The sequence below is a fragment of the Rhinolophus ferrumequinum genome, chromosome 17 (assembly GCF_004115265.2).
Source record: "Rhinolophus ferrumequinum isolate MPI-CBG mRhiFer1 chromosome 17, mRhiFer1_v1.p, whole genome shotgun sequence".
Taxonomy (NCBI): Eukaryota; Metazoa; Chordata; class Mammalia; order Chiroptera; family Rhinolophidae; genus Rhinolophus; species Rhinolophus ferrumequinum.
Window position 1 is genome coordinate 8,942,245 of NC_046300.1, and position 70,821 is coordinate 9,013,065.

At 46.6% G+C, this 70,821-nt stretch overlaps 3 protein-coding genes across 4 annotated transcripts; 1 reads left to right on the top strand and 2 right to left on the bottom strand.

Moving 5' to 3' along the window:
- Window positions 1–5,891: 5,891 nt before the first annotated feature.
- Window positions 5,892–33,124, top strand: LTF (lactotransferrin). Its single transcript, XM_033132871.1, has 17 exons — window positions 5,892–6,045; window positions 9,021–9,184; window positions 11,253–11,361; window positions 11,678–11,860; window positions 12,218–12,365; window positions 13,349–13,404; window positions 16,442–16,620; window positions 17,076–17,250; window positions 18,155–18,309; window positions 19,556–19,646; window positions 20,488–20,535; window positions 21,494–21,649; window positions 23,280–23,421; window positions 28,168–28,235; window positions 30,069–30,253; window positions 31,311–31,500; window positions 32,910–33,124. Exons 1-17 carry the CDS (start codon window positions 6,003–6,005, stop codon window positions 32,942–32,944), a joined length of 2,127 nt encoding a protein of 708 aa, XP_032988762.1. The 5' UTR covers window positions 5,892–6,002; the 3' UTR covers window positions 32,945–33,124.
- Window positions 33,125–41,973: 8,849 nt separating this feature from the next.
- On the bottom strand, window positions 41,974–43,986 carry CCRL2 (C-C motif chemokine receptor like 2). 2 transcript variants are annotated; one of them, XM_033131629.1, is made up of 2 exons: window positions 43,661–43,986; window positions 41,974–43,099 (listed from the first exon to the last, which is right to left on the bottom strand). In XM_033131629.1, the coding sequence occupies exon 2, from the start codon at window positions 43,085–43,087 to the stop codon at window positions 42,029–42,031; it is 1,059 nt and encodes a 352-aa protein (XP_032987520.1). In that variant the 5' UTR covers window positions 43,088–43,099; window positions 43,661–43,986; the 3' UTR covers window positions 41,974–42,028. The 2 variants fall into 2 exon arrangements, with proteins under 2 accessions (XP_032987520.1, XP_032987519.1); XM_033131628.1 differs by lacking the exon at window positions 43,661–43,986 and adding an exon at window positions 43,526–43,638.
- A 21,435-nt stretch (window positions 43,987–65,421) lies between these two features.
- CCR5 (C-C motif chemokine receptor 5) lies at window positions 65,422–70,133 on the bottom strand. The gene is made up of 2 exons (XM_033132546.1): window positions 70,031–70,133; window positions 65,422–68,439 (listed from the first exon to the last, which is right to left on the bottom strand). The coding sequence occupies exon 2, from the start codon at window positions 68,426–68,428 to the stop codon at window positions 67,370–67,372; it is 1,059 nt and encodes a 352-aa protein (XP_032988437.1). The 5' UTR covers window positions 68,429–68,439; window positions 70,031–70,133; the 3' UTR covers window positions 65,422–67,369.
- Between the last annotated feature and the right edge of the window lie 688 nt (window positions 70,134–70,821).

The following is a 70,821-nucleotide window of genomic DNA, read 5'->3' on the forward strand; positions in this document are numbered from 1 at the left end:
ACACAGGTCCTGACATCCATGTAGGAGAGTGCTGGGCTGATGCAGGAATGGCTTCCCCAGCCTTTCCCGTCAGCGCCCTCCTGCTTTCCTCACACCGACCCTCCTCAGGCCACCAGACAGACAGGTGCTGCACAGGACAGGGGAGGGTCCTCCTCTCAAGTCTCTCTGTGCTCTTATGAGGGCTCACCCTCCTCTGTTCCATTAGATCAGGTCTTGGGTTCTGCTCAGCTCTCATGAAGCTGCTCCCCCCGAAGGTCAGGGCAGGAGGAGAATGTCTAAATTGCTGGGAGGTCTCTGCAGGGGACTTACTGGGGACAAGGAAAGGTGGGCGCAGCCCCCTTCCCCCCAAAAACTGTGCTGGAGCTCAGTGCTCCAGTTAGTCTAAGGGGCGAGCGCTTCCCACCTTGGGGAGGAAGAGAAGGGTGCCATCAATTAGAGTTGCAACCAAAGGACTTTTTGGGGGTTCTTGACCTCTCACCCCACCTCTCTCCACACTCTCTCCATCAACAAGCCCTCAGTGAGAGTCTCCCCTGGGCCGGGCCTTGAGCTGGGCCTGAGGATCCGGTGATGGGTCAGCCCAGTCCCTTCCCTCCTGGAGCTCAGGGTCAAGGGGGTAGGTGTGGGGACACAGGTCAGTGATGACAATGAGTGTGACGGAAAGACACTCAGCCAGGGTCAGAGCAGCCTCCAGTGGAGGGGTACCCATAACAACTGTAGACGCACGCGTTTAAGAGGGCCATAGGGAGAGGCAGAAGGAGAGATGGAGAAAGATGCCACAGAGAGAGAGGCGGAATGAGAGAAGGAGAGAGGAAGAGGCAGGGATTAGAGACAGAGACATGGGGAAGAGGCCGGAGAGCAGGACAGGGTAAGAGGAACACTCTAGAAAATGTGGGTGGCTGGGGGCAGCCACGTGCTCTGTTAGAAGGATGGGCTAGTGGGGAAAATAACTGCCATGGTCTCTGCTCCAGGGTGGGCTGTGCCCTTCTCTGTCAATGCTCCCTGCAACACCTCTGTCACTGGATGGGGACTCTCAGCCTGCTGGACCAAGCCCTCCCAGAGGCCAGTTCCTCCGCCCCCTCAGACCCCTGTGCCCACTGAGTGGGCCTCACGAGTGTCGGCAAATATGGACAAGAGCTTGCCTGCACTGAGCGCTGTGTCAGCAGCTCAGACACCAGGTTTTAACTCTACCCCCTTCATGAGATGGATATTATCTGTGTCTCTTTTTTTACACGTGGGGAATCTGAGGCTTAGACAAGTTGAGAGGCTGGTCCAGGTCCAGGTGGCTGTTTAGGGTGGAGCAGGTTCAGATCCAGGTACCAAACCCCATCTCCTGTGCTTCTAATCGTATCTCTCCTGTGTCCTCCAGCCTGCCAAGCTGTCCAGAGAAGAAATGAATGGAGGGATTGGGAAGGGGAGTCCGCCTGGACCATGGCTCAAGGGGCTGGGCACTCCAGGCCTGGAGCTGGGGAGGAGGAGCCCCAGCCTCTTCCAGAGAAACAGGAAGACGGTGGCTCCTTGCACCTCTGAGCATCCAGCTCAAGCTGCTTTGCAGTGAAGGCCCACCGGACCTTCCCACGTAGGGTGCAGGCAGCAGATGTGGAAGCCTCCAGCCAGCTGAGCTGCAGATGCTGAAGGCTGCAGAGCAGGCCCCCTCCCTGCTAGAATGCAGCCCCAAGGGAGGGGCAACAAAAGGAGTTCCAGGGTCAGGTGCTTTTGCGGGGGCAGGGGGTTTCCCTGGACAAGGACGTCTTTCTTCTGGGAAGAAATTTGCATGGCTGGCCCTGTGCCAGCCACTGCCACCCTGCAGGCTGCCCTTGGCTGGCACCTTCCCAGAAGTATCTCTGGGCTTGGCCTGCTGCACAGTCTCATCTCACTGGATGTTGTGATTGGATGCCCGTGAAAGGCAGATTTCTGTCAGGGCCACGAATGCTACCCTGGCCAGGGGAATCGAAATCTCCCACTGGGGAAACCTGGGATATTTCCACTGTCCTTTGGACCGCCTGGGGCAGTGGTGCAGTGCCCCTCAGCAGGTCTGTGGGGTGTGTCTGGCACTGTGAAGGCAGGGTCTGCATTACGAGGAGGGGTAGGTGAGGAGGAAGAGAAGGAAGAGAGCTGTCCAAGGACATTAAAGCCTTTTGTCTCTTTGCGTTATTTAATTGGGCAACATTTGGCAACAAGACATGTTAGTTAATAAAGCCACTGTTTTCCTGCCTGCCACCCTTCAGCTGAGCTCCCTCCTGATGGCACCACCCCACCCACCCACAGACTCACCCGAAGGCTCGCCAGGACCTTCGGCCCTATGCATGGGGGCCGCCGCGGGGCCAACATGAAGACCTTGCTCCAGAAATCATGACCATCACACTGGCCGAGAAGCAGGGAGTCCTCTGCCCACCTCTTCCTCATTCTTGCTCACTCTCTGCTCTCTCTTCAGGGTGCTCAGCAAAGGAGTGATCAATACTAATGAGGGACCGCTGGGTAGGGGTCCCTGGCAGATTGGCCACTGCCCAGCTGTCTGACCGTGGACGAGTTACTTTGTCTGAGTCCCCTCATCTGGAAAGCAGGTCTAACGAGGCACCTCGTGTGCTTCCGTGAGGACCAAAGCCACGGCTGAGGTGTGGAAGGGGCTGGATGGTGCCTGGTCCACAGGAGGGGTGCTTGCCGTGATCAAGAGCGGAGGATATGCCTGGGCCTCAGTCTGCATCCTGAGCTCTTGGAGCGTTCTGGGTCCTGTGGAAGAAAGCCCAGGCTGTGGCCTCATGGGACACTCAGGACTAGCCATTTCATTTCTGCATCTCACTCACCCTCAGTTTACCTGTTCTAGAGTGGAAACAGGGACTTTCTTAACTCACGGAGCTGTAGTTAGACTTGCATGAGACGAGGTTGCCGACAGCTCCGTTTGGAGTTAAAAGTGCCACCCATATGCTGTGGATTATTACCTTGTCTCTCTCCTGGGATGGCACCCCCCCCCACCCGACACAAATATGGGCACTAGATGCCGCCACACAATGACAAACACAGGCAGTGGTGTGCTGTAAACTGGCTCTCCAAGGGGGAAAATGCCCTGACGTATACAGCATTTGCTAATATTCCATGGTGTAAACACTCCCACCGTGACTGATTTTGAGCTACCAATTGTTTAACAACCCACCACAAAATCCCAAACATTTAACAAGTGGCCCTCTACCCAGCCAGCAATCTCACATCACCGGCGAGGGCAGGAAACAAGGCCCCAGCGTGAGTGGATGTCTTGGGAACTCCTTTTCTCCTCTGTTCCATCTGGAGCCAGTTCTGAGCAAATCCTTCCCTTCCTTCCCAGCAGTCCTCTTGGGGTTGGAAGCTAGAAGACTCCACAGAGGGCAGTGTGTGGGGTTGACTGCCCTTTGGTGGGGAAGGCTTAGCTTGGGCCAATCCTTGAGTTGATAAGTTGAGGGTCACGGTGTGAATTTCAGGAGTGGAGAGAGAGTGTGGGAAGACAGGTAACCTCCCTCACCTGCCTGTTAAACAGCAGCTCCTGCTATTATATGAAGATTTGTACCATGGCCACCTTCTCTGTACTCCTTATACTCATGCATCCACCGTCTCAGCATTTAGAAACCTGGACCCCACCTCTCTGAGACTCTTCAAGATCTGGCCCAACTCCTCGCACATCAGAGATGCCCCATTGATCGAAGTTGAATTAATGGATCCAGACACACAGGCACTGGGTAGCCTGGCAGAGCCAGCCCTGGCCCCACTGTTTTGCAGACTTGACACGTTGCAAGCAGGATCGTCCACCCATCTCGGGTCCCCTCTCCTCCCCATTCTTTCATTTATTCATTCATCCAGCCAATATTGATCATCAAGTGCCCATCACACGTAGGGCTAGCTGGCCAGAGGACTTGAGGATGGCTCTGAGGCTCTTTATTTGGTGGGTTTGGTGCAAAGTAATAGCACTATGAGGGAAGGTGCAGGACCGGAGGGAGTGCCCGAGTTCCATGCTAGATGCATTGAATTTAGGTGCCTACAGGAGGAGCTGCGCAAGGGGCAGAGAGACACCTGGTGTGGAGCTGAGGACAGAGGAGGTGACTTTGTTAATCCTTCCAACAAGAGTTCCAGGCCAGAAAACTCAGAGTGACCTTTTGTTGTCCCTCATGCTCAGGTACTTGGTCACTGGTCACTGAGTTCATGCTCCCAAGCCTTTGCTGGGCTGTTTCCTCTACCTGAATACTCACCCTGTAGAAACCCTACTCCTTCCTTCAAGTCAAACGCTCTTCTTCAAACTCTTCTGGAACCCTCATGATGGGAGCTGGCTGGTCTTTCCTCTTCTGGCTCCCACCCTTACTCAGTTTGTGCTGCGTTGCCTTTTCTAGGGTGTCTGGGGGATAGAAGTGCCAGCCTGTGCCTGCCCCCCGCCCCTGGCACAAGTCCCATTGTGCCATGAGCTCCTGAGGGTAAGGACGGACCCCTCTTCTCTGTGGCACCCACCAGTTCTGGAATGAATGAATGAATGTTAATAATAGATCAGCTGAAGTTCATTTGTCTTCTGGGCAGACCTATCCTTATATCAGCTTCCTTAGCAGATGGTCTTGGAGGGCTGCTCTGCACGTGTCCAGCTCAGCACGTCCTTGGCCTGGGGCCGGGTCATCCCCTGTAGACGCAGCAGGAAACAGTCTGCCCTGTTGCCACCCCCATTCTTGCCTCCAGGGCACCCCTCAAGCTCAGCCTCTTGGTTGTGGTTCTAGGTTCTCTGGGTTCCTGCCAACACCCTGTCAGACACAGGAAGGTCTAGAAGCCCTTGACCTTCCAACCTATCCTTTTCCTAATTTGCACTTAGAGATAGAGACATGGCTTGTGACATTTCTTAATTATTTTATAATAATGGAAAGGCGGAGCCGAGCTGGTAATTTAACTACCAAGATGCTTCAGTGCTCCTGAAAATTAGTCAATTTTGTATTTCTTCACTCTTTTTGAAATAGTTTATTGCAATTATTGATGAAAGAAACTTTTAATGTTGTAATACTGTGTTTCCAAACAATGAGAGATCCTGAATCTGTCACCCAAAACCCAGCAGGTGATTCTACCTGCGTGCCCACCCTCCACAGGGCTGCTGCCCTAGGTATCACTCTAGAAAATGCAGTTAAAACCAGCTTTTTAGGATAAGCAGATTTCAGAGTCACATATTGGCCAGACTGACCTGTCAAGAGGGGGTGTTCAGGTGGCCCGTGATTTCCCTTACTGTTAGTACCTGTTAGTACCTGTTAGTAACTGTTACTGTTAGTACCTCACTTCTTCACTCAGTATCTCTTGGCGCTAAGTTCACATCAGCACGTACATGTGGCCTGTCCTTGCTCTGTTGTCTGAGAGCTGGACTGTGGTCTCAGCAGGGCCGGGAGGGACCCCAGGGGCAGCCTTTGTTACCTCTCCGGCTGTCCCAGGCTGCTGCTTACCTCAGGCGAGGCAGTAGGTCCTCTTTAGACCTCCAGGCTGGCTGCTGCGCCAAGATGGAGGGGGTGTGCCTGCCCTAACTGGCTCCCAGACACTTTAGACGCCATGTGCTAAACACTCACCATGTGAGTGTCACCCTCAAGATGATGCACAAATATTCACCTTAGGACCCCTGCTCTGTGTCCCACGCTGTAGGAGGCACGAGACCAGAAGGAGGACAGAGCTCAGGGGATGCAACACTCCAGGGGCTTGCAGACTAATGTGAGAGAAGGACCAGCCCAGTGGGAAGCAGCACCAGGTAGACTTGGGAGGTGGCTGTGGGCTGGGTGTCCTCTCTCCGGTTGCCAAGACCTGCCCAGGCACCTTTCCTTCTCCCCTGCCCAGTCTGCCCCTTCCCCCCCTCCCCGCCAGAGTTCTTTGGCTCCAGGAACTAGGCGTGTGTGGAGGGAGGGGGCCGCAGGGGCACCTTTAGGCCACAGGGCGGGGCAAACCCTGTGAGGTCACCAAGCCCTGGATAAAGGGGTGCAGAGCACGCGCAAGTAGCAGAGCCTTCATTCGCTGGAGTCAGGACCCCAGACATGAAGCTCATCTTCCTCGCCCTGTTGTCCTTCGGGGCCCTTGGTGAGTGCAGGTACTTGGGGACGCGCCCCCGGCAGGCGAGCGTCCCCATCACTGCGCCCCGCGGGGTGGGCGCCTCGGTCACTGCACCCCGCGGGGTGGGCGCCGGGTCGCCGCCCCTTGGCGCGTGAGCTCGCAGCGCCTGCAGCCGGGGAGGCACCCCGGAGTGGGGCCGGGTCCCGCCCATCTGCCTGGGGAGGAGCCCGTCGCGGCGCCTAGAACTGCACAGAGCTCCCCAAAGGGCATTCCCAGACCCTGTCCCATTTTGTCCGACCCATAGTACCGTGACACGAGGTTTACAAGGGAGGAAAATGAGACACAGAGACGGACGGTGAGTCGCTTGCCCAAGACTCACAGCAGGGCTGGGGCTCAGATCCGAGCTCCTGCAAGGGTCGTGTAACTTGGGCAAGACAGAGCCTCCCTTCATTTAGAAGAACTGTCCAAACATCTTCCCACACAGCTGTGAGGCGGCAGGGGTAGGCAAAGGTACACACACGCCTCCCGCTGCAGAGGGGCCCCCGGGTGGAGGCGCAGACCTTCCTGATGAGACCCCTCTGTCAGAGGGTGGAGAGAAACTGTAGATTTCTGGTTTGAAATGTGCCCGGGCTAGAAGGGACTAAATGGAAAGGACTAAACAATTGTTAATTCTGTACCTAAGTATCTGAAGTAATTTCTGGGGTACTCTGAGGGTACTCACCTGTGATGGACATTAGTGATGTGAGTGGCGGACAGGCTTCCTCAGTGGAAAGGGGGGTCCGTGGCAGCTGCAGCAGAAAAACTGTGATGAGCAGCAGCCCCCAGGCACCTAGGCAGTGTGTGGGGGTCGGAGTGAAAGCCGAGTGAAAGTCTAGTGTAGCCTCCTTCTGTCTTAGGACATCTAGGCAGCGCTGGAAGCTTCCTGGATGGAAGGGGGGCGGGCGGTTAGAGAGCAGCAGTGAGCTTATGCCCCCAAACCTAGGGAGTGCGATGCAATACCTGTCCGTGCCTTCTGGTCCCCTTTTCCAAATTCCTTCCCAGTCTGTTGCTCATGTTTTTATTTTCTTAACTGTCTTTTGAGACGCAAAAGTTTTGAATTTTGATAGGTCCAATTAATTAATTTTTAAAAATTTATGGACTGCTTTTGGTGTCATAGCTAATGAATCGTTGCCTAACTGAGGTTGCAAAGGTTTTCTTTTGTGTTTTCTTCTAAAAGTTTAATTGCTTTATCTCTTACAGTAAGTTCTGTGATCCACTTTGAGTTAATTTTTCTGTGTGAGGTGGGGCTCTAAGTTTATCTTTTTGCATGTGGATATTTAATTGTGCTAGCACTATTTGTTAACAGACTACCCTTTCTGTCAATTGTCTTAGCACCTTTGGCAAAAATCAATTGACTGTAAATATAAGAATATAGTTCTGGACTCTTAATTCTGTTTTGTTGATCTATATGTCTACCTTTATGCTAATACCAAATTGTTTTGATCACTGTAGCTTTACATATGTTTCGAAATTAGGAAGTAAAATTCCTCCAACTTGGTTCTTTTTCAAAATTGTTTTGGCTATTCTATCTAAATTACATAAAATAAATTGTATAAATATAAATTATATAAAATTGTCTTAGCTATTTTATATACATTTATTTATTTATTCTTTATAAATTTTAGAATCTGCTTATCACTTTCTGCAACAACAACAACAAAAAACCTGCTGGAATTTTGATAGGGATTATTGTGTTGATTCTCTATATCAATTCAGGGAGGATTACCATCTTAATGACACTGAGGCTTGTAAAACATGAATGTTTCTCCATTTATTTAGATTTTCTTTAATTTCCTTCTGCAAAGTATTGGAATTTTCAGTATATATGTCCTGCATTTCTTTTCTTAAATGTTTTCCTTGGTATTATTTTTTTTGATGTTTTTGTGAATAGAATTATATTTTTAATTTCATTTTCGGATTATGCAATGCTTGTAGGCAAACATATCATTGATTTTGTATATTGATCTTGTTTTACTTGCTTATTCGTTCTAATAGCATCTCGTGGATTCTGTAGGATTTTCTACATAGAGGATCATGTCATCTGCAAATAAGTCCTGTTTACTTCTTCCTTCCTAGTCTGGGTGTCTTCCCCCCCTCCCCCGCCTTATTGTTGTTGCTAGGACCTCAGTACCATATTGAATAGAAGTGAGAGTGGATGCTCTTTCTGGTCCTGACCTTAGGGGGACAGCATTCAGTCTTTCACCACTTTAATATGATGTTCACTGCAGGTTTTTTATAGCTGCCCTTTTTCGGGCATCCATGTGGTTTTTAAGAGCTGTGAGCACATCTGGTCCAGCCTCTTCCCCAATTGCATAGATTCTAGCAACAAAAGCAGGCTTGGCAGGAGAACCAGTCTTTCCCATACAGAGGTGAATGGTGGTAACTCGGGCGCACTGACCCATTTGGGACACGACTTGCTGCAGCCACTGACAAGGAGTCGGGTGTATTTTCTTCCGTTTCCTTGACATCAGCTGGGGAGATGCTTGTAGATACAACACTTTAGAAGGAGCAGGATTCTCGGCTGGACTTTGCCTCTGCTAAGCAACCAGTCACTCAGCCTCCTCAAGAGCCAGGTTCCACATCAGGAACAATAATCCCTTTTCTGCCTACCTCCCGGGTCCAAGTGGCACAAGGCAGGTGAAGAGCTCTGTAAACTGATGCACGGGACCACCATCATTTTTCTAGGAGTGGGAAATGTGTCAATCACAGGAAAGAAAAGGACCCAGAGGCTCTGACTGTCTCCTGCGATTTCCTGAGAATCACAGCTCTCTGGCCAGGACAGAGTGCTTATTAGGCCAGCAAGACACTTCCACCTGAAGAGAGCAGCCTGACTTAGCCACCGAATGGAGAGGGAAGGGGAGGAGCAGAGAGAATGGAGGAGTCTGGAAAACTCCGTCGGAGGGGGAGGCAGTCTCTTCTGTGGGCAGTGGCTGAGCCCTTACTCCTTGGCCTTTTCCTCCCAGGACTGTGTCTGGCCGTCCCTAGGAGAAGCGTTCGGTGGTGCACCACATCAAAACAAGAGGCAGTAAAATGCTCCAAATTACAACGGAATCTGAGAAAAGAGCGCGGCCCCTCTATCTCCTGCATAAGGAAAGCCTCCCCCACCGAATGTATCAAGGCCATCGCAGTAAGTCAGCAAGTGCCACATGTTGGGTGGGACCAAACGGAATGGAGGGGAAGGGAAAGGAACGGGTAAAATAGAAAACCTGCTTTCCACTCCTCCTTCTTCTTTCCTTCCTGGGCACCTGTCAGTTGGGAGCAGTCTTCTCTTATAGGACACAATACTATTTTGAAAGCAGAAATTAGCATTCTAAAGTAGAGAGAAAATGGGTAAGGAAACAGATCTCAACATAATTTTGTTCATAACAACTGCACAAAAATGACAGAGCAATAGTCATATTGGATGAATATGTAAGACTGGCAAAAGTCAAGGTTACTCTGAAAGGTATTAGGTTGGTGCAAAAGTAATTGTGGTTTTTGCAATTATTTTGAACGCTTTTAAACCGCAATTACTTTTGCACCACCCTAACACAGCCTCCAGAAGATCATTACCTCTACACCCTGAGAGAAATAATCTCAGCTGATTGTAGTCCCCACACCACATTGTGCGGCAGGGCCTGCCAGGGCACCAGGCCCGGGAAAGACATTTGTCCAAGACATTTTCAAGGAGAGAGAAAAGGGAATCATAGCTTCTGGAAGATTTCAGATTCCCTTTGTTTTCTGAGATACAAGATTTACTGAAATAATTTTTACTGATTCACTCAACACATATGTTCTCTGTGCCACGGCAATGTGTACTGGACTCTAGCACAGAGTGGGTAATTTGTGTAAAAGTTTCCAGTAAGATTTAGGGGTATCAGTACAGTAGTTAGGATAAAAATAATCAAGTTTGAGCAATGATTTAGAATACTATTTTACGACTGTGGCCTTTGGACAAACAGGAAGGGAAATCTTTAGCTTTTAAGCAATGAACTAAATCGTGACGTAAACTGACAGATTTTGAAATACAGAAAATTTAATCCATCGCCAGTAAAAACATTACAACAAGAACTGTAGAAAGCCCCAGAGTGAATATTCACCAGCTCTGACAGGGGATTCCTTTTACGTTCTATAAAGAAGCAATTCAAATGGGTAAGAAATGTAAGATCACGTAAGAAAAATGATATGAACAGAGTATTCGTAAGAGGGAATTCATTATTAATAAAAATACTTAGGAAATGTTCCCCTTAATAGTCAGAGAAACACAGATCTAAGCAATGTGTTAGCACCTGCATTTCCTAAAGTGATAACACTTAATAAAACGAAAGCCTGTCTGTTGGTGATTCTATAGTGAAACTGATCCTCGGGGTCTGTGGCATTCCAAACTGGCATCATGGATTTTCTGGAAAGCAGAATGGCGATAGCAGTCAAGGCCGTGAAAATACACATGCTAATTCTCTGGGTGATTCCACTCTCAGATGCCTATCCCACCACAAAGGTCTTCAAAGGAAAAAAAAGCTACGAGGATAAAACTATCCATGAAAGCATAGATTTAACAGAAAAAAAAGTCAGAAATAACCCAAGTGCTGAACATGCGGGAGAATTACTTAATAAATTTGGGAACAACCACATTATAATAAAATGTTATGAAGTCTATAAAATCAATAAAGGCTCTATAAAGGTAAAAAAAAATGTATACAGTTTTAGATGAATCAAGCAGTGCACAAAATATTATCTTTACCAGATTGCAAATACAAGAAATATGGAAGCATATGAGAAGTAACACGCAAAAGAGGATGAACATGGTTTATTATGATAATTTTAAGGTATCTTAAGAGTTAGAATTTCTATCCAATGAAAAAGAGCTTAAAAGAAATAAATATAGAGCTAAAACAGGGGAGAAAGCCTCTAGAACAGACAACTTTAAATATAAACGACGGTGGAGGGTGTGATCAGCAGAGCGAAATAGGTGTGCAGGCACAAGACAAAGGGACCGCGTGCCAACCTCGGGAGTTAAAGCAGTTGGTTTGGTGCTCATTGTCCCAAAAGAGGGACCCTTGGCTCGTGCCACCTCTCACAGGATGTGAGTGCACATAATCAAAAGCTTACCCTTTTGACGATCTTTCCAGCCACAGAGCCTTCTGTCATCCTGAAATCCATGTACCTGGGTGAGGGCAGGTTTTTTCCTGAAGCCAGTCTGGCCTCTTTGCTTTCAGACAAACAAGGCAGACGCTGTGACCCTGGATGCCGGTTTGGTGTTTGAGGCAGGCCAGGAACCCTACAAACTGCGCCCTGTAGCAGCAGAGGTCTACGGCACCGAGGAACGTGAGTCTTCTCTGGGGACCCGGAGCTGGGGTGGCCCTGGGTTCGTGGAATCAGAGTGGCTGAATGGCAGAGGTAGGGTCTCAGACAGCATCACACTTGCAGGGGACGGAATCACTGTGCTCTTTGTGCCAGAGGCTGACTGACTCGGGGAGGACCCTGTGTGCTCCCTGGGGAATCAGGGCAGGCTCTGGGGTGCTGTGCACCAGGTGACACTGAAGCACCGGGGTCCCTTTCCCATCAGGACTAGGTCAGGGTGGGCTGTTTTTCTCCTTTGGGTCCAGGCCAAGAGCTTTCAATTCTGTCTGCCCCTTTGCAGAGCCACAAACCCATTACTATGCCGTGGCCGTAGTGAAGAAAGACAGCAACTTTCAGCTGAATCAAACACAAGGTGTGAAGTCCTGCCACACCGGCTTCAACCGCTCTGCCGGGTGGAACATCCCTATGGGCACCCTGCGTCCACACCTGAACTGGGCCGGGCCCCCAGAGCCCCTTCAGGAAGGTAAGATGGCTGGGGGTTTGCGCGTGATCTCAGGCAGGGGTCTGTCTCTACTCCAGTTCATACACAGCCATGTTGGGACCATACAGGTGAACAGGTGGGATGGCTCTGAGGAGGAGGTGGGGTGAAGCAGCTCGATGTGTCCTGGTGGGGACCTCTGCACCAGCTGCCTTTGGGAGCTGGGAGCTGAGTCTGCTCTCAGCCAAGGTGCTTCTCTGAGCTCCCAACCTCATGACAGAGATGACACGTCTGGCACGGGAGGAAGAAGGGTCTGCCCAGAGGGGATCGCACACTGGGAGGTGTAACTGGCTGTGGCCAGGCTGGCTCACACTCTGTGATCTATTTCTCTGTATTCAACAGCTGCGTCCAAATTCTTCTCCGCCAGCTGTGTGCCCTGCGTGGATGGAACACAGTATCCCAGCCTGTGTAGCCTGTGTACGGGGACAGGGGCAGACAAATGTGCCTGCTCTTCCCAGGAGCCGTACTTCGGCTACTCTGGTGCCTTCAGGTAAGTGAGACTGTTTTCTTCTCCCCACTGGCCTGAGTGCTACATGTCCCCAGGCCAGGAGGCCTTTTCTCTGGCCCCAAATAGACTTCAGCCAGCTTGTAGGGGCCAGAGAAGCAGTCCAGGACTCCTACTGCTGTGAAGATAGAGAAACTGAGTCCAACGAGGGTGATGCTTTTGCCCAGTGCATGTTCCCCTCCAGCCCCTCCAGGACCCCGCACGTGCCTCCTCATCTCTACACCAGCCTGATAAGCAGTCCTCTAGCAGTGGCTGCCTCACTCTTCCCAGAGAACCCTGAATCTGCTTTGCCCCCTTGTTGTCCCGACTAGTGTTCTGACTGCTGACTTCTAACCACAGAGGGACTGAAGGAGTCTTGTCAAGGGACAGCCAGTGCCAGGCTCCTTGCTGGGCAGGATGGCGGGGTGTCCAGGCTGACTAGGTCTGCCCTAACCGAACCTCCCCCGACCCCTGCCCCAAGCTGGAAGACAGTGAGCCCTGCCTGGTTGGTCTCTGTACCCTCTCTGCCCCCATCAGGCTGACGCTGCTCCTCATCCCCCCGTCTGCCTCCTGGGCTCAGGCAGTTTTCTAGAGGGAGGCCTCCCCACTTCTCTGCCGGCCAGGGTACATTTGCCCACTCAGTCCTGGGAGAAAGAACCACATAGCCAAGAATACTGAGACTTTGTCCTCTGGTATAGAGGCTTCAAAGCTCTCTTTTCCATAGAAAGACATAGTTTTGCTCTCTCAGCCCTTAGAGCTCAAGGATGGGGTGTCTGGCCAGCATCCCTGCCTTCCTCCTCAGGCTCTATCTGGAGGTGGCCCCTGCCACGTTCCCAGCCAGTGTATCCCACAGCCGGAGAGTCCCGCCCTCCGAGGAGCAGACAGCCACTGGCGACAAGCCCCAGGGCCCTGTTCCACAGGGAGCCACCAGGAAGAATTTGGTGCGGCCTGCACTGTGCTGATCCTTCTGGTGCCTTCTCATTTCACAGGTGTCTGAAAGACGGAGCTGGAGACGTGGCTTTTGTCAAGGAGAGTACCGTCTTTGGTAAGAGCAGGGAGAAGAGCTGTGGGGGCTGCCTCCTTTTATTTTATTTTATCATCATTCTGAATGCTGAGCTAATTTGATTCCTCAGTTCTTGGCACACCTATGACCAAGGTTCCCTACAAGGCACAGCTCTTGTTTTATGTAATTCCATAGTTTAAATGACCAGTTTTCTTGAAATCTTCCACTGCCCTTCTCTTTCCCCTCACAGACACCATGCCCCCCAGTATCTTCTGACATGTATGTGCTCTTGCACAATGTGCAGTGCTGGTTTGGGCTTCTGGGTTCTAAGCTCACAGAATTTTTCCTGAGTGTCAGAAACCATGATGCAGCCAAGGTTTTCCACCCAGAACTTTGTGTTAGAGAGTTGTACGTGGGTCTAATTTAGTGGTTCTAACAGCTGAGGAATTCTCCACGGAAGACGACCACCAGATTTTATTGATCTATCACCATAGTGGTGGACGAGGTCACCTTGTCCTTCCCTTTACCACAGACAGCGTGACTCATGAGTGTCCTCTTACTGTCCTGCTGGAGGATGTCTCTGAGGGACTACACACTGAAGCACAGTAGCTGGGTACACACGGGCTGAACACATTCTACACTGGACCACTGGGACAGACCCCCCATATTCCACCCAGGACCACTGGAGAAGGCCCCCACCTTCTTCCTGGGGCTATCAGGTTACTCTCAGGAATTACAGCCCCCCCCCAGAATTCTGCAACTGTTCTCATTTCCCCACAACTTCAACTTAGGGTATTTTTGGCTTTCATATTTTTTTGACTAGAAAGCAATAGATATCTCATTGTTGATTTAATTTGCATTTCTCCGACGTCTAGTGAGTTTGATCGTCTCAATATCTTTGCTAGGAATTTGGGCTTCCCTTTCTTATTTCATAACCTTGGACAACTCTTCTATTAAGTTTCATGACTGTTTCTTCATGATTTTGATCCAAGGATAGGAGTTCCTTCTCTCTAAATACCAAGCCATTGTTGGTTTTAGACTTTAAGAAGATCTTTTCTCAGTCAAAGAATCTGTTGCTAGCATCCTGTGTGGAACAGTCCTTGATATTGATAAGATCCAATCGATTGCTTTTGTCCTGTTGGTTTGTGCTTTGGAGATCTTTGAAAGATGCCCTCTTCACCCAAAATCATAAAGATTTAAAGACAGCCTCTTGCAACGTTATTTGTCTATATGTACTTGACCTTGGTGTGTATTGGGCTTCAGCATTTCCCCCCTTTACAGTGAGACCATTGTTATAATAACAACCATAAAAAAATTCCACTTTCCCCCTACTGATATGGGGAGCCACTCCCACATCAAATTTGTATATATTCATGGATCAATTTCTGAGCTATTTTGCTTCACTGGTGTATTTGTGTTTCCTGCTTTTATTACCCTGGCTTGTTGTACTGGGTACAGCATCTTAATATCTGGAAGAGAGACATGGTCGGGGGGACTTTCTCACCCTACACTTTGCTGTTCATTTTCAAAAATTTTAAGCTAAAATGTTAGAATTATTTTGTTGAATTTGTAAAAACTTCACAGTTTAATTTTAATTATTTTGAATTTAAATTGTTCCATGAAAAAATTGAATACTTGCGATGTTAAATTGCCCAATCCCTGATTATGATAAATCTCCTCTGTGTGATAATACCTCTTTTTATATCTTTAATAGAATTTAAAAATTTTCTCTCTGTTGGTCTCATGCATTTTTGGGGGTGTGGGACGAGGCTGATTACTATTTAATGATTTCAGTTGCTATTCCAGGACCGTATAGTCTGTATTAGCTCCTGTTTGGTTTCTGTAGTGTTACCCTCTGAACTCTCTTGTTAATTTTATTTGTTTTTTTCTTGGTTTTGTTGGCTTTTATATGTAGATGATTTCAATGTTTTTAAATAGAGTTTTTCTTTTTGCTTTTAGTGTTTACATCTCCTATTGCTTTTGTAAATTGTGTAATCTAGACCTTCTGGAATTGTGTTGTCAGTGTGGTAGCTACCATCCTTGCCTTGTTCCTAAATTTTAAATGAATGTTTAAGTTTTCTTCTTTGAGTATGATTTTGCTGTACATAATATTTGGATAAATGGCATTTCTCAAGTTCAATAACTTTTTCTAGATCTCTATATTACTAGTTTTCTGAAACTAAAAAAAAAAAATCATAATAGACATTGACCCCATAAATGCTTTTTTGGCACCTACTAAGATGATTTCATGGTTTTCCTCCTTTAATTCATTATGTCGTGGATTACTTCAGCTTTTTTGATGTTCAGCCATTCTTTCATTAATGGAATAAACTGATAAACCTTAATCCTGATTGATTCATTTTTAAAATACTCTTGTTAGACTGATTTAGCAAATATATTATTTGAAATTTTTACATTTATGTTTATAAGTAAAAGAGGCCTGCAATTCTTTCCTCCTGTACTTCTTTCTCTGATTTTGAGATCAAGTTTATACTAATCTCACAAAACGACTTGGTCAGGTTTCTGTCATCTTGTGTATTCTGAAGCCATTTATACATGATATAGGTGAACAGTTCCAAATTGGGCTGAACACACTCATGTAAACAGTCTTTTCCCTTCTTTTGATACACCCAGTGTTCGGAGGTGACTCAACCATATTTCCTCCCTTAAATTTTTTGTCATTTTTATTTTTTCTAGAGATGTGGGTCAGGCGGCACTTCTTGGCTGATGCCTAGACTTGTCTCTATCATGTGACCCTTTTCTAGGTGGGGTTGCCATGGAAACAGATGGGGTCTGGCTCAGTCTCCTGGGCTCAGCAGGCAGCAGTTACAATCCCAGGACAGCCCATATGATACAGTCAGAGCAACACTGGGCTGGCCCCCAAGGCTTTCTGGGCATTGTCTTCACCTTTCTGAGTATTCTGGAGCAATCCACTGCCTTTCTGACTCCCCAGTTTTGTCACCGGTATAAGATGTCTCTTCCAGCTCAACTTCATGGGGGGAGAGGAACAACAACTCCTGGTTACTGGCTGGAGTGGGCTCACCTGGGCCCCCCAACCCCTCCTTTCCTCTTTCCCCAGAGAACCTGCCAGAGAAGGCCGACAGGGACCAGTATGAGCTGCTCTGCCCAGACAATACTCGGAAGTCAGTGGATGAATACAAGGAGTGCCACCTGGCCCGGGTCCCTTCTCATGCTATTGTGGCCCGAAGTGTGAATGGCAAGGAGGACTCGATCTGGAAGCTTCTCAACCAGGCACAGGTATCTGCGCCCACAGTCCCTCTACCTGCGTGGATTAGGTGGTGGGAGGTTCCTTCCTCCCCTAGCTTCCCACCACTCTCGAAGTCCTTCTGCAGCCTCACTGCACAGGAGTTTATGAATTCAGTGGACTGCTTACCTAGGCTGTACTCTGGACGGCAGAAACTATGCAGCACCTCCAGCATTACCCACTGACAGTGTCTCATGGGCTGGAGCAGAAGCGGGGAGGACAAAAATATTCTCAGGACTCTAAGGTGCTTGGACCCCAGCGCTGCTCTAAAGAATAAGCTGTAACTGAGCTATGTCACAGGGATGGCACGAGTCCCTTGCAGGAGGAATCAAACAAGGTTCCTGCTCTCAGAATCATCCCTAAGTTCCAGATACTCTTTTTCAACATCATGCTTCTGTTTCTTTCTTATTGACCGCTGACATCATAACTTCTGTTTTTCCTTAATTAGAACAAGTTTGGAAAAGGCAAGTCATCGGCATTCCAGCTCTTCAGCTCCCCTCCTGGGCAGAAGGACCTGATGTTCAAAGATAATGCCCTAGGGTTTGTGAGGATCCCTTCGAAGATAGATGCTGGGCTGTACCTTGGTTCCAAGTACCTCACAGCCATCAGGAACCTGAAGGAAAGTGAGTGAAGACAGGCTGGTGCGGGTGGTGAGCCATGGCTGAGCCCCTCCGGGGCCAGCACCTCACACCGCCTCGTGTTTCGGGCTCTGCTCTGTAGTGGTCACTCGTCCACCTCCTGGCCACTGGAGGTCTTCACCGTGCTAGGTTTGATGCATTTGTGCATGTCTTCTGTTGACCAAGTCAGGGCATGTGGGAGTGTCTCTAAAAGGTGTTGGCCACCTGAGTCCCTTTGTGCAGGCTCACCAACCCTGACAAAAAAATCAAATCAATTTGATTCCTATGAAGTGAGAAATATAAACATGAACCAAGAGAGCAAGGCCTCTTCTGGGTGAACCCAGAGGCCTGGTGGCACCTTGCCCTGTGCCCGGGCCCTGGTCTTGGCCCTGGCCCTGGTCTTGGCTCAGCCACGGCTCTTCCTCTACTGGGGGGGCTTGGGGTGGAGTCTGGGTGAACCCAGAGGTTGCATTGTCCTTACTGGTGGTGCCTGCCGGCCCTAGGGGAAGTCAGGGACAGGCTCAAGCTCCCCTAAGTCGACTTGTGGGGCTGCCACTGTCTCTGCATCCTGGAGTTTTGATCCTGCATCCTGGAGCTTTTGATATCAGGCGAGTCATTATACTAAGGATTGAAGGGTGGATTAGAAGGCAGGGGAAGAACAGGAAGGAAAAACAAGGTGGGCAAGCCCCCCTGAAGGAGGGGCTGGGAGCTGAGAAAGGATGGGGAGAAGGGCAGGTGCCTGCCCGAAGACTCTTCTGCCCAAGAAGTAGGTCTGGTCGGCGTCTGCTGGAGGGTCAAGCAGGAAAGGCGCTCTGAGCCAGTGGAGCTGCGGCCCCATAGAGGTCGGCAGCGTGGGAGTGCCCCTTGCAAGACTCAGGGCTCCTGTTGACCATTGTGTCCCTCTGGGCAGCGGCTGCGGAGGTGGAGAAGCGGCGTGAGCAAGTCGTGTGGTGCGCGGTGGGCCCCGAGGAGCAGCGCAAGTGCCAGCAGTGGAGCAACCAAAGCTCGGGGAAAGTGACCTGTGCCACAGCCGCCAACACCGAGGATTGCATCGCCCTGGTCCTGGTAGGGGGCCTCCGCGGTGGGAGCCTGTGTTGCGTTCGGGTGGCTGGGTGGGGGCAGTGGGCTCCTTAGAAGACCCCAGGTCACAGGCATCTGCTTAGAATTGATGGGGCGTCAAGAGGCACTGCCAGGGGTGGGGGACGGTTAGGAAGGATGGCCTGGGTAGGGTCTGCTTGGGGACAGCACACAGTGTGCAGGCAGGCACAGCTTTTAGTTCAAAAGCTGTTTACTGTGGGCTTGCCACTCCGCGGATTATATAGTAAGAACCACGCAGGATTATGGCAGGTACTTGGGAAAATACAGAAAGGAATGATGTAAGAGAAATAATAAGTAAACAAATAATACATACATACATCCATCCATACCACGTGGGACCTCACACTGAGGGGCGCCACTGTGACAGTGCCGGTAATGTCCCACTCCAGGATTGCTGGGCACAGCGACTCAGGCTGACAGCAATGCTGGAGCACACCCCTTAGGTCGTTTTGGGGCCCTTTACACTTAATAATGTATCGCCACCATTTCCCCACATGAATACTCTTTGAAAACACCTCGAAGCCGTAAGTTCTTTTGAAGATGCAAAGCAGTCATAGATGAGGAACGTGTGGCTGAGTTTAGTCATGATGCTATTCCTCTTGGTCCCCTTACTTTGTTATTATCCATCGCCCTGTGCTGAGCATCCGTGAATAGACGTCTTTATCCACATCTCCTGTTATTTTTAATGTTGTTGTAAAAAAAACAATTGGGATGGGGCCAAAGAGGGAGTTTGGGGCTCTTGATAAATCTGCGTTCGCATGTTGGAGTGTGGACTCAGTCGTTCTGACGGCGAGCCCGTTTAATTCTTTCTGCTCGTTTGTTGACCCACTTCTGTGTGGCACCGGCTGTGGGGCTAATGAGTGGAGATGAGACAAGGCCAGCTGGTCCCATCTGTCTCAGGGAGCGAGGCTGGTCCAGCAGGGAGTCCCAAGAGTGCTTGGAGTACAGGTAGGGTTCCGTCCAGAGGACAGAGGGTTAGTGCAGCCTGTGCCTGGTCTTGCCAGTGGAAATGACAGCGTGAAAGGCACCTGGGGCTGGCAGGGAGTTAAGAGTGCACGTTGTGTCCTTTGGGTGCTCAGTTCAAACACCCCTGCCTCTTTCTGCTACTTCGTTGGGACACCTGCCATAGAACCTTTCTCGCAGAGAGCTATATAGGCAGGTGGGACAGGAAACAGCCTGACTGTGGTGCAGGTGATTTGCTTTGTCTTCGCAGAAAGGAGAAGCTGATGCTATGAGTTTGGATGGAGGATTTATCTACATCGCAGGCAAATGTGGTTTGGTGCCTGTCCTGGCAGAGAGCCAGAGTAAGTATGTGTGGGGGTGTGTCCTCTCTGGTTTATTCCCCCTGGGTTATGGGGTGGAGTTCGGCAGGAGTACCCCTACTAGGTGGGTCCAGATGGAGACATTAAGATGGATGGACACATTCAAACAGGAGAATGGGGAAAGAAGGAACAAAAGGGGCTGTGTTACCTACAGTGTCTCTTCTATTGAGAACTGACAAAGCACACATTGGTTTCCTCTTTTTTATTTTTGAAAAGATTTTTTAGTAACGTGTAATGTACATACAGAAAAGTGCACATAAGTGTACAGCTGAATGACATTTCACAAACTGGTGCATGCCCAGGCACTAGTGCCCAGATCAAGACACAGTAAGTTTCACAAGTCCCTTTGTGTCCTCCTGTCACCAGCCCCCTTACTGCTGCCAAGGGTAATGACTCCTGACTTCCGAGGGCACAGATCGGTTCTGCCTATTTTTGAACTTTATGTAAAAGGAGTTGTACATCATGTGCTTTTTAAAGTATCTTGCTCATTGTTGTATGTGTGCTATTCATCCATAGAAGTGTGCAGTTGCAGAAGATTCAGTCTCATTGTTTAGGATTCTATTGTGTGACTCTGCTGCTATTGTTTATCCATTCTACTCTAGATGGGCCTCTGGGTAATTCCCAGTTGGCAGCTGTTGTAAATAATGCTGCTATGAACATCTGTGTCCAGGTATTTTGGTGAGCAAATATATGCATTTCTGCTGCCTGGAGCAACGGGGACAGTCTCTTTGAATTTGATTCTGCATGGTTGAGATTGAAAAGTTTGTGACTTTTCAACAAACCCGAGAGTTTCACGACATTTTGTTTGTTTTTATTCTTTCAGAATCCGAGAAAAACAGTGACACAGACTGTGTGAATAGACCCGTGGAGGGTGAGTGGGAATCAGTTACTTTCAGAGTCAAGGATAAGTCCTTGTTGCTAGAGAAAGACGTGGCAGGAATTGACAAAACGCACACAACAGACACAGCCTTCGAAGTCATACCTTCTTTTGAAGATGCAAACCATTCATAGATGAATAATTGTAGTTAATGTTTACAGTGACTTTCACACTTGGTAGAGAGCTTTCAGAGTTCCTCAATGTGCCCTGGCCATGTGGAAGGAGGGGTGTTACACCCGCATCTCATAGGGATGAGAAACAGTGGTCCAGATGGTCTCCCGAAGTGCCCCGGATCTCACAGCCGTAGGTGACACTGTGGCAGCTGCTGGCCTCTTGTGCTAGTCCCGTGCTGTGTGCACCAGCCACACCTTCCTGTCAGAGCTGGCGCTTGCTCATCTTCATAAGGGCTCCGCAGGGAGAGTCTGTCAGGTGCACCCGGTCAGCAGGAGGATTGCCACCACACGGACCCTTTCACAGTGCAGGGCTCATTCGGACTCAGCACGGGACGGTTCTTGGAGACACACACACCCCTGCATCCAGATGGCACTTAGCCTGGTGGCTGTCATTCCTCTGGCCCAATGAATATTGCAGTTGGTGATTTATGCACTACTGGGGTCAGGCTTGTTGTTCAGTGGTTGTTGCTTTAGTAGCTCACATCTAAAGGTGAATTGCTGGTTTACAACTCAGGGAAGGTGTGTGGCTGGTGAAGGACAGTCCCTAGCAACCACTTAAAGGATCAGCTTTTCTTACGATCTCATTTCATAGCCCAGATCGGTCTCACTGTAACATGGGACAGCAGCGTGAGCCCTTTTGGGGTACCTAACAATGTCCGTTACCTGGGGGAGTCGTTGCTGGGGATGCTTCCTGACCTACTTTGGCCTGGGTTGCAGGCTGCACTAGAGCCCACACCCCAGTCCCCAGGAAGGTAAGACTGGCTCTTCTATCCTCCAAGGGTATCGTGCTGTGGCGGTTGTCAGGAAATCAGATGCTGATCTCACCTGGAATTCTCTGAGAGGCAAGAAGTCCTGCCACACTGCTGTGGGCAGGACTGCAGGCTGGAATATCCCCATGGGCCTGCTCTTCAACCAGACAGGCTCCTGCGATTTTGGTAAGGAGTCCTGAGGGACGTGGGTGAGCCACAGTGGCAGTGGGCACGTGGAGCTGTGGAACCTCAGGGACGGGAGGGGGCAAGGGGATTTGCGGGCCTGCAGCCCCTTTTGGTGTAAACAAGCTCAAGGACACTGAGTGGTGTCCCATGCCCCATCCGCCCCAGTCCAAGGTCAAACACTGGAATATCACTCTGTTCCTCTGCACCCTAAGAATGGATGCAGGCTCTGAGAAGTACACAGGTTAGTTTTGACTTCTTGGAGCTCCAGATCTAAATTCCTTCCAGGTGCTGGCTTCCTAATTTGGGAAAAGGCACCTGCCTGCCTCATGGCAGGTCACTTCTGTTACTAAAACAGAACTGACTTCTCGCTCCACACTGCAAAGGAAATGGAATAAGACCTCAAGGATCTAGCTCCACCTGCTTCTGGGGCCTTCTCTTCCCGCCACACTTCATGCTCACACCCCATGCATAAGCCTGCTGCGGGCCCGGTCATGTGGGGGTGCCCGACATGTTCTTGCCGCGTTTCACCTCCTGAGCAGGAGCAGGCGTCTCCTCGGGCAGGCTTTCAGCGGGCCGTGCTCCTCACCAGCACTGCATGCCATTGTCTCTCTCCGCAACTCCCTGGCTGCCTCCGAGCTGGCTGCTCCCCGGCCCCCGTCTGAGGCCGGCACGTGGTGTGGCTCTTCCAGTGCTGGGGCTGCAGTCCAATAATGGCTGCTACTTGCTCCTCAAGGCAGGACTTTCTTGTCACCTCTATTTCCTCTCTCCTCAACCCATATTAATCCATGTTAACTCCCTGGGTCAAATCACTGGATGGGTTAGTTCAGATTACATTCAGCTAAAAGGGCAGAGAATGCCAAATAGTAGCGGCTTAAGCAAGACACAGGTTTGTTTCTGTCTCCTGTGAGTGAAGTCCAGAGGTTGATCGTCCAGAGCTAGTATGATGACAGCACGGTGTCAGGGACCTGGGTTTCAAACATCTGGCTGCTCTGACATGTGTGGCTTTCATGCTCAAAGACACCTCAGTGGCCCTGTCACAATGGGAGATCCAGTCCCTGCTTCTGCATTCCATATGCAGAATGAAAGAAGAGAAGGGGCTAAAAGCATGTGCCACCGTCTTTTAAGGATGCTTTCAAGACGCTGGCGCTCAGCACTCCCACTCATATTTCACTGGCCAGTACCTGCCACATCGCTGTATCGGCCACAGGGCATGAGATCAGGCTAGTCTTTATTCTAGGGGACCAGGTGTCCAGGTAAGAAGCAGGGTTTCTATTACGGAGGAAAAGGGGAAATCAGATCCTGGAGTAGGCAACCAGCAGGTTGGGCTACAGGTGGCCAAGCTCATCAGTTGAGTCCCCAGCTCAAGGCTGTGATGATAGGACCCCCTGTGTGGTCACAGACTCTCATCCCCTGCCCCAGTCAGGTTTCCTGTCAATGACCACTGTCTGAAGCCTTTTCTGATTTCTAGTGGGCTGTGGATCGGTGGTAACATCACCGCTTGTGACAGTAACTGTTCTGTCTGTCCTGTGCAATATCATGAATCTAAACCAAGCTGCGTCCCCTGCTGAGTAAAGGCCACTTATGTGAACTCAGGTAGGAAGCACTGACTTCCCATGTTCCTTCTCTACAGGTGAATTCTTTAGTCAAAGCTGTGCCCCTGGGTCAGACCCGAGCTCGAATCTCTGTGCACTGTGTATTGGCAACGAGGCAGGCGAGAACAAATGCGCGCCCAACAGCAATGAGAGATACTATAGCTATGTCGGGGCTTTCAGGTGAGTGTTGTGATCGAGCTCCCCCAGGATAGGGCCTTATACCTCATCCTCCAACAGCCTGGCACTGCATTTCTAAGGGGTCACCTTGGGGGGGCTGCTGACGGGCAGCACCAGTGGGAGGGCTCCTCCCACCATCCTCACCACCCCAGAAAGTGGGGGCTGGCACCTGGGCTATCTGACCTCAGCGTTGTTGGGCTCCTACTGTGGCCTGGAGCCAAAGTCCACCTCAGTGGGCCTCCATGTCTTCATCCTCAAAATCAAATGGATAGAGTATGTGGTGTCTTAAGTCCTTGCTGCAATTCAAGTTTATGGAGAAGAGTTTTCTTTTTTATAGCCACTACCCTCACCTTCCAACCTAGGTCATCGTGTTTTACATTTCACTTTCCTCTTTGATTTTGGCCTTAGAAATGGCAAAGAGAAAGAGCAGGATTGCAGGGTTGTTCTCCACTCGTGAAGTGAAAAAAGAACAAATAGGTCTTCAGAATTATAAGCACTTAGTGATTTGCAGTAACTATCCACAGCCCACATTTTACAATCCCGTCATTCATTTGGTTGTTTCTCAAGGGTACTTACTAGATTAGGGGTGCGAAGGGCAGCGTCCTTCCTCACCCCCTTTTCTCCATTCTCCAAGAATATATTTTGCCACCAGATGGCATCACATACCTGAGAATGACAGGGATCAAACTGATCTTTGAACTTCTTAATATAAATTCAGTTGCCTTCTTTCACTCCAGTGGTGAGATGATACAAAATCGCTTTTACTATACTCTGAGTGACTCCTACGAAGATATTTTGTGAAAGTACACAAATATCTTTAAGGGACTAAGGATCCACAAATGGAAAACTTGTGATGATTCCATTCGGAAATATTGAATAGACACACCTATCTGATAACACCCTAAGGAAATCATGTAGTTTATTCCCCCCCACCCCAAACTTATGGTAAGGTATTATTTCACTGGAAACACCTACACTGCAGTGTTTATACTACAACAAAATGCTTGGTCTTTTGTTCAAGTTGAAAGCTGGAACGGGAAGTCCTAGTTTCCTCTATATTTCTAACGAATAGCCCTATAATGCTGGTTCTTAATTTTTAACTGTCAGCTGTTTTCTGATGACTTTCTATTATGGAAAAAGAAGATCTAGCCTCTTGTACTGCTCTTGTGTCTCATCCACCCACAACCACAAACTTCACAAACTTCCTTTTAGCTTCCAGCAAGATTGGGTGCGTCATATTTAGTGCTTATGTTACTATGAATACCATGTTTTCCCGAAAATAAGACCTAGCCGGACCATCAGCTCGAATGCGTCTTTTGGAGCAAAAATTAACATAAGACCCGGTATTATATTATATTATATTATATTATATTATATTATATTATATTATATTATAGTAGACCCGGTATTATATGATATGATATGATATGATATGATATGATATGATATGATATGATATTATATAAGACCTGGCCTTATATTATAGTAAAATAAGACCGGGTCACATATATTAATTTTTGCTCCAAAAGACGCATTTGAGGTGATGGTCCGGCTAGGTCTTATTTTTGGGGAAACAGGGTATAGAAATGTTATCTTCATATTAAATATGTGGGATAATAAGATTAAATTTCCTTTATTGTAGCAAGTTTTGGTATGCTCTGTACAATGTTAACAGACGTCTGATTTATTCACTTATTTTGTTTTCTGTGCTTTAAAAAAAAATCACTAATTCATCTCCGAGCCCTCTACCAGTAGTCCAGCTCTCCTCACAAGACGTACACAGAGTGGGTGCTGCCCCAGGTTTATCACTTACTTGGGAATGTTACTCCTGAAGACCTCCATCTTCCTGCCCAGTCTGGATTGGTGCCTTCTAGGCTCCATGTGGTCCTGGGATTCCCCTTGACCATTGTTCCGGGACAATGTTCTGGGACCAATTGTTCTGGGACTTCCCTTTGTCTTTCTTCATGTTAAAGTACCTATTTCCTGGATCCCACATCATTAGCTGTTTTGGTTTTGTTGTAACAGAACACATCTTTTTGAGAAAGGGTGAATAGGAGTTGCTAATTTTTGAGTATATACATGTCTGAAAACATCTTTATTTTACCTAAAATGATATATAGTTTGGCTGGATAACTAAGTGTAGGTTGAAAAACATTTTTCCTAGGATATTTGACAGGATTTCCATATCTGGGGAATGGCAGCACTAGGCTATTTTGCCCAACTCTCCCACTGAAAACAAGCAAAACTGCTGGATTAAGTGATCTCTCTTTCTCTCTCTCTCAAAAGCATTGAATAGCTGACAGAGTAATAAGGAATTATTAAATTAAAGTCTAAGGGAAAATAGGAATTCAGAGAGCTAAGTGGGACCACTTTGCCCTGAGGACATTTACCTTTTCTGACAAACTTACTTTAAAGTAAGAGTGAACCAGAAGTAACTTTCATGCTTCCTCCTGCTAACGGGGAGGAGAATACACACTATCCCTGAGAAATTGAAACCATGAGCTAATTCTTGCAAGGATTTGTAGCTCAAACCTGTGTCTCCTAGGATGATCTAGAAATTCTCAACTCATACAGTTTTTTAAAAAGTGATCCCAGACTACTAGTTTCTCTAGCAACCTGTCTGAAAGACAGCATATTCAGATTAGTTCTCAAAGACTGCTCAAAAATACTCTTTCAATAATAATGAGCTGTATACAGTAAATATTAACCAAACACACAGGAGAAAAAGTCACCAGAAGCAAAATCCAGCAGTAAAAGCACGTTAGCACTTTTAAAAGAAATAGAACTTCTATAAAGGAAAAAAATACAGCAATTGAAATTAGCTATGCAATTGACCAGATTAACTGTTTAGAATAAACATAACTAAAAAGAGTAAAGTGGGAAATATGTGAGAAAAATTATCCAGAACGTAACATAGAAAGACAGAACATATAGCAAATTTAAAGCATTAATCCATTGTCTTGTGATTTCTAGAGTTTCTGTTGAGAAATCTGACACTATTTTTGATTCTCGGTTCTTTGTATGTGACTTTCTTTCTTCCTGAAAACTTTTTTTTGAGTTTTCAAAAATTTATTTTTGGCTTCCTAATTCTGAGAGAATAAGCTTTTGAAGACTTATGAGGTGTTTTAGACAAATAGGTCTGCACAAAAAATATTTTGTGAAGAGTAATTAAATCAGGCACATATAATTTATATTTCTCTCTAAATTTTCAGATATTTAACAATGAATGAAAAATATTCTTTAGGAAAAGTGAGGTTTAGAAATAGTGTAAAAACTATTTTTAAAAAATTCTCCAGTGTTCTGAAACTAACAATGATTTTTCTGTATGTGAGTCTTCTGTTTAATTCATTGGATTGGGCACTTGGTGGACCCTTTTGTCTAGAAACTCAAGTTGTTCAGTTCTGGAAAATTTTACTTCATTATTTCTGATAATTTTTATTCTGTTTTTTCTGATTTCTCTTTAAACTTTAATTCTTAAATTATAGACTGTCCTGGATTATCATATCATTTTCTAACTATTTTTTAAATTATTATTTGCTCTTCTTTACCTTTTAGTTTCTGTGATATTTACTCAGTTTAATCTTGTAATCATTATAGCATTTTACAGAATTTTTATGATTAGTCCTTTTTACTTCCTAAAAACTTTCTGTAGTCTGACTGTTCCTGTTTTAGATCTTCCTGTTCTTGTTTCATGAATGCTGCACCTTCTTTCACCTCTTTAACGGTAGCTTAAATTAAAATTTAAAAGTTTTATTCTCTCTCCTACATTGTCTCTGTATCCTCTGAATATACTTGCTCTAGTTTCCATCATTTCTGACATTTCTTCAAACATCCAGTGGTCTCTGGCTGTTTGTCCATATTTGCGAGTGAAGTACCAGAGCTGACTGTTAGCTCTGCATCAATTGCCTCGTCTTGATGAGTATCAGCCTCACTCTAGGGCAATTGATTTGTGTCGTTTCACTGTGGAGCATCCAAATATCAGAACCTATAAGTAAATATTTTCCTTGAGTGGATCAGATTTTCCAGACATGGAATCCTCCTGTCTGCTTCTTGGGAGTCTGAGAGGGGTAAAGAGCTATGATTTAACTTTCCAGGATATAGACTTTTCACTCCACTACTGTTTGATTTCTGTGTTGGGCCTCTATCCTCAATTCTGTTTGGTTCTCTGGTCCATAGTGTTGTTCAAGTTCACTTTCCCTGTGAGCCCCTTCAGTGGGGGGGGACCATCTCCAGCTGCATGGGATAGGAGGATACCTAAACTGCAGCTGCAGGCTCTATGCAGTCCTCCTGTTCTCAGCCACGTGGAGTCGTGTCTAGAACTTCTAATTGTTGAGACTTTTTTAAGTTCTGCAGTGCACATCAGCTTCCTTCTGGGCTTCCCCACTTCTAACTTACGTTACAGCTTCCTTTGCCCTGCTGGGTCAATTACTCCTCATCCATTTGCTCTCTAACTTCCAAAAGTTGTCATTATTATCTTCTCTTTTTCCCTCCTTGCTCTCCTCTTTCTCACGGGTCTATAGCTTAAAAAAATCTCATAAATGTCATTTTATTGGGAATTTAGAAGGAGGGAAAATATATATATGTGTTCAATCTTCTGTTTTAAACTGTAAGTTCCTGGAAATATTTGTCTTTATCTTTTCCATGTTTACTTCCATGTTTCAGATGTTGGAATGTATATAGCAAATATTTATGAAAAATCTAATAGTTTCTCTTCTCTGATAATGTGTTGATTTTTCTGGAACATTTCAGGTGCCTGGCTGAGAATGCTGGAGACGTTGCTTTTGTGAAAGACACCACTGTCTTGGAGAACACTGATGGTAAGTGACGATGTTTCCCCTTCCGCTTCAGAGAAGACTCCTTGGCATCGCAACACAGCCAGGACTCAGATTTGCAACTGGGAAGATAGTACAGTAAACCCTTTTGCAGACTTTTGATTAAGTTAGTTCTGAAATTTTTTTACCTCAGTATGCAACATGGTAGCATCTATAGATGTCATACTGATTTTGAAACAGCTCTCCCTCTCTCTCTCTCTCTCTCTCTCTCTCTCTCACACACACACACACACACACCAGCAATACTCAGTAGTAAATGTTTCCTGGCATTGTCTAGATAACCACAGAAGCACACCATCTGCCTGACCCAGCCTATGGGAAACTGTATGTGGATGATACTAAAAAAAAACCCAACAAAAATAAACAAACAAACAAACCAAAAAATTGAACATATGCAAATAAAATTTCCCTTTTCAAAAAAGAAAGTAGAGGCCTTCATTCAGCTCCACGTGAGCCCCCCCATCCCGAACCTCCTTGGGAGTGAAGGGAACACCACCACAGGCAGATGTAGATGGCGGAGATAACCTACCAGCCAGTGGTGAAAAATCATCACTCCCCTCTGACTGCTAGATGAAAATCATAATGACGCAATTCAAGGCTCCTAGCCATCTGCTACCTTCCAAACTGCACGCCTCTCCTCAGCCATCACCACACAGCCTCTTCACCCATCCTCCTCAGTAGATGACTTGCCATTTTGTCCCCTAAGAAAGAACTGCCTCAAATTTTTGCCTCCCTCCTTTAAAGATATCAACAGTCACAGCCACTCCTTCCTCTTCACGTCTCTTGGGAGAGGCACTGAGGTTAGGCGTATAAATTTGGAATGACCTCAATACAAACAGACAAAGCAAAGAGAATGGTTGGAGTGCTTTCTTGAGGAGAGAGGGCAGAAGGATAGAGGCAGGGGCCTGAACAATGACCTTGTATGTACACACACATGGACACACATGACCCGCATACAATTCCATCTCAAATTTATGAACCATTAATCTAACTGATCTCCAGGGATCAGCTTGACGTCTAATTTCATTTTAAGCTTCTGTATTTTACAGCTGTATTGTATTGGAATTGACTAAATATATTTGATAAATCCATAGAAGTTCTTCTCTTTCTCTGGTCAAACTCAGAGCATTTGAATATGAAAGGAAGGAGAGAAACAATTTCTTCTTGAACATAAACCAGCTATTCTTTTTCTGGAACTCACTGGAAAATATGGCACAGGTAGAAGGTTTCCTTTTTTAAAAATTAAAAAAGAATTAACAGCGTCATTGAGATACAATTCATAACTATAAAATTCACCCCTCCAGAGTGTACAATTCAGTGGTCTCCAGCACATTCTCAGATTTATGCAACCACCAACACAGTCCAGTTCTAGAATGCCCACATAATCCCGTAAAGAAACCTTGTACCTAATAGTCACTTCTCCACTCTACCAGAGCTGACAGCCATCAGTCCACTTTCTGTCTCCCTAGACTTGCCTATTCTGGACATTTCACAAAAATCCTACAATGTGTGGCCTTTTGTGTCTGGTTCTTTCACTTCGCATCATGTTTTCAAGGTTCATCCGTACTGCAGCATGTATCAGTCCTTCACTCCTTTTTATGGATGAATTCTGTCTCATTGTATGGATCCAGCATTAATATTTGCTATGGTTGAAGTTTGTATAGCTTGTGTAGGACCAAGCTTCTTTCCCTCCCCTTCACATCACTGCATCCCCAGTGTGTGCGTTTCAAGAGGTCAGTGGATGGGCACACCCACCTAGAAGGACCGTTTCACGAAGCTGGGCAGCCGTGGCTGATGCCACCTTTTCTCTCTCTTCAGGACGTAGCACTGAAGCATGGGCTAGGGATTTGAAGCTGGAGGACTTTGAGCTGCTGTGCCTTGATGGCACCCGGAAGCCTGTGACTCAGGCTAACAGCTGCCACCTGGCCACGGCCCCAAATCATGGAGTGGTAGCTGAGAAAGAGAAGGTAGAACACCTGGAACAGGTGCTGCTCGACCAACAGGTACTGACCACCAGAGCCTCCTGCCCTTCCTTAATGACATGGGTTTGTGTTCGGAGGGGTCATCACGGAGCTGGGTGAATCAGCCCATCTCAAGCCTTTCTTTCTAATCCCTCTGCTTGAAGCTGGGGGTGACAGTATTTGCTTCATGTTGTGGGTCTGCCCAGTCTCAGTGAGGACAACTGAAGCTTCTGACCCCGGGCATTCTGGGACTGACTTAAGTTCTGCCCTAAGTCTCATGTCCCTGGACTCGTGTTCACAGCCTGGCTCAGAGATAGTGACCGTCCTTGTCCCTCCTTTTGTTCTTTGAGCAAATGAGAGTGGTGACCGAACCTTCCTCCCACAACTAGGTAGAAAGTGGCCTACTCTGGTGATGCTTACTGAATCCGGCTGACCGAGCAATGTTCTAGACATGGCCCTTGCATTTGTCATCTCTATGAACAAAGATCCAGAACTTCTGTAGATTTCAGTCTATCTATGAGAAGTGGTTTGAAGGAAATCCTGTGATTGCCTTTATATCTGTGATTCTCTATTAGAGCTTCTAGTTTTGTATGGAAACATCATCTTTCCAGGTGTGCTTTAAAGACAGGGGCCCTGGAATGGCAATGACAGGCACAACAAGTGGCAGTGACTCGGTCCGTTGGCAGAGATGATTTCCAATGCAGACTGCCTCCCTGGGAGAGCTGGCCTATTTGAATTTGGCTGGTGATCAATTTTGGGGGCAGTTCTCAAAAAATCTTCAGCAGTCACCTAGTCACCCATAGAAGTTCTAAGGATAGAGACCACCGATTAAGAAAGGAAAGATGGTGGGAGGGGAGATCACAAGTGATGAGGGGCCTGGGTGCTGTTTAGGGTGGGTCTGCCAGCTGGGCCATGGGAAGCAGGAGGACATAGGACAGAGGAGACTCTGCCAAGGCAGTGAAATGACGCCAGAACTCAGCTCCTTTCACCCCACAGTTTTCCCAGGGCTAATCCCGGATGCAAGAAGTGTTGCATCCAGAATTCACAAACTCTCCTGGTTTCCTCTGCTACTCACTTGCTGTGTGCCCTTTTGATACAGGTTAAGTTTGGAAGAAATGGACAAGAGTGCCCGGGCAAGTTTTGTTTGTTCCAGTCTGAAACCAAAAACCTTCTGTTCAACGACAACACTGAATGCCTGGCCAAACTCCATGGCAAAACGACATATGAAACATATTTGGGACGAGAGTATGTCACGGCGGTTGGTAATCTGAGACAATGCTCCACCTCCCGTAAGTGGACCATAGCTGGCTCCATGAGAAGCCACCATGGGTGAAAGTCAGGTTGGATGGTCAAACATCATTCTAAGAAGGAAGATGGCTATAACAATGTTAAGGCAATATAATATCTCTATGCCTCGGGAAATTACAATCTCATTGATGAGGTGTAAGAATTAGAACATAAAGCAGTAGATAATATGCTAAATTTCTATAATGCTGATAGTGACTGTCATGGAGTTTTTAGAAACTAATCATTTATTTTATTCACTAAATGAAATGTGTGTGTATATGTGTATACACATATACACATGTACATACATATATACACATATTGTATTGAGAAATGACAAATTCTGGTTTCTAGACAGTTACCATAAATACCAACTATAGAGAATACAAATGCTCAAAAAACATTTTAGCTGGGAAGTACTGACAATAATTCAATTTTTAAAGCACATTTAGAAGACATCACAGAGAGTTATGAGCCTTCAGGTGATTCACAGGTTCCAGTGGGCGTGGCCTCCCCTGTGCCCCACTAGTCATCCAGAGTCCTACCTGGCCCCTCACCCAGGATGGTGGAGGCATTGGAATTGGTGGTGTTGGTGGTGGAGGGGGGGGGTTGGTCCAGGGATGGGGGTAGGGCCAAGAATCTCAGTGCTTCTCAACCAGGGGTGATTTTGCCCCAGAGGGGACACTTGGAAATGGCTGGAGATATTTTTGATCCTCATAACTCAGGGGGCGCTGCTGGTATCTGTGGGGAAAAGCCAGGGATGCTACTAAAGAAAACACAGAACCGTCCTCACAGCAAAGAATCCCCCAGCCCCAAATGCCAGTGGTGCCGAGGTGGAGAAGCCCTGCTCCCGGGGAATTGTGCTGAAGGTGGTTCTAGGACGACACTCAGAGAAACCCAGCTGTAGGGCTATTCTTGAAAGCAGCCAACTCACGATGGGGTAGACTGCACACCCATGTCTGTCCAAGCTGAACCCTCGGCACTTAGCACGGTGACTCATTTGTGAATGAGCAGGTGAACACTGTTGCAAACAGATTTTCATGAAGGTGACCTTGTTAATTGCTCATGTTCCAGAAGTTATTGGACCATCCATGTCTCGTGCACTTGAGAGTGTGGCAGTTGATTCAATTCAAGACAAGTTGGGTGGGTGGGGTGTGTCACTTGGGCCAGAGCAGGGGTCACCCAGGTTGGTGAGGGCCAGAGCTGCGAGTACTCCCTTGGGCTCTGCGGCTGTTAGGAGGAGAGGCTGTGGGGAAATGTGAGGAGGGCAGCATTCACTTAAGGTGGTGGGAGAAGAGCAGAAGAAAGTCTGTTTTAGTAGACTCTTTGATTGCTTTGCTGATTTAAAAACAACAACAACAACAACAAAAGAAACCAGTTTCTGAATCTCTTGCTTTGTTGTGTTCCACAGCACTTCTGGAAGCCTGCGCCTTCCTGAGGAGGTAAAACCCAAAAAGATGGCCCACGCTCCCCTCAGGGAGCCCCAGCCCTTCACCGCTCCCGGCCCCAAGCCCACTGGGGCCGCCTTCTCCCTTCCTGAGGTGCAGTTTTCTAGTCACATATGCTTTCACGATTCCCTGCTGTTATCTTAGCAAGAAATAAAATCAGAAATGCTGTTGATTTGCATTGCTGGTGAAGCGTCATTCATCTTGCCGAGAACTGTGTACTGAAATCATGGGTCTGACCAAATACCCACACAGTGGGACCTGTCCTTCCAAGTTTTTCAGGTCCAACTCCTCTTTCCTGCAGTTTTCTGTGATGCCAGATGGTCTGGAATCTAAGGACAGGCCACGCAGCTATTCTCTCCAAGGGCACGTGGCTGGTCATTCATATAGTTGTCTCAGTGCGTGAGCGTGTGTGTGTGTGTGCGTGTGCGTGTGCACGCGCATGTGCATGAGCATGTGCGTGTTTCCAGGGCAGGGGAGGGAATAGAGAGTAGGAATCAAGGGATCAATGAGAGAAACTGCGTATCAAGAAGATTGGTGAGTATTTGGTACTTCAAGTCAATGGCAGCAGATATAGAAAATGGACACATATAGGCCTGATAGGAAAACGGGATAGATGTCTGTCCCTTGGCCTTAGTGGCCCTCATCCTCTTGTCAACCTCTAGTCACTAGTTTTTCCTCCACGTTTCTCAGCCAAGGTCTTCAAACGTGGTCTAAGCACGTTGCCTTCACTTTCTTCAGCAAGTGGGGTGAGGTCACTCGTTCTCTCTTCACCCCACTGTACTTTGATTCTAACCTGTTCGCTCTCCTGACGTGATTCTGGAAAAGGACACCCCTGCCCTCCCAAACCGCCCAGCTTAGGAGCCTTTCGCTGCTTCTGATCCCGCTGACCACACTGTTTCCTCACTATCCATGCCACTCCTCCTCCTTTCTGGCCTTCGTTCTCTGCCTTCGTGCCTTTAAGGGAGTCTCCCATGGTTTTCTGCTCCAAAGTTTTGTTTCTGACCCACTGTCTTGGTGCCAGGAAAGGGAATTAAGGGAGAACCAAGTGGCTGGGTTTTAGTTACAAATGCCCAGACTCCCCTCATTGGGGGAGAGAGCAAACGGGCCCGTGGTGGCCAGGTACCTGCTCCCTCAGATTAGTACCCAGATCAGTAACCCTCAGGTGAATGCCCAGGACAGCGTTTGTCTTCAGGGGAGGCGTACGGAGAGAGGCTAGCAGCCCCCAGGAAGGAAAGGGTAGTAAAGATCCGTAAGTGAGGAGCAGCTGGCATATCGGGGCAAAAGGTGTCCAGGAGAAAGCGAGGCCCCTGAATCTGTGGGAATTCTGAGAAAGACCCTGAGCCTCCGCAGTGTGGGAGATAGACACCAGAGGTATATTATTTGGAATTTAAATGAGCGTTTCACCCCAGAAAATTAAAGGCTATGGAGACACTTGGGTGAGACAAGAATAGATAGAGAAAAAGAAGAAAAAGCACAACATTTCCTCTGCTTCAGCTTCTCTGGGACAACAGTCAAAGCTTTTCGGTCATTGGAAAGACCCAGAGTGTGGACTTTGTCTTAGCAAGAGAAGCGTCCCTGTGAAAGGCTGCCGAGACTTGTTTGTCTGATAGTCTTGGAGGGAAACAAAACCAAAAGCTGTGTCCACAGTGAACTCCCCCAGACAACCATGCTCATGGATTCCTCCCGAAGTTGGAAATGTGTGTGTCACGTCCCATAGCTGCGCAGATGCTTCTTTCTCTGCCTTCTCCATGTCCAGGCCATGCCGGTCAAACCTCTGAACCACCACCAGACCGATGGTCCCCACCCCATGTCACCCCCTCACACTGAATTGAGTGTGGGCTCCCCTTGGTGTCTCTGTTTTCACTTCCTCAGACTCCAAGTTCCCTACAGTCTTCAAGGACAGCTCACGGCCTTGCATTCTGAACAGTTTTTCTCTACTTCTCGAGCCCCTGGCAGGGCCTTCAGGCCTGTGTTCAGTCACCTTCCTCCCTGAAATTCCCTCTGCCCCTGAGTGTGGTCCCTGGGGAAGAGGCCACCTTGTTCCCTTTGTCCTGGTGGAGAATGACGTCCAACAGATTCAGGAACGTAATCTGACCTTCTTGGTGCCAGACCTTTGCCCTCAGGAACCCGAAATGAAATGTTTTCTCGGCCTACTGTTCTGCTCTAGGCCTCTGGTCTAAAATGTCGAATTTTCTGGAGCTCGGTTGTGCTACTTTCACTGCAACATACAAAACCAAACAACACCCCCGACCCCAACCTCCTTAACTTTCTCTTCCTCTTAGAGTTGGGAGAGAGCCTGAGGGTGTCATTTCCTGGTCATAGCCCAGTGTTTCGAATCATTAACTTAGGATCCCTGAGAAAGGGGGAGAGGAAGGCAAAGAGAATATGACCTTCAGGGTGAGAGTGCTCTCTCTCGTCCCCGCTGCCTTTCCTCGCCAGACTTGCTCCAAGCGGATGTGAACAGGAGAATCAAGCACGTTCCACTGCCCTGGGCCAGACAGACGCAGGGCAGGCCGAGCCTTTCCCGATAAGGCCCTTCTCCTCCCCATCCTCAGCCTCCAGAATGGTGGGTCACCACAGCTTTACAGAGATGTCAGAAGACAAAAATGGTACAGCGGGCATCTCCTCTTTTCTGAGCCCGACCTTGTTAGAGGAAGTCACACTTCCCTCATCTTCCCCCAAGTGGAGTTAACCTTCTACATACATCAAGAGTCTTCAGACAAATCGAACCGCTAGGAATCCTAAGGGCAGCTTCACAGGAAAAGACCTGAGCACAGGGTGCCCACACACAGTTCCGGGTGGGGGTAAGGGGGCAGTGCGATGGCGCAGGGGAAATTCTACATTAGAAGCAGTGAGCATTTCATGGTGCCTGGTCAGAGATCAATCAGAGAGTGGCCTTGCCGGCCCATATAGGGCCTCTATGCAAAGTGCGAGGGAGGTGCCCATTTGCTGGTGTATGTATAGGCCCCTCCTGGGGATGGCGGCCTGGTGAGCAGTGTGGGCTGCATTTCAGCCCCCCCTTTCAGGATGCCATAGGCAGGCTGTAGCTGCATAGCTGCACAGGTCGCTACAGAAACAGAAGTCTGACCAGGGACAGGAAAGTCCCAACCCCTTCCTCCCCTCTCCCAATGCCTTCTGGGATATTTCACAATTTCTCTTGCATTGATAATATGTCCCCATTCAGAGAACTACACAGCAGCTTCCAAGATGGTGTTCCTTGTGGGGGAATCATTCACATTTGATCTCAGATACCCTCCCTTCAGCTGACTGCTTTATCTTTTTGTAACATCAATCACTCTCCCTGGCCCAGTAATGACTTCATTTCTCCTATTCCAGGTCACATTTTTAGGACTGGTTTGGGTACATGTCCTTATCATTTTTATATCTATTGGGGACTCTAGGTGGTATGGGTGTAGCAACTCTGAAATCTTTTATGTGTGTGTAGATTGAGAAAATGAGCAAATGTGTTGATGTTTTTGGGACCTAGAGTTACTGTGAAAGAAGGAAGATAGAAATATGTAACGGGGAAAGCAAGGCAGAATCTTTGGGTTGAACTGGAATGGGAAGTACTAGTGCAGACTCACAATTTGGGTACAATTTTCTTTGTGCGTGTAATATAGTGTTACTAATTGTGCGTATTTATCACTTGGAAGACATTTATTAACTTGTATTAGATTCTTCTCTGATGCTTACCTTTTAGCATGGCATGTCATTAAATTGTACACCACTTCCAACTGAAGATTAGATGGAAGCTCTTCAGTTGCACCATTTGTTTTTGAAATATGGAAACCTCTTTTGTCCTTGCATCGAGGTCTGAAAAACTCCTTTGGATGAGTAGTTTAAGCTCAGAAAATATATCTGATACAAATTTGTAGGAGAATGGAGATCTCATTTCTTAACTTTTAATAGTATGGGAAGTGTGTAAAGTGGCTTGACATTTCTTGTGATTCAAAGCATAGTTGTCAAGTGACTTGGCTGTGGTATATGTTTCATAGGTAAGTGCTATTTTGCCTTGTAATTCTAGGTTGAGTTTATTAAGAAACAGAATCAATTCTGCAGAAAAATCTAATTTCCAGAGCCATTCAATGTTCTGTCAGGGAGATAAAGACAGTCCGTGTTCAGAAAAATTTCAGTCTTGGCCCTGGACTCCAAATATCACAATAAAACTTTACCATTTCTAAGCCACCAAACTGCTGTGTGGCCGGGCCAATTGTGGGACCTACCTGACCAACTTGTCTCTCTATGAGGCTGTTGTCATCACGCCCAGTGCTGGGACTGGACGGTCATGAGGTATAGCTGGGAGGGGAGACGGATGGATATAAAGAGGAGGAGAGCAAGGATGAGTAGGGACTCACAAGCATGAGCTGGAGCCCAGGAGGACAGACTGAAACCATGTCAGCTCTTGTTGCCCTGACCTTGCTGATAAGGGGGACCTGCAAAAGTCATGGCTCTTTATCACAAAGTTAAACCCTCGCACTTGGACTTGGAGTTGGAGAGGCTGAAGGAGGACCTAGGAGCAGGCCTGACACACACCACAGTGAGGGGAGATAAGGGTCACCGTGTGCGAGCGACAAAATGGCTGCTGCCTCACTTCCACCCTCCAATCCTCTCTCAAGAATCTCTCCTGGGTCTCATCCCGGAAACATGCAGGTCAGAGAACTCTGGGAAATGTAGTTCAGCCTAGCCACGCCGACACATTACAAAGCCACCACACTCTACCAGGAGCTTATCTGAAGAAAACAATTTATCATGAGTAAACAGTTCTTAAGAATGATGTTGCCCATCACATAACAAGTTGAAATCATAAAAATATCCAATGTTAGAGTACAGAAATTAATGAGTTTAAGTATGTGAACATGATTAATTCTTACATAGTCTATAAAAACAGACATTTTAGACACTATCTAGAGACAGAAGAGATATTTACGGATTACAGGTGACTAAAGCAGAGTGCAAAATCCTGTTGTATTGAAGTGCAGTTATGAGAAAACATGCCTGCAAATGGAAGGTCGTGTGCAAAAATGAAAACAGCTGGGATAGGATGGTGGAATGTTAGGGTGACACGTTCACTGTGATTTTAATACTCCGATGTTGCCATATGGTAGCTAATTATTGTTTTGGTGTTTTACTACCCTCCAGCCCCACAATTCCATCCTCACTATTAAAGCAGCTGGCATCGCTGGGACCTTGAGTGAGCGGTGGAGGGAGAGTTATGTCTTTCTGAAGCCATGAGATCATATGGATTCTTTCAATTTAACACCAACAATGCTAAAATCATCTAGAATTTTTCTTCTAATATAAAAATGTTCAATTTACTTTCTCTATGATATCCTAATGAAAACTGTAACCCTTTTCAGGAAGTGCTCCTGTTACGTGTCGGTGAACCCCTTCCTCCTGACTTCCCTCACAGGCATGAGTACCACCTGTCCCTGGGGGACAGCTAACTCCTGCGTTGGCTGAGTCTTTCTCTTGGTCACTTTCTCATCCATCATCACATCCCATCTCCTCGAGTCCATTCAGAGGTGATCAGACAAACTCTGCCCTGGAGTCCTTCAGACATGAGCTAGAGACACAATGAGTATATACGTGAATCGTCATTGGATGGAATTGTTGCAAGCTTAGGGACATAGGCTGTGTATTCTGCAGAGGATGGAGGACCTGTCTGCACGGGGTAGCTGGGAAGGTCCTGAGCCTTGGCGAGCCAGCTGTGTGCACCCCAAGGAAGTGTGAAGCAGGTGCACTGCAAAGGCAGACGCCCGAAACAGCGAGTGGGCAGGGTCTCTGGTGGGGAGGGCTGCTCACAGATTCACAGAGTAAACTAAACCTGCAGAGCTGGTCAGAGGGCAGAGGAAAACATGCTCGCTGTAGGTGATGATGTCATCCTGCCCACCAGGCTCTCAAAGAGGCAGGAGCTGAGCCACATGTTCCCTGTGCCTTTGGGCAAACATATTAGGCATTTACCTGGAACAGCCGCAGGAGGCTGAGGTAGGAAGGAGGAGGCCTGTGAGAGCTGAAATTCAAGCACCATCAGGGTTCAGGCAACACCCAGGGAAAGCACTCTGCGGACAGCGTTCCCTGAGCCCATCCCTGTGGTGCTTTCCCAGCCCTCACAGCTGCCAGCAGCCCTGCAAGGGGAAGGCCTTATCCCCAGTTGTCTGAGGCTCAGGGAGGCCCATGGCGGGTGTTAGGTCCCACAGGAAGAGACAGACACCCCTTTCCAGGCCCTCCCAAGAGGGGGACTCCAGGGAACTGACTCAAACCCCAGCTGTGGCTAAGGCCAAACCTCGGGGGAAAAGACATCAAGGGGTTTAGAGTCTGAAATTTGGATCAAAGATTTTCTTCTGTTAGAAGTGCCAGAGATGGTTCTTTGGAGAAGTTTTTTTCAGTGTCTAGAAATGGGCAGCTGAGAGGAGCAGCAATCATAGGACCGGTCTTCCCCCAATCCTCTGGACTGTTGTAAAAAATCCAGTGTAATCATACACAGAAACTCACTCTGTGCACGAAGCCCTACAGACATTTGGGAAGCACTGAGCACTGGGTGGAGGCAACGGGCAGGACAGGAAAGGACACTGATGTCAGAAAATGACAAGGCCGCATTCTTTCATGACAGCCATGTGATTTCAGCCTCAGTCTCCACTTTTATAAAATGAGGCAGGTGAGACTCAATTTTCTTTGAAAGACTGGTATGTGATGCAGGTAAGATGTCTGTGCAGGCACATGGCAGAGCATAAAGTCCTGCTGAAATTCAGACGTGGCACGGGAGCCCTAGACCAGGAAAGGGTGAGCAGCTCCCAGGAGGGAGCACAACGCTGGCTCAGGTGGCCGTGGCACATTTGAAACAGGAAAAGACAAGATTACTTGTTGCTTAACTGAAATTCAAATTTAACTGGGTATCCTGTATTTTTTTCAACTTTAAATTTTATTGCTTTTTTATTTACTATACCAATCATATTTCCCATTTTCAAATTTGTTCAATTTGTGCCCACAAATAAATAGAATTGAGATGAACCGAAGATTGCTCATGAGATTTCAATCTTTCTTTCAAATTTCCCAAATCAGAATTACTCTGACTTGATAGAATTTTTTATTTTTTATTTTTTTACATTAGAAAATAATTTAGTTAAAACAGACACACTGTCAATTCTTCTTGAATACACTAGCCGCCTTCTTTTTGGGTTTTCACTGGTTGTTAATTTCCTAATGCAGTGGTTTGTGGAAAAGTGGAGAAGCATGTGTTATTTTTACCTTTGGGATAATAGTCTTCTTGTTCTAACTCTGGAGGAGATCTTGCTGGATTATTAACATTCCAAATATACTGCTCATGTGTGTGGGCTGTTGTAACTGGATTATCCATCGCGAACTTTTGATTTTTGATAACCATTTCACTCTCAGTCACTGAAAGAGTTTGCAGATCCTTATTCTCTAGTCACTCTATGCTTTCATTCTGAAAATTCTGACAGAATTTGTCGTTTGAGTTCATCACTGCATCTGTAAACATCTGAAAGTGATGTCATTTTCTGAGATTTATGTCCCACATGTGGTAGGAGAAGTGAATGGAGAGTCCAGATCAACTGGTATAATTTGTGAAGAGAATGTCTCTGTCCCTTTTCCTTCTCCTCTTCTTGAACTTCTTAACCTTCTTTTCATATCTGTTGGGATGCTTTCTTCCAAGGTCTCACTCTTGACATGTCATGGTGCTTTTATTTGCTATTTAATATCATTCTGGATGAGTTTTGTCTTAGTCACCTTGGGCTGCCATAACCACCTTGGGCTGCCATGATACCATAGACTGGGTGACTTTGAGAATAGAAATTTATTTTCTCCTGGTTCTGGAGGCTGGAAGTCTGAGAACAGGGTACCAGCATGGCCGGGTTCTGGTCAGGCACTCTTCCTGGCTAGCAGATGGCCGCCTTCTGTCTATGTCCTCACATGGTGGAGAGAGATTGAGAAAGCTCTCTGGTGTCTCTTATAAGGGTACTAATCCCATCACGACGGCCCCACCCTCATGATCTCATCTAAACCTAATGACCTCCCAAAGTCCCCATCTCCAAATACCATCACATTGGGGGTGAGGGCTTCAATTTATGAATTTGGAGGGGGTACAGTTCATCCATAGCCCCCACTGAGGACATGGAAGAGACAGTACTTGCTACAGATTGTGCTCCTCTGGAGTCTCCCCAGGTGCCACCCCCTCCTCCTCCCTCCTCAGCGATGGAGGTGGGAGGCTGTAGTCCATGGGCATTCTGTATTTCCTCTGTCAACTCTACATGGGACATGGGACAGAAACACGGGCACTAGATCTCCCTAGGCAAATGCTTATTGTGATGTTTTGTAGTCACAGGCTGTTGAGGCCGGAGGTATATGTTATACTGAAAGGGACCAAACATACATTGTGTTAAACATTTCTAAACCTAACCTTACACTTATTATTGTTAAATAGTAGGAGGAAGTACTAGAAACTTTGGGAGGCTCCCAGGTTGGGGGTCTCAGGGGTGTAAGGAGTAGCAAAGAAAGCCTGGCGAAATCACACAGAGCTTGTCACTCACTTTACCTCTCTTTAATCGGAACCTGCAGCTGTCCAGTTCTTTCAATCACCTCTAAGAAAATATGCCTAAAATATTACTTCTATATGAACAGGTCACTTTTAATTTGGAATGTGGTCCAATTGGTTTTAAAAGTATGTATTTATTTCATGTGCTTTCTTGTCCAGTTTTTGGAAGTCTGGCATGCTGGACACAGCATAGGCTCTGGAGTGGATGGCACTGGGGTTTATGTCTCAGCCCTGCGACTCTCTAGCTGTGTGATCTTAGACAAATTTCAGAGCCTCAGTTTCCTCCTCAGAGAAATGAGACTAATTCCCCCTGAACGCACCATGGACAAGAAAAGAGCTCACTTTTTACAAAGAGCCCAGCACAGTGCCTGAGATACATTCGAAGCTTGGTAAATATTTGTTCACCTCCCCCTTTTCTTCCTGTATCTATTTCATATACAGATGTGTAAAAAAAAAAATTACACAAAACAATGTAATGAAACAAAAAACAAAAACCAATGTTTATTTATCCGGATTTTGATGCAAACTAGTTTACACCTCAGTGGAGTGGTCGTGTTCTCCCCATGACGTATCTTGTGCAGAGTTCTCGGTGGGTCGTGGGGGAGTGTTATCACACAGATGGAAAAGGTGGCAGAGGTATTTCCGAAATGCCTTGTCGAGAAGTCCGTAGAGGAGCGGGTTGACGCAGCAGTGGGTGGCTGCAATGATTCTCGTTATCTGAACGCTTCTGTCCAGGTTGTAGCTGCTCTTGCAGTCCTGCAGAGAGAAGTGTTCCTTGAAAGTAGACAGGAGAAGCGCCATACCGTAGGGTCCCCACATCAGCAGGAAAACAACCATGATGGCGAAAACAAGCTTGAAAAGGTCATACTTCTTGTCCCTGGACCTCAGTGTTATTCTCATTCGCACGTAGCAAAATATGAAAACTAGCGATGGCACGAGAAGTCCCACAATATTCACCTTTAAGGTGAGAAAATACTTCCAGAATGTCTCATCACCTGGTAGGAAATGGGGTCTGCTAAAGAAGCACTTGTGTTCCTGTCTTTGTAATCCCATCTGGGATTTGTAAGGCAGGAATTCAGGCAAAGTGACCAGGATGGCTGTTATCCATGCCAGGACACTTGTGATGATGCCACAGGCCATCTTCCCGGCGGCTGAGAAGTTTCTCACGTGGAAAAACACCAGGTAGTTCTTCCCTGTCAGAAGGACATTGAACAATGCCTCACCTTGCAGGCCCATGGAGGAGAGAGCCGCGAGAATTTTACACATGGAATCGCCCAGAAGCTCCCCATGGGAGGCGCTGTGAGCCCAGAACGGCAGGGTAAACAAGAAACACAAATTAGACATGGCCAAGTTGAGGAAATAGATATTTTCCACGTGTCTGAGTCTTTTATATTTGACCAGGATAAGCATAACCAAGAAATTGTCCAGGAGACCAAGCAGGAAAACTGTAGCGAAGAGTGGAGGCAGCAGCTGGGAGGCCAGGATCTTGGCGTCATACTGGGGGCACTGTTCTGTCTCACTGTGATTCAGGTCGTCCGCTATGAGGACGTCATAATCATCACCGTCTGCTGCTGATATGTTATGAGCCATCTTCGGGCTGCCCTGCAGAGAAATGAAAAATGGTTTTCCCTTCAAACAGCTGTATGGTCCTGGAGGAGACAAGCAGTACTACCGGCCACACAGCTATGTTTTCCCTCCTCTGGGGCTTAATTTTAGCCAGAGGAGGTCTCCACCTCAGAAGATTGAAAAGAAACATTTCTGTAACATGTCCCTACTTCCCGAGGGCCGCTGCTATGCTCCGTCTATTCACGAAGCACTTAGATGCTTAGTAGTGTGTTAGTCCTACGGGCAAATACAAATCAGCAGGACGCTTCTTCAAAGAACTTCATTCTCTGGGTAGAAGCAAGACCTGCCCACTTGAAAATAATGTATAAGAAAACACACAATTAAAGAGAACCAAGACCTGTGGTCTAGTTTCACAAAATTGATGTCAGTCATAATTTCTACATGTTTAAAAAGTTTTCTCACCCCTTGAAACAGCTTCCTGTGACAGGCGGAGAGGTCTGAGTTCTTCTCTCGAAGGATATGAACAAATGTTTGTAAAAGCGAAACCATACTAAGCATCAACATGGACATAGCTGGTTAAAAACATCGATGACTTACCACTTGACCGAGTTCCTGGGGGGAAGGCTGGGGCCTCCCGACCTACCATCTGAGTGGCTGTGGGAATGGCCTGGGACAGTGGAAAGACCGGCTTCCTTTTGAACAGAAGGTCCTGACCTTCAGGGGCAAGAGAAACCACTGTTTGTTTCTGGTAGCTCTGCCCACCAGTCACAGGTCTTGGGGATCGATGGAAATAAAGCCACTGGAAAGCTCCCTGAGACCCCCAGGGTGTTTCTTAAGCCTCTGAGAGAAATGGGGAAGTTGTTTTCTCCTCTGCCTCCCCCTGTACCCCGCCTTTGATTTCCCCATGGCTGTAGACAGCCGTCCTCCTGGCTTCCCCAGATAAAGGAACTCAGTTACAGCTGCTCCTTGGTGATAGGGAGGGAGGGAGAGTGGGAGGGGGAGGGAGGCGCTTCTGACAAGCAACACACTGAGCAGGGAACAGCAGAGGAGAAAAGTGTCACCCGCCAATACTGATACTTGCAGCCCCCAGGGGCCTGAGGCCCGCCTGCAGCCTGTCAGCAGCGTCAGCAGAAGCCCACTCCCTGAATCAACACAGGCTTTGAGAACTTATAGTGAGATCCCCAGTGAGCCACGTGTGCTTACGTGTTTATTGCCACCTTTGAGAGTGCCAGTGAGCGTGAGCTGCTGTGAGCACTGACGGGGAATGGAGGAGGTAGGCAAGCCATTAGGAGCTGACCCTCCTCCGAGTAGGAGAACCCAGCACAGGAAAATTCCATGATACGGGCATGGCGGCATCATCAAGTCGGGGAGTAAGTTCAACCCAAGACAAGGCTGGGGGTGGGGTGAGCTTGGAGGCCGGAGAGAGGAAACTGAGAGAAGAGTCCAGATGTGAAGTGGGGGCAGGAGGTCGTGGGGAGGGAGGAGGAGGACGTGGGGGGATTGGAAGAAGGACAGACTGGGAAGAGGGACTGGAAACAGCTGAAAAGTCTGTAGGAACTTCTCCCAGATCAGCTGTACCTGTCAGTGACCTCAGGTGGGGACCAGTTCTACAGATTGTTTCAGTGCTCCTGTGGCCAGTTAAATGACATCCTGTTAATGCCCGCGAGGTGTCTGAGGTAGCATTCCATACAGAACATGGGCCTGTCAAAAGAGAACTAGAAACGAGGAAACTGTTAAGAGAAAGGAAAAATGAGTGTAAGAAGGGCCCAGACGGATATGTGATGGAACGTTAAATATAACTCAAAGGGAAACGCACGCATTCCTCTTATGGAGGGGTTGGTGCTGGTGGGAACAGGGGCTGTGGCAGGTTCCTCCTCCCCTCCCCCCACAGTATGGGCTTCTGCCAGGGACTGAGGGTCACTGTGCCCTGGGAAGCTGGGCCCACTGGTCGTGGCCGAGGCTTGGGGACCAGCAGTTGTCCTTCTTCCTGGGGCCCTCCCTCCTGCAGCAGGACTGTTTGGAGCTACCCCAGGCCTCCCAGGACCTGGAGTGCGTAGGTGATGGTGTCTTTTCATGCTCTATTGCCTGATGCTCACTGGTCAGTCTCAGGCAAGGGGATGAGAGTCAAATCCAACTGTGAGACGTGAGAAGTCACATGAATATACCCTGCATGTGATGTGGTTAAGTGGAGTGAAATAGCAGCAGGCAGGCGCCTCCTATGTGTCACAGAATCATGTGAAATTTGAAGTTTCCCACAGGGGAAAAAACACTGTTTTGTAAATTTCAGATCGCTCTAACTTCCCGTATTAGCATGGCCTTCGCTTTCAGTATTATTTCATTTTGGCTTCATTCCCAGCGTCTCTTTATCCATATGTGGGCCCCTGGGACTCCGTTTAAAAAAAATTGAGATGTAACTGATGTAGAACATTGTGTAAGTTTAAGGTGTGCGATGGACTGATTTGATACATCTGTCTAGTAATATGATTGCCTTCGCAGCGTTAGCTAACATTAACACCTCACTTGTTCTAGGGTGGGAACAGTCAACACCCATTCTCTTGGCAAGTGTCATGTCTGTAATACTGTTTTGTTCTCCATAAACACCGTACTGTGTATTCGATCTCCAAGGCCATGGGATTCTTGGAACTTCTCAAGCGGTAGGAAGGAATGCTTGGGAGGTCTGAAGATGAAGCAAAGGGAAGGTCTTATGTACCATTCCAACATCTGGAACCGTAGAGGGTCAGCGCTGTCCGTGAAACTTCACCGCGTTCTGTGCCTTTGGCACGTGGCTCACAAACCTTCCCCTTTAGGGTCTGAGTTCCTCCTTACGGCCATAGTTCAATCTCAATTTCAGTTGAAGAAGCTATCGCATTACAACTCTCGTTCCCTGGTACATGTAGATCTCATTGATTCATTGATTTAGTAAGTATTTATAGAGTGCCGAGCATCGTTCTCGGTACAAGACATATAGGCAAACATCCGGACCTTCATAGAGCTTACATTCTACAGACACAAACAAAATAAGTAAGTACCTTGTAGGATAGTAGGAGAGAAGTCCTATGGAGAAAAACAAAGCAGGAAGGAGGAGAGGGAGGCCAGTGTGGCTCAGGTGCTCACATTCTGTACATAGGATGGTCAGAGTCTGAGCTGGCGAGAGGAGCCCTGAAGCAGCCAACAATTAGGTCCAACACCTAATGCTCCTGTTCTCCTCCTTTCTTGGTACGAAGTTCCCGTTTGTGTCAGGGAGGTTGGAAAACACACTGGGTAATGGATTTAGCGATAATTTTATAGATGGTGCAGAAATATTCTTTATGTTCCATTGATCCTCAAAGATAAGAGAGGGATTAAGAAGCTCCTAAACATCATTCTCCGGAAGCAAAAGACTCAAGACTCGAGTAGGAGGTGACCTCATCTCCTCCTTTTCTCAGAACTCTCTCAACTTCCTGGTCCACAGCTTCAGATATAATCGTGGCCACCTGCGTTCTTTCCTCTTTTTGTGGAGTTGATCCTCTTATATCGAAGGCTGATTTCTCCTGCACTCTGGATGTCATTCTGCCTAACTTCTATCAGTTGTTTCCACATTTTGTTTTAGCACCAACCTCTCTTTCTCTACTGGGATCTTCAGAATTTTAAAATGCTCATTTTTAAAATGTCTCTCCCTTAAATAATGACTATAGACCCGCCCTTAACCCCACACACTGCTCACTACTTACTCTCCCTCTTTTCAGGTAGCCTTCATTAGTTGTGTAAACTCACTGTTCCTAGCTCATCGTTGTCCATGCCCTACTCCCCCGCACCCCCAGCCTGGCTCCTGTCCTCACCGTTCCACTGAGATTGGTTTCCCAAGGGTCACCAGCCACATCCTGTGGTGAAATGAATTCAATTGTTCTGCTAAGTTGGGGCAACTAACGCATCATGTGCCATGAAAAGGAAGTGTCCAATATCTCCCTGTCCCCAATAAAACAAAAAATAACAAAAACCTAAAGATAACAGTACACAAACAGAACTACCTCCAGGGCTACCCAAGCTGAAGAAGTCCTTAATGGTTTGGAAACCTCTATGGAATTAAAAAAACAGGAGTATAGGACTTTCTAGTAAAGATGGCAGACTGAAGCAGGATCACAGAGTCTCCCCCTTCCAGTACCTTATAAAATGACCCCAAAACGGTATCAACAAAAATCTAAAAATTTGCTAGTAGCAACAGAATAAGAGATAGGGTACAATCTTATTTCAAAACTTTGAAATGTGGTGCATTAGAACTGTGTGTAAACCTAATCCTATGACAGATATAGTACTGAAGCAAGAAGGACAATCAATAAATTATGAGAATTATTCTAATGCTCTCCAAATAGGAGACAAGTGCACTCAGAATGTACGTCTCCCTAGCAAAACAAAGGCAAACACCTACTGAGTTAAAACGCCCATATTCCAGAAGTGTTTGTAGGACTTTTCATATTGTAAGACCATGTGCTGAATTAGGGCAAGAAGCCAAATCCCACGAGAGTGGAATATGCCCATGTCTACACTGAAGGGGTTCTGGTAATAACCTTTTGCTCCTTTTTTAGTATTTTGATTCCTTATAAAATACTTTTAATCAAATCATGGTTTCATCAGATCGTTCAGGGGCTTAATAGTTTATAAAGCCTGTCCAGTGTTACTCATGGTGATCCATTTCCTTGTGTGTTTTGTAATCTCGATGTGAGTTCATATTTATTGGTGATTTTTTTTTTTTTCCCTGCAGCAGCTTTGTGTGGACTAAAGGGGGAACCCTATTTTCTGGAGAAGTTTTGTATTTATTTCAGCCAGGGGCCCTGGGGGCATCAATGGCCTGCGATGAGTTTTCCTGGTCTGTTTTTGGGGGTCTCCCATTTTGAGGGTATTATAAAATTGAACCTCATCTTTACATGAGGCACAGGGTTTGAATTCTCAGAGATTATTTCCTCTACCACTTAGAGCCTGGGCAAAAACTGATAAGCTTTCTCCTGCCTGTGAGCGAATTTCTTCTAATCCACATTGTCCCAAGTGCTATCTTTATGTCAGCACTTGTCAGTTCCAGCTCCCCATCTCACATAGCCCAAGGCTTTGCTGTCATTTGAGTTACACCTAGTGTGTGGCCTTTGATGTGTCTACATCAGACAGTGATCAAGATGGTAAATGCTCACTGAGTTGTGTTCCAATGAATATTTGTTGGACAGTCATTCCTTTATTCATTTCACAGGTATTTAGTGCCTGCTGTCTTGTAAATCTTTCTTTTTGCCCTTCTGTATCTACTCTCCCCTCTCCTCTACCCTACTTTAGATCCAGGGAGCCTTACCTAATTAATCACAGACATCCCCCACCCCCAAACCCCCACTCTGATTTTCAGCTGGGGTTGGCCAATGGGGAGTTTTAGGCAGGAGATTGGAGAATGAGGTCGAGGGATTTAGCTTCCCGGCTCCTTCCTGGTGGGGCTCAGGGGTCTCCTTCTTGGTGGGGCTGATATGTCCCTTGACCTATGGGCAGCTCTTGTCAGACACACCCTCCCCTCGGCCTTAGCCGCGGCATTGGCGGCCTGCTCTCTCTAGCACTGAGCACTTCACAATGTGCTGAGCTTCCCTGGACCCTGTCTAAATCTTTGTAAAGCACCCTCTTGCCAAAATGTCCTCAGCTGTCCTACTTGACTGTGCCACATGTTTTCCGACAGGCCCCTGCAGGACACATCTCCCAAGTGCTAGGAACTTTGCCAGGCCCTGGGACAAAATGATGATCAAAGTGACCCGTTCTCTACTCTCATGGCACTAACATTCTAGAGGGAGACGGTCAAGAACAACATGATTTATCATTCAGGGAGTCGTATGCTATGCTGGGGGAGCACGTGGGGGCGATGGGGCAGTCAGCAAGGGCACCTGGCCCAGGCCCCAGGGCCCAGGGCAGGTTTCCCGGAGTAGGCGCCATCTAAGCTGAAAGCCTGAGTGGGAGTTAGCCAAGTGAGGGGTGCATAGGCCTCTTCTCCTCCCCTCCCCGTTCCTCCTAGTCTCTTTTTTCAAGGTCCTCAAGGAACCATCTACTTGTATCTCAGAGATGGGGCAAAGGAAGGGAAAGTAGCACAACTGACGGCAGAGACATTTTATTACTTATCGGCATCTGTCACTGAGTTTTGGTGGAAGAGAAAGTTGAAACCAAGAACCAGATCATTTTAGATTGCATTCCTGAGAGTGCAGACGTCTTGTGGAAAGGCTCCCAGGAGACACACTCAGAAGGGAGTGAGCAAGGCAGGGCTGGGCAGAGGGAGAAGCCAATCACAACGTGGTTACAGCTGAGGCTTCAGCTGCCCCTGTGAGCAGCTCTGGAGCTGGCCTGGTCCTTCAGCACTGTCCCCCCCTGAGGGAAGGGGGCCAGGCCTCAGCCAGCCCACCTCAGCCAGCCATTGGCCTCAGCCATCCCCTGGGACGGAGCATAGCCTGGGAGGCAGGTCCTCGTGTCTCCGGGTGGTTCCCAGCAGCCTCATCCCCAGCAGCTGAGAGGGTGGGTGCACTGACCCTGAAGAGGACACTTGGGCAGAGCCCCCAACACCCACTGAATAGGCTGAGAGGTCGGGGTTTCCTGAACATTTCATTTGCCCTCATGACCAGAAATGGAAACTGAAATTTCAAAAACCACCATGTTGTAACACCATGAAACCCACACGTGTGGTTGTGTACACTGTATGAGTCACGTGCACATGGCCCACTCATTCCACCTGATCGGTCCCTTGGCTACTCACTCGTGCTCATCAGGGTGTGAAGAGAAAAGTCCACGGGGAACTAGAAGCTCCCTCCAGCTCCATCCTCCCATTTTCTCTTTTTCTCTTTCTCCTTCTCCTCTAATTGGCCACACTCCAGCTTTTGTAGGGTTGGCAGATTGGACAGTAACCGGTCCAACACTAACCATAGTTATGTTAAATAGATAAGAGCTCTTTTCTTATGAACAGAGGTGAAAGGTAGTAAACTAAGTAGCATCCTCGCTTTAAGAATATTCCCTTTCCACATTTATTTCTGGGTTCTCAATTCTATTCCATTGGTCTCTGTGTCTGTTTTTCTGCCAATACCATGCTGTTTTGATTTTTGTTGCCCTGTAGTACAAGCTAAAGTCAGGGAGTATGATACCTCCAGTATTGTTCTTTTTTCTTAAGATTGCTTTGGCTATTCGGGGTCTTTTGTGGTTCCATACAAATCTGATGATTTTTTGTTCTATTTCTTTAAAAAATGCCTTTGGGATTTTGATGGGGATTGCATTAAATCTGTATATTACTTTGGGTAATATGGCCATTTTAACTATGTTGATTCTTCCAATCCATGAGCATGGAATATCTTTCCTTTTCTTTGTGTCTTCTTCAATTTATTTTTGACAAAGAAGCAAAAAACATACAATGGAGAAAAGACAGCCTCTTTAATAAATGGTGCTGGCAGAATTGGAGAGTCACGTGCAAAAGAATGAAACTGGACTGCTATCTGTCACCATGTACCAAAATTAATTCAAAATGGATCAAAGACTTAAGACCTGAAACAATAAACTGCATGGAAGAAAACATAGGTACTAAACTTATAGTCGTTGTATACAAAGAGCATTTTATGAATTTGACTCCAAAGGCAAGAGAAGTAAAAGCTAAAATAAATGAATGGGAGTATATCAAACTTAAAAACTTCTGCACAGCAAAAGAAACCATCGACGAAATAAAGAGGCAACCAAGTGAATGGGAGAAGATTTTTGCAAACAGCGCCTCCGATAAGGGGCTAATATGCAAAATATACAAGGAACACATACAACTCAACAACAAAAAAACAAACAACCCAATTGAAAAATGGGCAGGGGACCTGAAGAGACATTTCTCCAAAGAAGACATACAAGTGGCAAATAGGCATGAAAAAATGCTCAATGTTACTAATCGTCAGCGACATGAAAATAAAAACCACAATGAGATATCACCTCACCCCAGTCAGAATGGCTATCATTAACAAGATAAATAGTAACAAGTGTTGGAGCGGCTGTGGAGAAAAAGGAACCCTCATACACTGTTGGTGGGAATGCAGGCTGGTGCAGCCGCTATGGAAGGCGGTGTGGAGGTTCCTGAAAAAATTACGAATAGAATTACCATATGACCCAGCAATCCCTCTCCTGGGTATCTACCCAAAAAAATCTGAAAACATTTATCCATAAAGACAAGTGTGCTCCAATGTTCATTGAAGCTTTATTTACAGTGGCCAAGACTTGTAAACAACCAAAATGTCCTTTGATAGATGAATGGATAAAGAAGTTGTGGTATATATACACAATGGAATACTGTTCGGCGGTAAGAAAAGATGAAATAGGATCATTTATGACAACATGGATGGCCCTTGAGATTATAATGCTAAGCGAAATAAGTTAGACAGAAAAAGTAGAGAACCATATGATTTTACTGATATGTGGTATATGAAACGAAAACAAACAAAAGAACAAGATAACTGAAAGAACAAAAACTCATAGATAATAGTTTAGTGGTTACCAGAGGGTAAAGGGGAAAAGGGAGGGTAAACGGGGTCTAATATATGGTGATGGAAAGAGAACTGACTCTGGGTGGTGAACACACAACGGGATTTATAGATGATGTATTACAGAATTGTACACCTGAAATCTATGTAACTTTACTAACAATTGTCACCCCAATTAACTTCAATTTAAAGGGGAATAAAAAACAATACTCCCTTTAACAAAATTAAACCATTAAACCACAACAGATATTAATTGTGGAAGACAGAGTTGGGCGCTGCTCCTCAGGCTGGGTGGTTGCTCTGGGCCCCTCAGGTGACTGAAGACTGCTTCCTCCCTGCCCAGCGCTCCCCCAGGGAGGGTCCTTGAAGCTCCTCAGAGGCTCGTCAGCCACTCCCTTCCAGGCCTGATAGCCTCCAAGGACTTGATCTGAGCCGGCTCCTTTGTCTGCACCAGAGTCCGCTGTACCCATCTCTTTCTCATTTCAAAGGATTCAGCCACACCCTCCAGAAAGGGTCATTGGCAAGGACCCCTTACTCTCCCAGAGAACCAGGACTTTTAAACCACAACGAAGGCTGCTCCTGTCCCCTCCGGAGAGCCCAGAACTTGAGGACAAAGTTGTGCTTTTCAAGGGGGAAGGAGGAAATATGATTCTGTGCTCCTTTGCCACGAGTTGGCACAGGAAGAAACAGGCAGGAGTTCTTAAGTTACATTGTTTTTTCGATTGCATCACAGAGCCAGTGGATGTTTTTTCCGCTCTTATCTTGCTCGGTGGCCCTGTGTTTGACTTCGCTGACACTTCCTCTTCCTTCCAGAGTTCTCGTCTCTGTAGTGGGCTCTGCCTATCCTGGCACCCCTTTTCCTTCTCCTTGGGGGGCACCTTTGCTATCTGTGTTCCTCAGGGTTCTGTCTTGAGCCCCGTGTCCACCCCTAGGGCATCCACTGCCCGTGACCCCAGATGTGGATCTCCACCCACGTGTTCTGCTGGGTTCAAGCCCAGCACATCCAGCTTCTCCTGAGACTGCCACCTGGATGTCCCCACAATTTCCAACTCAACCTATCCTAAAAACTAAACCCATTATCATATGCATATATCCTGAACCAGGCTGCCCATCCCACTGGGCCAGGGCCCAAGCCTTGAGCCCTCCTTCCATAAACCCAAGTCCTCATGAGTCATTCTCCTTCGTAGCTTTCAAGTTCATTAACTTCTCCGCACTCGAGCTGTTTTCCTTGGCAGAGGCCTCCATGGTGCCACAAGGAGGGCACTGCTAAAACCTCCACCCGGGTCCTATGCCTCCTTCCACTCTTGCCTTCCATGTCAGGGCACGTCCAAAGTAGGCATTCACTCCTGGGCTGCAAAACCCTCTCCAACTCCACTCCCGGCCCCACACTCCTTAGTGGCATTTAAGGCCCGTCCTCATTTGTCTTTTACTCACCACCTTCCAGTCCCATTTCTTTCCAATCCCTTCTCACTTTCTACTCTCACCCAACCACTCACCATTTCCTGAAGTGGCCTCCTCCCCATGCCTGCATGCTGCTCCTACACTATTTTCACTGAAATTCTTCCATCTGTCCCACATATATACACTCTTCCTTGTAATTCTCCTTGTGTAAGAGACCCCCCCACCCCCATATACACACAAACTGGATCACTGAGAAAGACACCTAGCACCGCTATGTTCTAAGGGCAGCTTGCAAGGTGGGGGACAGGGGACACACACTTGCCAGGTCCACTCCCACTGTGGGGGGAGTCTGAGAACATTCTAGCCCCCGAGGGACTTGCTATGGTTATGTCCCTCATCAACAAGTGTGAGAGGGCTATGGAAGTGGTGGACTGGTATAAGAGGTGGATGAGGATAGAGGGCCTGGGGACAGCCAGAGGCTCCTGTGGTCATGCAAAGAATCCGGAATGTTCCATGAATTTGGAGGAAGCCGAAGTAGTCGGTGACAGGCCTGAACCAGCCCGCCACTGGCCTCAGGGTCCTCCTGGATGAGGCTGGAGTAGGGTTTCTCCACCACGGCACTGCTGACATTTGGGACCAGCCACGTGTCTGTGGTGAGGGACTGTGCTGGATGTGCTGGATGTTGAGCTGCATCCCTGGCCACTCCTCCAAGTCGTGGAAACCAAAACGTCTGCAACACGGCCACAGAGCCCCTGGGGGAAAATCGTCCTCTGGTCGAGATGCACTACACCAGAAGAATCAACTGTGGGAGTGGGAGGGAAGGGAAAATGCTTTCGCCAGGACACTCCAAACAGAAAATGAATCCCATGGACTTGAATTTGACTGACAAATCACAGGGGTGGATTGACTATGCTGGGAAGAAGGAAATGGATCTGGGTTTTAAAACAAAGGCAGCTCAGGATGAGGAAAAACAGGATCGGTTATAACATAGTTTCATTCGTGCATCTGAGTTGGGACCTGATACAACTGTGAGACATCAGAATGCTCCCCCTTGGGTCTCAGGCTTTAGCTGAGCCATCGTCGCTGCCAGGAAGCCAGTCTGACAGCCAAGTACTGGAAGCCTTCCTTGGTGCTGGGAGCATGCTTCACTCTACGTGGTGATTATCTGTTTATCTCTTTGGCTTCTGTCTCTAGACTCATATCATTCCTTCAGTACAGGAACTTAGCACTAGCACACTAGCTACTCAGTAAGTACTGGGTGAATAAATGATTAATTTAAAGTGCAAAGCCCCTGACTTAACAACACTTGCCACTGTAATCTGTTATTTACTCTGGGGGAAGGATGAGAGAGGAGGAAGAGGACGGGGTGAGACGCAAAAGCAGTACTTTTTTTGTGATTACTGTAAGGCAATTTCCAAAAGGATAGACAAACACCTTGTAGTAGAAACGCCTGGTGTCTTCATCATTTTGGTCTGCTATAACCAATTAAGATAGAATAGACTGGCTTAAACAACAGACATTTATTTCTTATAGTTCTGGAGCCTAGGAGTCCAAGACCAAGGTGCCAGCAGATCTGGTATCTGCTGAAAGCCCACTTCCTGGTTTATGGATGGCCATCTTCTTGGTGTAACTTCACATGGGAAGAGCGGAGAGAGAACAAACTCTTGTGTCTCTCTTATAAGGGCACTAATCCTATTCGAGAGGGCTCCACCCTCACAACCTCATTACCTCTCAAAGGGCCCACCTCCTGATACCATCACCTTGGGGGTTAGGATTTTAATATATGAATTTTAGGAGTCACAAACATTCAGTCCATAACAGCTGGTGAACAGATATCTACATATCTGTGTATGAAAACCCATCCATTCAACTGGTAAAAGAAAGGGGCAGTTAAACAGTGTAGTGTGGAGACACGCTTTTTGCTGAGTGGGTGGGAGAAGTGGAGACTTTACACCTCTACTAGTAAAGGTGCTCCAGGTATAAGCAGTGGCGATGGACTCAGGCTCACCTAGCAATGAAGGGGAGTGCTGGAAGATTCCTGGGGTTGAGCACAGGAGCATCTGGACTTGGAAAGACAGGAGCCTGGGTAGTTCTGTGTTGGGACATCTCCCCCAGGTGGTCATGAGTCTTTTCTCCAGGGCACAGTTGGCACAATGGGGCCTCTTCACGGACATCATTTCTGCGAGTAAGAATCTGACTGGCTCACCTCAGTTTTGTGGTAAGCAAGTGGCCCAATTTGTGCCCACTGCAATGACCCTTGAAAGATGATCAAAGGGGGACTCTATAACTGATTTGACAACCCCTGAACCCCGCTGACCAAGATTCCCACCACTCTAATGGTGACAGTGTGCCCCTACAGGGAGCAATCAAAGGTCTCACCCCACCCATGGAGGGGTCTCACCTAGGAATCACAACTGCAAGTGATTAACTATAAGTTCAAAGAATACAGGGCACAGAGGACTACGTTAAATGACATCCAGGGGGAGCAGTCCTTTAACCAAAAGTACAGAAATAGATCCAGACATTTTGGGGGGATTTCAAATACTATAAAGATGCCATAGCAATCAAAACAGAATGGTGTTGGCATAAAAACAGATCCAGATCAATGGAACAGAGTAGAGAGCCCAGACATGAATCCATGTCTATATGGTCACTTAATCTATGACAAGAGGAGCAAGAATTTACATTGGGATAAAGACAGTCTATTCAATAAAGGGTGCTGGGAAAACAGGAGATACATCCCAAAAAAAAAAAAAAAAAAAGAAACTGGACCGCCTTCTTACTCCATATACAAGAATAAACTCAAAATGGATTAAAGACTAAAATATAAGATCCAAAACAATAAACTTCCAGAAGAAAATATAGGAAGCAAACTCTCAGACATTACCCTTGGTAATATTTGTTTACTGATCTATCTCCTTAGACAAGGGAAACAAAAGAAAAAATAAACGAGTGGGATTACGTCAAACTAAAAAGTTTTTGCACAGCAAAGGAAACCATCAACAAAACAAAAAAACCATCCTATTGAATGGGAGAATATATTTGCCAATGACACATTTGATAAGGGGTTAAAATCCAAAATTTATAAAGAATTCATATAACTCAACAAAAAAAAACAAAAGAAACCCCCAAACAATTCAATTAAAAAGTGGGCAGAAGGTCTGAACAGACATTTCTCCAAATAGAACATACAGATGGCCAACAGACATATGAAAAGATGCTCACCATTACTAAACATTAGAGAAATGCAAATAAAGACCACAATGAGATACCATCTCACACCTGTCAGAATGGCCATCATCAATAAACCAACAAACAACAAGCGTTGGTGAGGATGTGGAGAAAAGAGAACCCTTGTTCACTGTTGGGGGGATTGCAAATTGGTGCAGCCACTGTGGGAAACAGTGTGGAGGTTCCTCAAAAAATTAAAACTAGAACTACCTTATGACCCAGCAATTCCACACCCGGGTATTTATCAAAAGAAATCCAAAACATTAATTCGAAGAAATATATGCACCCGTATGTTTACTGCAGTACTATTCACAATAGCCAAAATATGGAAACAACCGAAATGCCCATCAATAGATGATTGGATAGAGAAATTGTGGTACATTTATACAATGAAGTGTTACTCTGCCATAAAAAAAGAGTGAAATCTAACCATTTGCAACAACATGGATGGATCTAGAGGATACTATGCTAAGTGAAATAACTCAGACTGACAAACACAAATACCATATGATCTCACTTATATGTGGAATCTAAAGAACAAACAAAATAGAAACAGACTCATAGATACAGACAACGAACTGATGGTTCCTAGATGGGAGGTGGGTTGGGGGGCTGGGTGAAAAAGGTGAAGGGATTGGGATGTACATATTGGTCGTCACAAAATAGTCACGGGAATGTGAAATATAGTGTGGAGAACATAGTCAATAACATTGTAAAAACTCTTTGTGGTGTCAGATGGTACTAGACTTATCGGGGGGATCACTTCATAAATTATGTAAATGCCTAACCACGGAGATACTGAGCTGTACACTTGAAGCTAATATAAAATAATGTTGAATGTCTACTATAATGAAAAAAAATACAGTCATGGGATGTGAAGCACAGCATAGGGAATATAGTCAATGGTATTGTAATAACTATATACGGTGCCAGATGGATAGTAGATTTGTTGGGGTTATCGCTTTGTGAGGGGTGTAAATGTCTAACCATTATGTTGTTTTGTACACCTGAAACTAATAAAAAATAATAATAATAAACAATACAAAAATATTATAAAGGTGGCATTTTAAGTTAGGAAAATTATTTAATAATGATCTGGGGACGATTGTATGCCCACTGGGGAAAGGAAAACTTGGATTCCCATTTCACTCCACACTCCAAGATATATTCCAGAAAGAGCAATACTAGTTAGGAAAATGAAATCATAAAAGCTTTTGGGAAAAACAATGCTGAGATTTTCCAATCTCAGCATGGTTTTTAAACATACCAGAAAACGCAGAGACCAAAGAAAAAGTTGATAAGTTCATTTGCATAAAAAGAAAATCTCTCTGCATGGCAAACAACAGCAATAATAATAGCTAAATTCACTGAGTGCTTGTCATGTGACAGTTAATACATGTTACATATTTCCATATGCTAGTTAATATATGAATTCATTTACTCCTTGGAACAGTCTATGAGGTTGGTATTATTATCCACATTTCCCAGATGGAGAAAGTGAGGCACAGACAGCTTAAGTAACTTGCCTGAGATCATAAAGTGAAAAGAATCAAGGTGTGACATTTAAGCTGGCAATTGTGTAAAAATAGGGGATAAGGGTATAGATGTGAATTTGCTTATAAATGCAGGAAATATCTCCTGAATGTTAAGAAACTGGTAACTTAACTTCCTTCAGGATAGGAAACTGGGTCGCTAGAGACAGGGGTGGGAAGGAGAGTTTTCACTTATTTCCTTTGTTACCTGCAAACCAGAAGCCAGAGGGGACACGGGGAAATTACACAACCAGCCCCAAGAATTCAAAGAGCCTGATGGCTTGTCTACAAGCTTCTCCCCACCCTCCGTGACCCCAGCTCAGGGCAGTGACACTGGGACAATAAGGAACAAATACACTGTGTTCAATGTAACCCATTTAATGAGGCATAGATCCTACCAGTGGGTTTTGGACAGGCTTTCTTTGCAAAATGGTCATGAAAAAACACTGGCACTAAAAGCCGTGAACTTCAGGTGTCTGCAAATACCTCTGCTTGTCTGGAAACCCCAGTCCGTGGGGCTCATGTGATCCTGCCTTCTCTCCACCCACTGCCTCCACCCCTACAGGCCTGGGATTGAATGGCTGGAGGGAGCTTGTGACGCCCACTCCGTCCCTGAGCCTCTCCTTCTGTCCTGTGGATAGAAGACCTTTTTGAAAAAGCAAAGCTGATGGTGTCTAACTGTCAGGGGTTTCTTGCGGCCTGCAGGATAAAATCTACACTTGACAACTGGACATAGACGTTGCACACAGTAGGCAGTGAATAAATGTTGAATCAGTGAGTAAATGAGGAGTGTGGAATCATAAGTCGTTAATGCATTTGAGTACAGTGCTGAGGAGAGTCCCTGCTCCCGTCACCCTGTGCTTTGCTTCCGCTCAAAGGGAGGGCAGAGTGTTCACCCAGGGGACACTTCCTAGTCCTGTCCTCCTTCCGTACTGGCCACCATCCTAATCTCCCTCATGAGAAATGCCATCACTCATCCACACTCACACAGTCTCTATCTATCTATCTATCTATCTATCTATCTATCTATCTATCTATCTATCTATCATCTATTGACCTATCGACCTATCGACCTACCTATCATCTACCTAACTCATCTTTGCTGAGCCACTTTAGACACTTGGACCATGCCTCGGTCAATTTCACTTCTGCAAACTTGCACAGTTGTTCCTTCTCCTGTGTTCTACCTAAGGAGCTTCTAAGCATCCCCTACTCCACTGCACAGCGCCTCCTCCAGGCTATCTTAGCCCAACCCCCGCTCCACACCCCTACGCTTGGGTTGGGACAGCTCACTCTCCTCCAGTCTCAGAGCCTCCTCTCTATACCTCATCCATAGCGCCTTTTAAACACCAGTGTAACTTTATTTGCCTGCCTTTAAATCTAAAATAGTCAATCTGATCAGGACAGGAACTCTTTCATGACATAGTTAGTGTCTTGCACATAGTAGGTCCTCTATAAATGTTTGTTGAATGATCGATTGTTGAATGTTAAGCTGCAAATGGTTATTGCACAATTGAACTGTACTAGGGAGGCCCCTCATCCCCTAGCTCCACGTTTCTGCTTCAGCTCTAAGGAGGGCAGACCCTCCGCGGAGGGCTGACAGGGACACTTCCTATCTCTCTCCCACCCCCGAGCACCCCAGCCTCATGGAAGGAAAGAGGGCTTGGGATCTACTGATTGCTCTCCTTTCCACAAGGTCCCAGATCTGGACTGAGGGGTTGGCAAGAAACCCCATTTCTTCCTGCACTTGAGCCTGTCTGCCCATGGGCCAGAGCTTTTCATTGGATACTCAGTACTTACCTCATTCTAAATAAATTCATTTCTACTTGGTTTCTCCTTGTGTGTAGACTCCTGTCTGGGTGGGAAGTTGGCCTACCAGCCCCGATCTCCCAGTTTGCTTTGAGCTGTAGGGTCTACGTCTGACCATAATTACATTATCAGGTTGATTGTGTACCTTCCCCCCTACCAAAGGCTTTCCAAAAGAGTTACATAAGGTCAAACAGATGGAACATAGTGCCATGGAGCTGGGATGCCCTTTCCATCAATTACTTTCAATCTGTGGTGTTTGATTTCTCACCCAAAGAGCCCACTCAGGTCTGCAGGCTTCGATTCCACCACAGTGAGTGAGCTGGACGGCCCACCACGCAAAGGGCATCCTTTGGGGGATGTAGTCCTCATCTAAAGAGGAAGCAGCCATTATCAGGAAAGGGGTTACCAGTTACAAGACTTCTATGTGCCGGGCGCTGCACTAAGTCCTTAACATGCAATTTCGCATTTAATCCTCTGAACAAACCTACGAGGCAGGGTTTATTCGCCCCACGTTACAGATGAGGAGACTGAGGCTTAGAAACATTAAGTAACTTGCCTAGGAATTTAAGCCTAGGAATATGATGCCCATAGTCCAAGTCATAGTGATATCTACTGAATATCTATCATGTGCCAGACCCATTGGCCACATTCAAATTAAATTAATTTAAAAAATAAGATAAAAAATGTAGTTCCACAGTCACGTCAGCCCCATTTCGCACTAGTGTCGTGGCTACTGTATTGGACCGTGCAGGTACTGAGCATTTCCATCATTTCAGAAAATTCTACCAGACGGTGCTGGTCTAGACACTGTAAGTCCCAACATAACTCCGCCAGGTAGATAGTAATAGTATCCCAAAGTTCCCACCGCCTCAAGGCAGGAACCCAAGTCAGTCTGATTTTGAAATTCCCATTCTTTCTTCTACCAAGATCTCCTTCCAATGCTGTAGGAAGGAGTGAGTTAACCAACCAACAGAGAGTCCTGATCTGATTATATGTTAGGAAAATATTGTCATTTTCTTCAGAGGGGTTTTTGAAGAATATTAGTTAGTGGAAATACACCTAAGTAGAGGAATTTTAGAGTAAATATGGACTATTCCTGTTTTAAAACTAACTTTGTTGCTTTCTCTGCAGGATTATCATTGCCTGATCCCGGGTTGACACGGACTTCCAGAGTTTTCTAGTTCTTAAGGGATAATGCTTTACTGGACAGAGTTAAAGGGGTGGTTCTCTGGAGGGAACAGGAAGTGGTGGGGGGAGAATTCTGCCAAAATAAGTGAAATCTGTATTCACTTGTAAAATGTCTCACACAGACCCTTTTCTACATGACAGACATGCTGTCTCTGGAATCTCAAGCCGCGAGCTCAGCATGGGTGCCAGACAGCCCACTTTTATTTACTTGTCACTAGGAATGGACAGCTCAAAGCATAATCTGAAACCAGAATTGAAAGTGAAATAAATACTGAGAACCTCAAACACAGATATTTTATATCGCCAATTAAGTCTAGGTTCATGTGTTTTAAAAACTAGCTTGGGGGAGACCGTGCTAATGTTCTGTTATGTAAACTGAGGAACCAAATCCAGACACTCCCTGTGTGCCACCCGCTTCCAGCGACGCAGCATCTTCCCCAGACAGCAACCCTGGCTCCAGCATGCTCAGTAGGACAGGCTTGAAGCAGTGGTTTTCAAACTTGGCTACACTTAGAATCATTAGGAGATTCCAAAAGTCAAAACCACAGTCGCACTGCAGACTAATTCCTGGGGGTGGGATGAAGGTGTCACTATTTGTAAAACTCCCCAGATGACTACAATGTGCAGCCTAGATTAGGCATGGCCCCCATGAAAGCCAGGCCCACCTCTGCTGCTCCCACCTGCCTTACTTAGTGGCTCCTCACTGGCTGACCATGTGTGATGGGGAAACACCATGTGTGATTGAAAATATGGCAGGCACTCTGGCTCCCTCCAGATCTATTGCATCAGAATCTCCTGGGTTGGGGGTGGGCTCTGCTCTTCCTCTGTAAAATCAGGCGGTTGGACTGACTGATCCTTGACAACCTTTCTGGTTTAAAATTATAGAATACTACACGAGTGATCAAAACAAGGTGGTAACAGAAAAGATCCAAGATGGCAGAGTAGATAAACACTTGGCCTGCTTCCTTCCACGAACACATTAAAATTACAACTAAATTAAAGAACAATCAACCTAGAGAATTATCTAAAGTCTAGCTGAACAGAAGTTTTAGAACTAAAGATATAAAAAGAAGCCAGGTCAAGACTGGTAGGAGAGGTGAAGATGTGAAACCGGCTGGCCCCAAACTTCCGTGTGGTGGTTGAGAATTAGGAGGGATATCTCGGCTGTGGAGGTTTCCCCCAGAGAAGCGAGGAACCCCAACCCCACACCAGGTTTCCCAGCCTGGAGTACTGGCGCTAGGAAGAGGAGCCCCCATAACATCTGGCTGTGTAAAACAGTGGGGATTCTGACCATCTGGGTGGGATGGAAGGCTGGGGGAAACTCAGGTGTCCTCTTAAGGGGTCGCACACAGACTCTCTCACTTGCAGGCACTCACCTTGGGCTCCAGCGGAGGGACGGTGACTCAGAGGGCGTCAAAGGCATACGGTGGGGCAGACTAGGGTATGTGGCTTCCAGACTAGGGGGCCTTCATCCATGCAGCTGGCAGACAGACAGGCACCATCTTTACTGTGTCGAGCCTGCCTCAACACAGCCAAACCTGAATCTGATTGGCTGGTGAGCTCCGCTGGGACTTCACCTCGCTCAACTCCCCCAACGCCTGGAGGAAATTTCTCAGCGAGTAGCCAGCACCACCTGCTTTGCACTCTTTCTTGGAAAACTATCTGAGTCCATGGGCCCCAGGCGGGTAGAGACTGGCCTTAGTGTGCTCTGAGACTTTTGCTGAGTAACTCCAGGCTCAACACTGGCACCAAACAAGAATCTACATTAACCTGGTGAGCACAACTGTGGGGACAGAGCCCAGAGAGCAGTTTCTAGGCTCTCAACCTCACGTGGAAAGATGCTGGCTCGGGTAGTGGATGGCCATCAGCTGTGACTGGTTGGTCAGCTGTAACCAGTTGGCCATTACCCACTGGTGCGGCTGCTGTGGCTACGCTGGGGGGTTGATTGGTTAGCAGAGAAGTGGAATGATCGTGTCTCCGGACCGGCCGCCATCGAGAATGTAGTGGTGTGAACCCCCTATTCATGGCTCCATTGGTGTTCCTTTTTGGCCTCATCATGTCCTACCTTCTGGTGCGGGGAGTGGGAGCTGGGTCCCTGCATTGCAACACTCTTCCCACTCTAGTGACTCCCTGAGACCCTGCCTCACCCAACTTGCACACGGCACGAAGCTTTATCAGTAGCTGAACCTTAAAGGAGCCAGCAGGTGGCAGCAGGCCTCAGGGTGTCCTGGCTTTTTGCAGAACTACCCCAGGCCCAGTACTGGTGGCTTATGTCCCCAGTTCTCAGCATGGCCTCCCCACGTGCCTCCAGGTTTAGCACAGGCAGTGAACAACTATGAATCACTTTATAGCTCCTACCAGGTAGTCCCCGGCTGGTCACAGGCAGTGGGTGACCTGGGCCTGCACGAGAGCCCCTCCCAAGAGGCCCCAGAACCAACATACTTGGAGGTTGGTTTCAGACTACAGCAGAACACCGCCCAATTAGCCCCACAAATGGCACACCCAAAGGATGGTCTCAACAGGCGCCAAAGCCTGCTGGGGCAGATCCCATTCAGTGGGGTAAGCCCCCAGAGAGCAGCCTGTATGCTGTGGATGTGGCCAAACCGTACAACCCATCCCACTCACTGACGTGCCAATAGCAATCAAGACTCAGCTATAAAGAGCTGAATGTGAAAATGCCCCTCTACATTCTGTGTGGTGAGGGCCGCTCAGGGACACCCTTGTGGGTTTGCAAATGTGGCCACAGGGGGGCAGTATAACCCAAGGTTCTCAATGGCATTGAAGGCCTTCCCAAAGAATCTCGTTTAGAAAAAGACTACACGTATACTTTAAAAAATGAGCTACCACCTTCAGACAAAGAAAGAAAAATAAATTCTCAAAACATGACAGAATCACAATGACACAGAACTTATAATCAAATTAAAGCAGTAACGATATGGAGCCAAACATAAATAAGACTAGTAAAAATGCTTATAGACAATTATAAAGGAAAATTTGGCACAAGCATGACATTATATAATCCAAAATATTAAAGTTTGACTGTGTTTTGGAAAAATACAAGCAAGACTTCTATGACGAATTTTATTCAAAAGCAAAGGAGCTATGGAAATGCTTCTCTGTTTTTGCCTCTTCTGTCCATCCCTGTCCTGGGCGTTAGGTAAGCTCCCCACACACTCTGACTAAGCAGTTGTGTTAACAAATGATGCGGGAGGACAGTTAGAAAGTTCATGACTTGTGCTCCCACTCCCATCTCCACTTCTACCCTCTAGCGTAGCGTAACAGTCTTATGCCTTCACCAGAAGGGTTAACACTTGAAAGTTGATGTGCATGTTTGGGAGTCTGTCCTTCCCACAGTCAGAAAATAAACAATTTGTAAATGTAATCATAACAGTGGAAATGCCAATGTATTTTAACTTAGGGCTGTTTAAACTTAAGAGCCCTTGAAATGCAAGTGTAAGCAGAATGCTAACTTATGTATGTGTATATTATTGCTCCCTGCTAAGGATGTTTACCCTTACTTTGACTTTGTCCATGGCATGTACATAACGCCTTCCTTGACGGGGCTTCTGGGAGGAGCTGCAGCATCCCTTCACCCATGGGATGGTGAATGAAGTCAGAGCTGCAGAGAAGAGAGGGCAGTGGAGGGTCCGGGAAAACAAGGAGTGAAGAAGGAGGCATGTGGGAGCTGACAGGGATGTGTCCTGGAAAGGCTGCAGGTACCTCAAGTAGCCATTTTTTCATGTTAATACTGGAGCCATTTATTAAGATGGAAAGAGGATAAGACATGCATGTATAGTGGCCATAAAAATTGATACCTTCCAACTTCCCCATGGTATAGCTGCCCTCGTGGTATGGGACAGATCTCCCTTGGTATGGGACAGACTTTCCCTCTACTGTTAGGTCCCCTCTCCCCCTTCCTTGGCTCCTGCCTCCTTTTGGCCTAGGAGATGGAAGGCAGTCCCTCAAGTCTCGTTTGGGAAAAGTTGTCCTAAGGGCCAGCTCCAGCTGTCGTCGTCTTCTGCTCATTTCACAGACATCCAAGTAGAATGGTGGCTGGCCTTCCTGCTCGTGACCTGCTGGAAGGTGAGAGCACAGCAGGCTGAATGTGCCCAGACAGGTCGCCTCTACCTGGAGCACCTGTCCTCTGACGATAAGAGACATGTGCACAGAAATCTACAGGGGCATCTTGTCATCACTGCAAGAGTTTTAGGGAGGGATTGTGAATAAAAGAAAAGCAACCTTTGTAGCAACCAACCTCATCCTCCTGCATTATATACCTGCAACTCAAGACTGCAGATAAATGCCCAAGCCCTGACACTACACGTGGTCTTTGTTTTCAAACATACACAGCTGGTGTGTGCTTAATGGATTTTCTTTTCTGTTTTATAAATGTGTCCATTCTTTTGCTTGAGTAGTAAAGAGAAATTTGAAATGTAAATGTTTCAGGGTCAATTGCTCAGAAACTCCACCATTGGAGGTAGCATCTTAAAATACAAATTATTCTGGCAATTTGACCCAGATAGAGGGTCAACTTTTAAAAATATTTAAAAAGAAATACAATTCTCAATATGTGGTGTGTGTGTGTGAAATTTTCCCAAATAGCTACTTACAAAATGTGTGTGTTAATCTCACAATTTTTTGTGTGTGCTAATCTCTAAATGTACACTTGACTGAAAGAACAAAAATGTGATCAATTATTTCAGAGTGGCTTTTATTAGATGCATATTTTCTTTGAATCAATTTACAACTTTCTATATACATAAGAATGTCACATATATGCATATACACACAAAGATATCAGAATGTCTTTGAATTGATCCAGAGGCTAGGGTCATATGCTACTTACACATTTTCAACAGCCTTAAGAGCCAAAAAACAGGCACTCCACTCACTTCACACTGGGGATCGTCCCAACCCTCAACTTTCAGGTTTCAGAGTTTGAGAAAAATCAGTAGCACCTCTTATTATTCTGACACCTTAATCTCCTGTGTGACTCTCACTCCTTCATGTTTCCTCACCTAATCTTTGCCACCATGGTCTCAGCTACCCCTAAATTCAAAACATTCTCAGACATGTACAAAACAATAAAAGTAGCAACTGCAAAAAAAAAAAAAAAAATTCATAGCCCTCCCTTTGAAATGAATAACTCCCTTAGTGTTTTGGTTCCATTTGTCTGGAAAAGGCTTCTGGAAGGAGTATCTGAAGGCCCCCACACTCTCACACTTAGCCTGAAACAGGGAGGTTGGTAAATTGTACTTTTTGTGGGTTATAAAGTTGGGGGCAGCCTGTTTCCAAATGAATATGTTCCTTCTCCCTTTTGCCTACTGATAGTTAAATCCGAAAGACGATACTCAAACAGTGTTGTGCCCCAGGCAGACAGAAACTTAGTCACTTGGGCTTCCCTCACATCTTGCCTCAGTGTTTATAAAACTCTGGATTTTTATTAACTATGTCATCAATGTTCATTTCGATCTCATATCTAACCTAGAAGTGTTCCTGGACCTCAGGCTCATGCATTCACAAATCTGATGCCTCACGATTGAGCTGGGATGGGGAGATGAGCACAGATGAGAAACAGCCCAGGATGTGTGTAAGCTCACAAAACCAACCCCTCCTCCGCCACCTACCCCTCCTCTTTCTCACCTAAACCTCTTCCTCCTCCCGTGCATCTCCAACCTGCACACTTGAAGCCTAGGGTCTCTGACTCTGTACCGCTCACCTCCCGTCTAAGTCCTCTCCCAGTTCTGCTGACTCTCATACTAAATGCTGTGACGCTGCACCCCCTCCTTCCCATCCCCTGTGCCTCAACCTGTGCGGAGGCCTCCTTGTCCTGACCTTTCTGTTGCTGGTCTCCTTGCCCTAAATGCTCACCTTTCCAGGTCATTCTTTGGGTACGGAATGAGCCTCCTGCAACACTGGCCGAGGTCCCCTGTTCTGTTGTCAGACTTGGGTGAGCAGTGCTGTCCAGGTTCCTCATAATCCAGCCTCATCCTCCCTCCCAGGGCCTCCCCCACCCAGCTGCACGTCTTTGCCCGCGCAGCACCTGCAGCCTGAAGCTCAGCTTCCCTCTTCTCCCATAGCCCACCCCTTCAGATCCCTTCCCCCTGGAGAAGCTTTCCTAGCTCTCTCCAGACCAACGGCTCTCACCTGGTCCTGAACATCTGTAGAACTTATTAACCCACCTTAGAGGAACATCACACAAGGAAGATGTCCTTCTTTAACAGATCACGTCATGTCTCTTCCCCATGGCAAGACAATCACCTGTTTTAAACACATTTACAAACTGTACGTTGCCTTGTGTAGTAAGCAACTATACAATATGTTTCTCGATTCACTTTGTTATTCCTGGTCAGGTAACCAAACTCAAGAACCAACAGTTCTCTGGGGATTTTTTTTTTTTTTTTTTTTTTTAATAATGAGATTTTGCAGTGAAGGGAGAGTTTGCCATGAAGTTGGTGTATGTGAAGGGGAGATGAGAAGGTTGGTATTTCACCCACATGTTTTGATTCAGCGTTCTAGAATTGATGGTCTTGAACTATCTCCTATACTTAGAGCAGATGCCACATAGATGGAGGGGTCTTAGACCCTCAATGACAGTAACTTCCTTTTCAAAAAGAACTGCTCCCCTGCTCAGTCTGTATATAAAAACAGAGTCCAGGTCACAAGCCAGTGGAGATTTCCTGATCCCCAGTGGATCGAGTATATACAGAGTTTACGCGCTCGGGAGCCTCTCGCTGGAAGATCGCACAGTGTTTGCAGAGGCGTCTGGCGATGTGCTTTCGGAAGAACCCTGCCAGGTAGTCTCTGAACTTCTCCCCGACGAAGGCATAGATGACGGGGTTGATACAGCAGTGTGTCATGCCGAGGGTCTCCGTCACCTGCATGGCTTGGTCCAGCCTGTTAGAGCTTTGGCAGTTATTCAGGCCAAAGAATACCTGGAAGGTACTCAGGAGAAGGACGATGTTGTAGGGAGCCCAGAAAAGAAAGTAAACGATCATGATGGTGAAGATGAGCCTCACGGCCCGGTGCCTCTTCTTCTCGTTCCGGCAGCGAAGCAGGGTCTTCAGGATTCCTGAGTAGCAGGTGACCATGACAAGCAGTGGCAGGACCAGGCCCAAGATGACCATCTTTAATGTCTGGAAATTCTTCCAGAAATGATACTGACTAGGTGGGTAATGAGGGCTGCATGTATAATGATGACTCTCTTTTTGGGATTTGGTGAAGATGATTCCCGGAAGAGAGGCGAACACAGCCACCACCCAGGTGACCCCACTGGTCACCCCCCCAAAGGTGACTGTCCTGGCCTTTAAAGCAAACACAGCATGGACGATAGCCAGGTACCTATCGATCGTCAAGAGGATGATGAAGAAGATTCCGCCAAAATAACCGATGTGATACATCCCTGTGAATAACTTACACATCACGTTTCCTAAGAGCCACTCATTTGCCGCATAGTAAGCCCAGAATGGGATGGTGATAAGGAAAAGCAGGTCGGAGATGGCCAGGTTGAGCAGGTAAATGTCAGTCATGCTCTTCAGCTTCTTGCAGTTTATCAGGATGAGGACAACCAGCATGTTGCCCACAAATCCGAAGATGAACACCAGCGAGTAGAGCGGGGGCAGGAGCCTGGCTGCGATGAGCTTCACATTGGTTTTTTGGCAGGGTTCTGATGTGTCGTAATCAATGTCATAGGTCGGGGTTGACATTTGATAATCCATCTTGTTCAACCCTGTGAATAAAGAAACAGTGATCTTTTGATAAAGTCTTAGGATATCCTTATGGGTCCGCTATGAATGCAAACTGTCTTGTTAGTGAATAGCTTCTTAAAATTGACACGTAGATTTCTACGTTTAACTGAGCTCCAATATTCTGGCTAAACAATAAACTTTTATAATCAAGGGAAGGTTTGCTGCTAGCTTCCCAGCTCACTTGCTCTGTTGGGGAAACTCACGAAAGCCCCATCTCACCAAATAAAATCTGGTGTTTCCTAGGCACAGGAGTGAATGAAGCTTTGATAATGACTTCAAGAAACTGAGTCAGGCACCGTCCACCCAATGTTGTCTTACACTCTGTGCTGCAGCGGCCACTCCTGGAGTGAGCTAACACGAGCCTTACCACGAGTGTGCTACGATAATCGACAGTTCCCAGGGGCACACTGCAGGCCGACTGCTGTTCTAAGCTTCACGTCCATTCATTCAACTAATCCTCCAGGTGACTCAATGAGGCAGGTCATGCTACTGTGCCCATTTTGCAGCTAAGGACCTCAAAGCCCAGAGAGGATGACCAACTTACCCAAAGGCACACAGCTGGGAAGTAACTGGTTTTGAACACAGGCAGCCTGCACTCTCATCCACCATGCCACCTTGTCTCTCACTCCTTGGTGACAGAACTAAAGTGGGACCATCAACCTGGTTTCTCGATGGAGTCAGAATGAAGTGGGTTGATGTCCAGGTCCCCCGAGAAAGTCATAGGAGCCAACAGCCAATTGTAAAATCCAAACTGCCAGTCTCACATTTCCTCTGAAGTTTGTGTTTATATTCCTGGGTTGCTATAAGTAAGAGATCCCCACATACCCAAGAAATGGCCAAATGGACAACATGCCATCTACCACCATTCTTTCTGGGTTAGCTCAGTCCCTTCACAACCCAGCAGCTTTCCCGGTCTGTTTCAGTCCCACTTTGGACTGAGCAGACTCTCTAATTAATGCTTGTGAGTCTCAAGCTCCCCATGACTAAGATTAGGCAGCTGGGAGAAGCACCCAGAAAATTTCCCCTTTAAATTCTGATTCAGAAAAAGAATCATACACTAAATATGCTGAGGAACTAATATATTATAGGGAGACTTCATTTGATATTTATAATTTGATATCCACTTGGACAATTTTTAGGATTCCTCTATGCTGGGGAAAAAAATCCAAAAGAACCAAACTTAGACACAACTTCTGGTTGGGCACCAGTTCAGAGGGCATGGTGCCGGGAGGTTTTAGCTTTCCTTACCAGAAGATAATCTCTACCAAGATTTTGGCCAAGAACTATCTCTCTGAAAATATTTCTTTTGAAAAGTGGGTTTTGTTTTTTTTTAAATAATGTTGTCCCCTTCAAAATCTTTCATTCACAATCATGTTTTGTATCTTTGATGTTATCACAGTCAGAAACTCATTCTAAATTCTAACTTTTTCCTTATCTTAAAGATTGTACTTTAAGATAGTTTTATGAGAACCTGGTGTTTGCCTAATGTCTCCTATGGATTTCCTGTAAAGGCTTGTACTCATTACAGAAGCTGAGCTAATTAACAGCCAAAGTGGTTGAAAAGTGACTTACCGGGATGAGTTGCTTGCAGGGGTGACGGATGTCTCAGCTCCTCTGGTCAGCTGAGCTGTGCAAATCAAGCATAGAGACAGCATGAAAGTAGGAAATGCACAGAAATGCACAGTGGGGGCGGAGTTTTAATGAAGAACAAAAAATTAGAGAACAGTTCTTTTTCTTCTTTTTTTTATTTAAATTGAGCTTAAAATAGACCTCTGGCCTGAAAGTTTGTGGGCTTCCCTGGTTACCCTGTTTTCTTTGGGTTCTCTGCTCATCCAACTACACAGAGTCTGTTAGGAACAGAAAGAATTGAAGGATATTTGAATGAGAAGAACATGCATCTAGTCAAAAGCCCTCATTTTACTGAAAGAAACTGGTGGCCAAGAAACATGATTTGTACAGAGCTTATCAGTGGTGAGACTAAAAGGGCGGGAGAGTCTGGTTCTCTTACTATTTGTCCTAGTGAAAGCCAACTCAAACCAACTTGAAGCTGACAGGCGAGTACTTCATATTAGCTCCGTGCTCTCTTCCACCCACCTTCTGCCCACCCCTCCTTGCTTACCACAACTCCACGCATTCATTCACCATCCAGTATGGATTTTCTCTGTAAACTAAAACAAGTGGTTCTCTAAAGCGTTTCAACTATAGGTTCACCTGTGAGCTAAACACGTTGCCTAAATTTTTCAGGATTGGGTCCCTAATGGGGCATGTCATTACGAATTTTTCACTTATTCACTATTTTGCAGCCCTCCAAACCAGCAGGCAAACGTTTAAGTTCATCCTATATATGCAATTCAGGAGCCATT

Coding starts and splice junctions, on each gene's coding strand:
- LTF (XM_033132871.1), top strand. CDS start 6,003: ATGAAGCTCATCTTCCTCGCCCTGTTGTCCTTCGGGGCCCTTG. Junction 16,621..17,075: donor AGCTTCTCAACCAGGCACAG/GTATCTGCGCCC, acceptor TTCCTTAATTAG/AACAAGTTTGGAAAAGGCAA. Junction 19,647..20,487: donor TGTCCTGGCAGAGAGCCAGA/GTAAGTATGTGT, acceptor TTATTCTTTCAG/AATCCGAGAAAAACAGTGAC.
- CCRL2 (XM_033131628.1), bottom strand. CDS start 43,633: ATGTCCATGTTGATGCTTAGTATGGTTTCGCTTTTACAAACATTTGTT. Junction 43,100..43,525: donor ACAGGAAGCTGTTTCAAGGG/GTGAGAAAACTT, acceptor ATTTCTCTGCAG/GGCAGCCCGAAGATGGCTCA.
- CCR5 (XM_033132546.1), bottom strand. CDS start 68,428: ATGGATTATCAAATGTCAACCCCGACCTATGACATTGATTACGACACA.